At 52.4% G+C, this 60948-nt stretch overlaps 1 protein-coding gene and 1 long non-coding RNA gene across 4 annotated transcripts; one reads left to right on the forward strand and one right to left on the reverse strand.

The window, feature by feature from the left end:
• Positions 1-28627: 28627 nt before the first annotated feature.
• LOC133232251 (uncharacterized) lies at positions 28628-46067 on the reverse strand. The gene is made up of 3 exons (XR_009731352.1): positions 39245-46067; positions 33516-33698; positions 28628-31138 (listed from the first exon to the last, which is right to left on the reverse strand). It is a non-coding gene; the product is annotated as an uncharacterized LOC133232251 (long non-coding RNA).
• A 2745-nt stretch (positions 46068-48812) lies between these two features.
• Positions 48813-59654, forward strand: TAC4 (tachykinin precursor 4). 3 transcript variants are annotated; one of them, XM_061391436.1, is made up of 5 exons: positions 48813-50559; positions 55591-55680; positions 57519-57548; positions 58216-58266; positions 59275-59654. In XM_061391436.1, exons 1-5 carry the CDS (start codon positions 50439-50441, stop codon positions 59316-59318), a joined length of 336 nt encoding a protein of 111 aa, XP_061247420.1. In that variant the 5' UTR covers positions 48813-50438; the 3' UTR covers positions 59319-59654. The 3 variants fall into 3 exon arrangements, with proteins under 3 accessions (XP_061247420.1, XP_061247418.1, XP_061247419.1); XM_061391434.1 differs by having other exon boundaries at positions 55591-55673; XM_061391435.1 differs by having other exon boundaries at positions 55591-55673; positions 59287-59654.
• The last annotated feature ends 1294 nt before the right edge of the window (positions 59655-60948 follow it).

Genomic DNA, 60948 nt, shown 5'->3' on the forward strand with positions numbered 1-60948 from the left:
GTTGGAGCTGGGCACCAGTCCTTCTCTCTTCCTGCCCTTGCTTGGCACTGCCTTTTGACTGGACCTCTGACTTCCTGCTCCTCTTGGTGTTACCACCCCTCCAAGAGGAGCTCCCCAGGGAGGCTGGATAAGATGGGGAAGAGATCAGGAAGGAAAGATCTGAACTCTGAAGCAAGTTTAGCTCCTAGAGCTTTGCCCTCCTCACCCCTGCCCACTAGATACCCCTGTGCACACCTGGATTCTTGGAACTCTTAGCAGAAGAGATAAGAGAAGGGTCTGGGAAAAACACAGGGCTGTGGGGAGGCATTGGGTCCAGCCACATGCAGAGTATTAAGAGGGAGTGTGGGCCCCAGACATGGACCCTGAACGATAAACTCAAGGTTGAACTTGCAGTACTCTATGGAGGGCTCAGGACTCAGTTCTCAGACCCTGGAAGCAGGAGCCCAGACCTCAGGGCATCCCAGTATGCCCCAGGGTGAGCCCTGGACAGAGAGCAAATGCCTGGTTGGCAAGACCCCCAGTGAAAAGAGATGCATTCTGCATCACCCACACCTAGACCTCACAGCTTTCCAAACCACATTCCCTGGAATCCTCCCTAGGTGTTTCCATCAGATGGGTGGGAGGGAAAAGGGACTTCACCCTCTACTCCAACCAGAAACTCTCCACTTTGTTTGATTTATATACTAGGCATCTGCCTGAGACTCCTGCCTGGGGGGTGTGGGAGGGGAGGGACGGAAATGTAGGTTGCTACTAAAACATACAAATACATAATCCCACATTTTTAATTACTGACCTAATTCTATACATTGGAGAAACTCAGTCTAAGAGCCCACTTTCCCTGACTCTTAACAGCTGAGCTGATCCTCTTAGAGCTTCGATGTCTGCACGGCATGAATATATGGATTTCTGGACTCCCGGTCCAGTGCTCAGAGCTTCAAGGGACTTTCCAAGAGAGGGCACAGCATCATGGGAGGTTGGCCCGCCCCGCGGAGAGCCTTGCGGGGGAGGCGGCATCATCTGTCACAGGAGACCTGGCTCTCAGCTGTGTCAGCCCTAGGACCAAAGGGGCCTGAGGCCAGCGGGGTGGAGGTGGGGGACCACCCCCCCGCCAGCGCCCAGACGCCCACTTAGCCGGCGCGCCCAGCCTCCCGCCCAACCGCCGCTCCAGCATCCCGCCCCTCTGCCCCTCGTGGTTGGCGACCACCCGGCAGCTGGCGGCAGCGAAGGGGTGCGGCCAAGAAAGGGTTAATCTGTGGAGCCTTTCATCAGCAGCTTGGCGGGCTCCCAAGGCCCACAGGCTGGGTACCTGGGCGCCTACCTCCGTCGGTGGGGCGGAGACGTGACCACAGGGCAGCCCTGCCGTCTGCATTCCTCCCGCGTGAGTGCGTGAGTGACAGCCGCCGCCGCGCCTGAGCCCCTCTCCGGGCGCCCCGCCCTCCTGCCTAGAGCGGGGCAGAGGTGGGGGCGGGCCCCCGGGGAGGGGAGGGAAGGACACCCCCTCCGCCCTGCCACCCCCAGCCCACCCCCACCCGCACACACACCGCGCCCCCTCTTCTCTCCTCTTGCTGTGACCAGTGCTCTGGAGTGAGTCCCAAAGTGCAGAGAGACCAAGAAAACCCTGCTGGCGACACAGCGGAGGAGCAGGGCGCACCCTGAGCCACGAGGTCAGGATTCAGGGATGGACAGATGACCTGGGCTTCCTGGAGGAAGGGTCAGGACGGGACAGGCACAGCCAAGTCCTAGGCCCGGGTCCCTGGGCTTTCTGCCTTTGTTCCCTGTATCCTTCTCCTGCTCCAGCTCTCCCCATAGGTTTCAACCCTCCTATTACACAGTGGCGGCATGGGCCAGCCTCAGTTCCTCTTCCCTGAACTCAGGGCTCTTGCCTTTGATCTCCTCTTGGGGCCTGTTGGTGGAAAGAGGAAGTTGCCTTTGGCTTGAAGCAAACTCAGACAGGGTGTAAACAGGCAAGGACCCCACCTGCAGGCTTCCCCAAGGTGGAGACCAAGTGTCAAGACAGTGAGGTGCGTCTTTGCTCTGACACAGAGGCAGAACTGCGCTCCCTTCACCCTAGGCCTGGGGTTCTCCACGAAGGCCAAATGGACTAGAGAGGGGCTTCGCAGATGGGTCCTCCTCTTCAGGAAGAGCCTCTGCCTGAAGTGGGGCTCAGCCCAAGGCCCAGCACCCCTCCTCCAGACTAGAGCATGTGGCACCACTCCTGGAGAGGAACTCCCCCCGGTGGCATCTAGGGTTGCCCAGAAAAAGGAGCTGTGCAGCCCCCCAAATGCCTTAGTAGCCCCAGGGTCATCAGACCCAGGAAACTAGCAGAGACTCCTAAGAACTTTCCACATCCCTTTTCAAATTGGCACTTCAAGCACAGTTTGAAGTGCAAGCTCAGCCCTTGTCTCCAGCCTCTCTGTTTGGCTTCCAAGGGCCCTGGGCTTATGTGCAGAGGAGAGGGAGGGAGGGGTTTGGCGGGAAGAGGCACGTGGAGGGGAGATGGGTCAGGGCAGGAGCAGGTGGGGGCCAGCCCCTGAGCAGCCCTACTCCGGAACCATGGAAGCACTACTTCCCCACTGGTCTCCCTCCCCGCTCCAGGGTTCTCAGCCATCTTCTTTACATCTTGGCTTCTCTCAGTTCTGTCTCAGGGACGCCAGTTGCTGCTGAACAGGTAGAAGTTGGTCTGATATCTAGATTTTCAGAAGTCTTCGCGGCCTTTGGATTCCTGCCAGGATGGCCTTCTCCTCCTTCTCTGTCCTCAGTTAATTATGTAATTAATGCCTGGGGAGTGGGGTTGAGGCCGCTTTCAGGGGAGGAGCAACTGACTCCCTGACTTGGGAAAGAAAGTGTAAGTGTTAGTCCAGGTATCTGCAACCCCACCAACTGTAGCCCACCAGGCTTCTCTGTCCATGGAATTCTCCGGGCAAGAATACTGGAGCCATTCCCTTCTCCTGGGGATCTTCCCCACCCAGGAATCAAACCCAGGTCTCCCACATTGCAGGCAGATTCTTTACCATCTGAACCAGGGAAGACCCCCACCCAACTTACGGCAGAGGGCTTATTCCTGACCTCAAGAAAACAGCAGTCTTTGTCTGAACAGGAGATGGAGTAAGGGGTTGTAGGGGGCAGATATCCAGGAGATCTTGCTTTGCACTGCCACAACTCTGCCCTGGGGCCAATGACTCCATCTCAGTTCTCCCATCTCTGAAATGGGATAATAACTCCAGAAACCACACACAGTGGGTGTTCTGAAGGTTCCTCTCTTAATTAGAGATGGGTGCTGGGTGGTCGGTGCCCTGGGAGAGCAGGCCAGCTTGGCTGCTGTGATCACACCCCAAGCCCATGGTCCTCAGCATGAATGAGATGAATCACTAAGTTACCCACTGCCTGCCCCAGTGGCCCCCCAAGTCAGGGGATCCTTCCAACACCCCAGGCACTACCTTGAAAAGAAAGCTGAGGAACCCACAAATAATAATAAGGCATAAGGCACAATCAGGTAAGGACAAAACAAAGTCAAATGAGAAATCAGGCAGCAGATCTCAGAAGAACCAACTCTCTGCCTGGTTGCCAGGGCTGATGCTTAGATAGCGTGACCAGCTGTCTCAGTCTGCCCAAGACTGTTCTGGCTTCAGCACAGAAAGACCACATCCCTGGAGACCTCTTAGTTTTGGAAAACCTGGGACAATTGGTCACCCTTTTTCAGGGGCTTTGGAGGTTGGAGAGATCACAGATGTCCGATTCTCTTTACACCTCTCGGTTTTCTTTAGGTATCCATGTAGCAATGGAAAAATGCTGGAAGCCTGAGAAGCTTCCACCCCAAAATTATATGACATCACGATGGAAAGCAGTTCTCCCCAATGCTGTAGGCTAGGACCCCTTTCCCCAGTTATCTCTCTTCCAGGAGAATTCTCAGCCAGGGACACTGGTCCTGGGCTCCTTCACATACTTCAGGCAACAGCAGAGCCCTGGGGCTCCCTGGCAACCAGGGAGAATCTTTGAGGAGACAAGCCCCAGGTTGCCATCTGGTGGTAATTCCCCAGGGAAGAGATTTGCCCAGGTGACCTCTAGGTCAGGCTCCTTTAAATAGCCCCAAATTGCCTTTGACACAGGGAACCTAGGGTCACTGCTGGGGGAGGAAGACCCAAGACTTTGAAGGCCACACCCCCAATGGTACTACCTTGAAACTACTTCTAGGGGCAAGCCTTCCAGCTGTGCAACAGTCACCCACAGGCATTCCTGAGGGGTAGCTGCAGCAGCAGTCTCTGGGAGGGGCAGGGAAGGGGCAAAGGAAGCGGGGGCAGGCCCTCCCTTATACACGCCTAGCTGTTTTCTCTTAGGAAACACCAGACCCTGCCTCCCCCACCACACAGACACACATACATGAATCTCTGTTGATCTCAAAGCATAACGATCACTGTGTAAGATGAGAAACTAAGGGCCAAGGGAAACCTGGTGGAAAGCTTAGAGAATGCTGCTCCCCAGGCCCCACCTAGCTGTGCATCTACACACACACACACACACACACACACACACACACACAGGGCTTACAGGTGCCTGGGCCCTGTTTGGAGCATGCCATCACCCATGGCAGCAGGTTAAGGGGGTGGTGGGCAGGCAGCCTGGCCTTGGGCCTCTCACTAAGAGCCAGGCCCCCCAGGCTGGCCAGGGAGCTGTCAAACCCCCCACTACAGAGACAAATGGAGCCGTCAGAGAAAATAGCTTCTAATGGGGAGCAGGAGCCAGCCTGGGCTAGGGGTGGGGGGAGGACTCTGCTGGCCAGATGTGAATTCTTCACTAATCACACCAAATTGGCCCAATTTGTTCACTGACACGTGGGGGGACTGGCTTCATCTTTCTCCCACTGAGCAGTCTCCCTCCCTCCCGCATGGAAGTGCTTTTGCTCTAGGGATGAGGCTGGCCAGCTGACAGCAGGCTGGGGGGGAAGGGGATGAGGCCAGATTTACACACACCCCTCCCTGTGGGAGCCCAAAAGTTGGCTTGGGCCAGCCTCCCCTCCATCTCTGCCAATCCACAAGGCCCTGGGTGCTGAGGAGTTTAGGGACCCTGGGGAAGGGGGCAAGCAAGAGAAGGGGGTTAAGGCATCTGCTCCCTGGGAAACAGGTATCATAGACAGGAACTAGGGAATTGGAGATATTCTTGGGAAAAGCAGGGAGGGGTCTTGGGAAGGTCTAGGGGATCACTTCAAACAAGATGATGTCACTTCTTGGAGGCAGCAATGTTTTCCAGGTCCCATTAGGGCCACAATGGTGGTGAGAGGAGGCAAAGGAGAGCCCTTGGTCCCTTTCTCCAGCCCTGAGGAAAACTGACCCCTTAAATGCGTCTGCTAAAAGCTGTGTCCTGAATGTGGGACTAGCAGGAGGGCTGCCAGTGAGACTGTGGGAAGAACTTCCTCACCTTCCACTTCACTTGGGCCTCTCTCCAATGCAGATCAAGAGGCGATAATGAGATGGGCATCTACGGGGGTTTGTGGGCTCCAGGAGATAGGACAGGGGCAATAATGAGATGGGCATCTATGGGGGTTTGGGGGTTCCAGGAGGTGGGATAGGGGCAATGATGAGAGGTCAGCCAGGGCAGGGACATAAATGGAGGCCCCAGCCTCTGGAACTCTCTCTTCTCTGCCCTGCACCAGGAAAGGGAGCCATGCGCGTGGCTCTGGGTGCTGTAGCCCGCCATCTAGGGTCCATCCTCCCCCTGCCCTCCTGACATCACCCCCACCCAAACAGCCACTGGGGCCTAGAAGTTTCAGTGGGCCCAGGCTAGGAAAGATGGGAGTGGAGGGGAACGCCTGTGTAGACCTGGACAGCAGGCTCAGGGCTGCTTGGGCAGGGAATTCTGACATTCTGTGGTCTAGAAAGGAAATTGTGCCAAGTCTTCCCCTTGGTTTCATGGAGTCCTCATTCTTGGGAAGGGGGATCCAGCTAGAAGAGGGCCAGAACAGGGCTAGTAACCTTAAGGCCTAAGACAGGGGCCTCCCAGCCCAGCCTAAGAGTAGTACAGCTGCTAGCCCATGCTTCCTGCCTGAGGGCTGGGGTGAAGGTGAAGGGCATCCAGGCACCCCAGCCCGGCTAGCTCTGGGGAAGAGGACAGCTCCCATTCCCAGGCCCCTTTCCTTCCTTTTGCTCTGGCTTCCTCTAGGCTAAGCAATTGCAGCCCCTGGGCATGGCTCTTAAGAACTTTCCTAGGTCACCTTTCACCCCAAATCCCAACGTTTCCAAGGCCCAATCCTGTTGTAATCAGTGCTACCCCCTTGAGGGGAATTCCACTCAGGAAGCCAGGGGGGTGGGGCCATCCCTGAGGGGGAGATAGGCCGCCAGGCTTTTGGAAGGCAGGGAGGTCGCCTGGTGTGATAACCTGTGGGACCAGGTGTGGCCTGCTCCTGCAGGAAGGAAGAAGACAGAGTTGGAAGAAGGGGGCTTAGGAGATAGACAAAGATGGCAGCCAAACTCTGTCGGTGAAGTCAGGGGGAATCCTGGGGAGAAAGGAGCACAGGACCAAATAGAGGCCACCCTGCTCCATCAGCAACTTAATTTTATTTATCAATAATTCCTACTCCTCCCTACCTCACCTGCCTCCTTAGCTGTTCCCAGCTAAGCAGAGCGCCCCCTCCTGGCAGGGTTGTCAACCTGACTTCCAGAGAGCGGAGCCCAACCAGGAAGGGAGGAATACAGGAAAGTCCCTTGATTTCTTGTAGAAACACTCTCTACCTTCTGTTTTCTCACTCACACAGTTCCTATTTGACTTGTGGGCTTATCTTCCCTCAGAACAAGAGCTCTTGCTCCTACCCAAAGAGTCACTCTGACCCAGGTATGAATTCTAGTTCTGCTACTTACTTGCTCTGTGACCATGATCTATTATTACATAACTTTGAGCTATTATGTAACCCCCTTAGAGACTCAGGTTTCTCATCTGTGATGTTGGAAACCTACCACAGAGGATTCTGTAAGGACTGTTGCAGATCACAGAAGCCTTTGGCTTCATGGTACCTGGCACACGGAGCTACTGGCTAAGTATCCTTGGATGCATGGCTGGATGGGCAGATGGACAGACTTGAAGAGCTCTCTGTTTATGTCTTTTGCTTGACTTCCTTACAGATTCGTGGGCACCATCTGGATTTCCGACAGGGATTAAGCTCTTGTGTCCCAGGGTCCTTAGCAGTAAAATGGCGTGGTAATGAGCCTCCCTGCCTCCTGGGGTTATTGTGAGGCTTGATGCGTAAGTCCAGGTAAAGACCTTCCAGCAGAACCTGGTACTTAGCAAGAGTTCTGTAGGTGTTGGTCCGCTAAAGGCTATCTTGTCTCTTCCCCAACACAGAGCAGGGCCTTCCCTTCAGCCCATACCACTCTGTCTTTAAACAGCTAAGGAACAAGATGCCCCAGGACTCTTCTTCTTCCCTTTATCATCTTGTTGCCCCCACCCAGCCCAGTCCTCCCACCTTGGAGATCAGAAAATCCTTTCTTCATTAAACATCTTCTCTCAGAAATACTCTCCCCAAGACTAAAAAAACTCCAGACAAGTTCCACTTCCTCAGCGCCCTCCCTGCCCCGCCCAGGACCCAGTTTGGGCCACCTGCCCTTCCCTCCCTCCCTGTCTCCAGGACGGATCCTTCCCATGTCCCTGCCCTGCTCTCGACCAGTCACCTCCCTCTGAGCCCTCCTCCCCGTTGCCCCTCTGCCTGGCACCTGGGCCTCCATCTCCCAGTGGCGGGTGGTGGTTGTGTGTAGACTGAATCTGCAGCAGGTCTTGGGAGGAGCAAGGGGTGCCAGAACCAGCCCAGGCCGGCGGCTCAGGCCTCCTCTTGCTGAAACCTGCAACCTCCCAGCCCCTGTGGACACACACTCATCCCCTTCCACCGCCCCCAGGAAGTGAGCTCCAAACACCTTTGCCTAGAAACCAACACTCGCACCTACCAGATCCTGTCCTGGGATGATTCTGCCAGCTTGTCACCTCAGGTGGGGCCTGTGCCCTTTGCCTGGGCTCTGGCCCTCTCTAGACGTTCCTTCCCCACTGAACTGACTTGAAGTGGGCCGTATCGCAAATGACAGAGAGGAAATATGGTGGTTCTGGGCAAATAGTATTTCTCAAAGTTCCCTGTGGGGGACCTGTAAGAGCAGGGTCCACTGGCCAGTGGGAAGGCCATTCAGAGCAACTCAGTCATAAACACTTTGATTTCTGGCCTCTAGTTTACTTGTAATAGACCAGTATGTATGTACATGCACATTTTATTCTATATTATGTCCAAGTTTGCTTTAACATGAAAAGCATGTTCTTGGGAATTCCTGGGCAGTCCAGTGGTTAGGAGTCCATGCTCTCACTGCTGAGGATCCGGGGTTCCATCCCTAGTTGAAGAACTAAAATCCCACAAGCTGTGTGGCCAATAAAAAGTAAAAAAAAATAAATAAAAAGGATGCTCTAAAATATATAGTTGAATTATTTTTTATCCAAAAATCTTTAGGTCAAATAGACATATCAGAAAGACATGCAATGGCACAGCCCATGTAGTACAGGGCATATCAGTGCCTCTGCCAGAGAAGCTCAGGCTGAGGGAACAGGGAGGAGGAGATTTGAATGAAGCCGGTGAACAAGCAGTCAGGGAATGTTGCAGGAAATTCTGGCACCTGATCCTTGAGGCTGAACAGAACATTATTTCTTTCCTTCCTTTGCTAAACTGACCTTATCTGAGACCAAGTTCTCTAGCCGTAAGTCCCAAACATGCCCCATTTATCTCAGATTTTTCTGCAGTGGGATTTCCCCCAAGGCTCACCACCCCCAATTCCAGCCAAGCCAAATCTTTGCTCTGATCCAGAGAAGAGCCCTTGGCAGTTCCAATTCTGGGGGAGTAGCGAAGCACATGCTTCCATCCCAGCACTCTCCCTGACCCCCTCGCACACAACAGCATTCTTCCTCTCCATCACTCCACGCCTCAGTTTCCTTATCTGCAAACTGGTGGAGTTGAATTTTGCTCTCTGAGGATCTTTCTATGGCACGAATCTTAATCTCCTTATAGAAACTGTAGGCTTCACTAAAAAATCAGTCTCTTTACTTCAAAACTAGTATTCTTCCATTCATTCCACTAACACCTATTGAGCCACTATCATATGCCCGGCTCCATGCAAGTTACCAGGGCTGCAGATAAAGCACGATTCCCGCCCACACAACACTCAGATGTAGGGATTAGCATGATGTTGGAAGCCTGCCTTTCTTTTTTCATTACTTAACAAATCTTAAAGTACCAGAGCCTCAGGAAACCCAAGGTGGCAGCCCAGTCCTGGTCCTGCCCCTGTGCAGAGTGAAGACCCCTCACTGTGGGACAGGAGAGTGCAGTGAGTCAGCACTCAGGTTTCAGTGGAGGCAGCCTGGTTTGTCTCCAGTCTCTGCAGTCACTACAGAATCTCCTCAGACCTCAGTTTCCCCATGAAACCTGGACTTGATAATAGTGCTTCCCCACAGACTCCTCTCCTGCTGTGGCCTCACTCCATCCAGCCTCCTGCCACCCCCGCTCAGCCCCTGAGTCCTCTCTGCTCCCACACACTGGTCTTCTTGCTGCACCGCGTGCCAAAGCCAAGCAAACACCCAACTCAGGGCCCTTAAACTCGCTGTTCCTCTTGCCTCCACTGCTGGGTCCCCAATATTCAAATGGCTGGCTCTCTCCAGGAGGCCCAGCTCACCACTCTCTGTCCCCTCATGTGGCTCCAGTTTTCTTCAGAGCGCTTACCTGACGTTATATATCTGTTTTCTCCCTTGTTTATTTTTTCCCTCCCTCATTAGAATGTAAGTGCCAAGAGGGCAGAGTTTTTAATCTGACTTCTTGTTTTAATTCACTGTATCCCCAGCCTCAGTATCCAGAAAAATGCCTGGCAGATAGTAGATGCTCAATAAATGTTTCCTTGAATGAATCTTGAATAAATGAATAGTGGAGATGCGGGAAGAAAACCAAGGTAAAGCCAGTAAAGTGCTGCCCCATCTCTGGCACAGGGTGAGTGATAATAATGGAAACTATTAATATTAAACACACACCAACAGCCTGACTGAAAGGGACTGGAATTTCATGAGGAGAAAAATAAAATTCAGCCAAAATTACATATATTACTTCACGCAATAAACACTTCTGTTGCCATTTGTGTCATCCATCTCGATTAGAAAATGGTTTACTCCCGACACTCCAAAAATTCAGCCTACTCAGTAATCACTAATTCTTCATCTTCTTTAAGCACCTGTTATCCAACTTATGAGGGTGCGATTTGGAAGAAATTAGCAAGATGTCTCTTCTATGGCCACCTGGGCCTGGGAGGGGGACCGACCCCCACCCCTTGCCGCAATGCTGCTAAGTGATCACAGAGCTGAGACGGCGATCACTGTGACCAAACGGAGCCATTTCTCTTCCTGGCTGGGGCCCCAAATAAAGAAAGGGCCGTGGAAGAGGCCCCATGAGGGGTCTCCTGCCTCTCATTGGGAGTCCCCACTGCCCCTCCCAGCCTGGAGTCCCCTCAACCTAGAGCTCTGGAGAGGAGGATGCCGCACCCCCTCCCTCCCCTCCATGCTGAGACGCCCATCACCATCACCCCCACACGAGGCCTTTCTTTGTCTTGGCCAGCGAGGGCAGAAGGGGAAGCACCTGGTTCCAATGTCTGGTATGACCTGGAGATAAATGGGTCCCTGCGGTCCTCCCTGCTCTCACAGGGCCCCGGGTGGGCTAAAGCTTGAAGGTGACAATCCCTGACCAGTTTGAAGGGAGAGACAGGTCCCAGCCCTTCGTGGCTCTACCATAAATTCACCACTTACTGGGCTAGGCTCATCTACCACCCAAACGCGGCAGGTGGGGTTCATAGCCCTATTTTGGCTGAGCAAACAGCCTCGGAGAGGTCAGGTGACTCGTCCAAGGACAGGACCAAAGCCAAGTCCCCATGACCAGGGCTGAACGTGAGGCACTTCCATCGCTGAAGCGTAGGCCCCAGGAGAGGAGGTGCAGCCTTCTGGGCAGACTTGGAGGAGGAGAAGAGGCTCAGGGCTGGGAAAGGGGCGGCTAGGAGGAGAGAGGAAGAAGGCCGGGGTCGGGTGTGGCCTGGACAGCACGATCCTGGGATTCGAAGGCGAGGTGGAGTGAGCCCAACCCGGGAGAGGCCCTCGCGCGAGCCCTGCCGCCGCCCAGCCCACAGCGCGTCTCCGGCCACCCCCAGACTGGCAGGACTGGGGGAGGACGGAGCAGAGCCCGGAAGCCTAGATGTAGGGGTAAGCTCCCTCCTCCAGCGTTCCCTGGCGACTTGGGGGCCCCTGGGAAAAGGCTGGCGTGAGGGCCAGAAGGCACGGGGCCAGCCTCAGGCCGGGCCGGGTCTAAGGACAGAGCTGCCTGCAGCAGAAATTAGGCAGTGAGCAAAAACGAGGGGTCCGCTTGGGCCCTGCGCCCAGAACTGCAGGGTGGGTGTGGCGTCGATGGGAGGTGGGAAGTGGGAGGTGGAGGGTGGGGGAGAGGGCCTGTCGGAGGCCCGCAGGGCCTGGCGGCCTAATGGTTTTCTGAGGAGGTGCCTGGCGGATTAGAGGTCTGCTCTGAGCAGGGCAGGGCCAAGGGAGAGGTCAGGCAGGAGCCGCTGGGCCGTGCTGGGGAGAGGGACCCCGGTTTGGGGAATGGGATAGTGCCAGGGCCTGCACATGCCCAGTGGGGCCACAAGTTGGGGTGGCTTTTCGTGCTAACCCAGTGCCCAGAGGCTGCACAGACAGCTGCTGGCTCTAGACCCTGGGGAGGAATGAAGATCTACCCAAGAGAAGGTGCTGGTGGTGGTGGAGGGTGGGGCGAGGGGGTACCTTATGTAAGACAGAAATGCCAAGTGCAGAGCAATGCATGGGGGGGTAGGGTGTGGGAGACTAAACTACCCCAATGCCTGCTGGAGAGGACTTTTCCGTGGGTTGAGCCTGGGAAGGGGTTGCCTCCTCCACAGTCCCCATCTTTGCTGGCAGAATCCCCTGCCTCTCACTGAGCTCTCCCCTACATTAAGCCTTCTCCCTTCATTGCCACCCCCACCACCAATCCCCTCCCTCTGCCTCAGCCTCCCCTCACGTGGCCCCTTCTGCCTTGGCCCCTGCCAGTCCCTGCAGAGACCCATCCAAGGAAGCTAACACCTCCTCCAGCCAGGCCCAGGCCTGCAAGTTTCCCCCTCCCTCGCTGGAGCTAGCCCCAGGCAAGAGGAGCTTTCTCCTAAGAGGACCCCAATTCTTTTCAGGGAGTTGACCCAGAAGAGGGGCCGGGCCTTAAATGCAGGCTGGATGACTTCAAAGGGCGGTAGGTGGGGTTGGCGCCTGGTCACAGGTGCCACTCAGGGTGGGCCAACCTGCCCAACCAGGTCAGGGCTTGCACTGCACCCCGCCCTCTGCCCAGAACATCACGACACAGACCTGACGGCAGCTCCACCCATCAGAGACTCCCCCAGGGCCTCCGGAGAAAGACCTGAGACACAAGATCCAGGATTCGAGGCACAGAGCGCCTGGCAGTTCATCCTACCGATCCTCCCACCCCAGCACCCTGAGTCTCCACACGCCCTTTCACCCACGTGCACACCCACCGAGCTCTCAGCTACATAGGGACAGAGATGAGATCCTGGGCCTCAGAGGCTACACTTAGCTTTGTCCCAAAGTACTTCCTGCTGTCTGTCTATCCTTTGTCTGAAATCCTGAGGAAATGAACACAGAGTAGGACAGTCCCCAGGCTGGCACCAGCTCCTTGGGACTATGGGGCCCTTGAACCTGAGACAGGAGTCCTAGGCACACCCTCTCACAGAGCCCTCCGCTGCCTCACCAGACTGTATGTCAGATGAACATCTGCACATTCCTATGCTCAGCACCAGGTGCTCAGGACCATCGAGTGCAAGGGCTTAAAAAAGGCTAAGGTTTTTTTTTTCCTTCCTGTAGGAAGCCAATAGCCTCAGCTTGCTGATCAGTAAAATGGAGATAATAACAGTATATACCATAAGGCTGTTATGAGAATTAGGTGAAATACCACATAAAAGTTCTTAGCACAGAGCCTGGCATAGAGTAAGTGCTCAATAAATGGCAGGTGTCATTGCTATGATTATTAACAGGACTCAGGGAGACCACTTGGAGAACCACATATGCCAGTCTGGACTTCTGCAACTGAGTGGGTTCCGGCCTTACTCAAATCAGTGTTTGCTCCTGCACTGCTGTTCCACCTGCAGCTCATCTCAGAGTAACAACCCTCAGGATTCAGACTGACCTTGCTATCTACCAGAAGGGACTCCAAGGCCCCAGGCAGAGGCAGGAATGGTCGGTGGGGGCACGTGGCTATGGGCTACATATGGTGAAGACTCACCGAGGGAGAAAAGGGCACCAAAGAGAGAGTCTTAGCCAATCAAGTTCCAGGAAGGCCTCAAGGAGGACAAAGCTTCCAGGAGCAGGGGGAATATATGGGGGGAAGTGGCTCTGTGTATCCTGGGCCAGAGATAGGATGGGGACAAAGAAGGTTAGAAGCGGGGAGGGCTGGGGGAATACAACAGGGTGTAAGGGGATGGAGAGATGAGATCAGCAAGCAGGGGAGCGGGCAGAGCAGCTCACGCTGGCTCTTTCCAGGCCCCACGCTGGCTAGGACAGGCTGGGTACCAATGAGCCATGTTAGCGTCAGGTGGGGGAAGCCTGGCTTCTCAGCCAACCTGTGCCTCTACAAATGTATTCATCTTCATGCATTTAATTCAGCAGTTTGGCAATGAAAGTGGGCATTATTTACTGAACACTGATTGCCAGGTTCTGAGCATAGACAGTGACCGAGACTGTCAGGTCCCTGAGCCTGGGGTGCCTGTAACCTGGAGGGAGCAGTGACCCCTCAATCGAAGAAGCCCTCCTACAGACAGGGAGGGTAAGGAGGCAGGGGCTGGAGAAGGTAATGTGGGAAGGCAGAGCAGGCCAATCTGAGCACCTCCCCCAAGCAGGGGGAAGGGAAGGAGGAATGGCCTGGCCAAGTGGAATAGGATCTGAAAGGCTGCTGGGAGGGATGCTGCTGGCACTCATTCCTGGCCTGAGTGGGAGGGGATGTCTCTGGACCAGCCAGCCCTGGACTCCTGCTACACCGACCTCCCTTACTTAGGCAGCAAGAGCCGGATGGGCCGCATTCCACAGAGGCCCAGGCTGCCATCCTACTGGGCTCGCATGCACCCCCAGGGGCAGGCTGGTCTCAGGGCTGGAAAAACTGGTCTTCCTGCCCCCCCCACCCCAATACACACTAGCCTGGAGTTCGAGGATTGAGGAATAGGGGGTCACAGGAACTGGAGGTTTCCTCCTTTCCACACTTGTGGAGCAGGGAGGGCAGAGAGGAGCTTCTCGCCTGTGAGGAACATGGCTTGATGGGATGGTGGGGGCATTTTTAATAGATTCAAAAGCAGGATGGGATGAGGGTCAGATGGCTTTCCCTCTCCCGGCCTGACAGGGGAGATGTCCTGCTTAGAAGCAGGAGAGCTTAAGGATAGACATCAAGAAGTTGCCCCCTGAACTTTTCTAAGAAGAAAAGGAGAGAATGGCTTTCAGCCTGGGATGAACCCAGGAAGTGCAGCCTGAGGATGAGCTGACTGGTTCCTCACCAACTCCTTCCTTACCGTGGGGTAGGGGGGCTGTCCTCCTGTCCGCATGGATCGCTGCCACTCCCTGGGCCATATTAGACCTAAGAAAAACTCCAGCCCCTAGTACTACCTCTTTCAGAATATCCTTCACAGCAAGAGATTTACTGTAGACCCAGAGAAGGAAACTGGTGACCAAAGCTAAGTCCCCAGATCGGCCCAGGGACATGTCAAGCCCTCTCTGGGCTGTGGGAGCCCCACCACCTTCCTTCCTCAGGCCTGTTGTGATACTGGTGCAGAGCAGTCCCAGTGTGTGTGGGGGGTGGGTGGGGGGGCGGGGGGGCTTTAATGGACCACGGCCAAGCCCCTGAGGTTTCCAGCCCAGCCCCTCTTGGAGTGAAAAAGACCAAATTTCTGCTCAAGGTCCTTTCCTGAATGTAGGCCACAGATCACCCACCTGCCTCAGAATCAGGGAGAACTTGTTCAAAATGTTCCCACAATGTCCCCACTGAAATTCACTGGACCAGGAACCTGTGTTTTATATGCTTTCCCCATCAAGGTCCCCACCCCCAAGTCCATCAATGATTCTGAGAAGTTTAAAAATTTCTGCAAAGGACCAGCCCAATGAGCAGTTCCTAGAGAGTGGAACCTGGGGAACTCACAGTAAGTCGGCAGTAGCCTTCAAGCCTTCTGTTGTCCCAGGGAGAACAGTGTGACTGGAGGAGAAATTTCCCCATGATAAGTGACCTGAGTAACAAAGACCTTTTCCCAATGTCTCTGTCCTTTTCACTTGATATTCACTTAATAATCTCTGTTTTCAGCAACTAAGTGGTCATCTCAGAAGAGGTCCTGCTCGCCTGCCTGAGGGGCAAAGGAGGGGTAAGCCTGGAGGATGAACAGATGACCATTGGAGATCCCCTGGAGGCCCAGACCAAACTTGCCCAACCTTCCCACCACGGCTTCCAGGATGGGCCAGTCTTCTCTCTGCCTCATCACGGCACTGCCCCATCCAGACAAGAGTGACATTTCCTGAAGGTGCTGAGCCTCATGGAGGGGAAGGGGCCTCTGGCTCTATAGTCTGATATCCCACTGATATGTTCCTACCAAAGTGGAACTCACTGATGGCTTCATCATCCATTCACACGTTCATTTATGCACCAGGCTCCAGTCCCAGCCTGGGACTCGAACAGACTTATGGCACAGATAAGACATAATCTGTGCCACCAAGAGAGGCTCACAGGAAACAGACATTTGCGACCCAAGGTGTTCAGGCAGTTAATCATTCACCCACCTGTGCACCATACACAAGGTCCTTGGCCTGACTGTCTCCACCCACTGGCATTGTTGCCGACAGAAGAAGGGTGCAAAGAGCAAGGGCTTTGCAGTCAGGTGGTCTGCAGTTCAAATCCAGCCTTCTGGCTTCCTGGGGAAAACCAGCCAGAGCTTTGGCTCTTCCACCTGGGACTTCCCCTGGCTTGTTAGAGTGCCAGGAACAGTGTCAATTAGGGATAATTGAGCTAATAGCACATCAGTGAGTGAGTTTCTAATCATTGATTTCTCCTGTTGCAGCTTCTCCAGTCAAAGCACTTATCACATTGTGAGAGCTTGGTCTCTGGGACACACACACAACTCATACATGAGACTGTGGATCTCAGCACCTAGGTGTGCAGTAAGAGCTTGCTGTGTGAATGAGTGCTGGGTGCGAAGATTAAGAGTGAAATTAGCAACAGCCTCCGGAAGGAGTTGGGTGTTGCCTGGAAGGTTCTGCCTTCGATTAATCTATCGGCAGGTTTTTGGCTGAGAATTCAAGACCTGTGGATCAGGTTAACACGTGAAGGGTTAATGCTGACTCCTCTGACTTGATTAGTCCCAAGGAGCCACGTATTCTAAGTTGCCAGGTGAGTGTGGAGACAGACACAGCATACAGGATGACTCCAATCTTCCAGCTGGACCAGAGCGGGTGGTGGAGCAGGAGCCAATGCCAGAAACAGCTAAGGAGAGAGGGACACCTGAGTCTGCTTCCTTTCACCTCCCCACTGTCGCGGGGAGCAACAGTCAGCAACCCCCTCATCTCCCAAGAGAAGCTTTTGTATGTATCTGAGAAGTGCTTTGAAATTTCTAGCCTTAAAAGGACTTCTGTGCACTTCCCAGACATTAAGACTGGCAGGTTAAAAGGTGCCTCGTGGGCCTACCACCCCCAGCTCTCAGCGAACACACCAGGAGTGATTCTTCAGACTTCCCTTAGTCTTTCTCCTCTTTTCTGCAAGAAGCTTCCAACAAGGAGAGGAGAGGAATGCTCCCTTCCTCCCAGTGCGCTCACACTGCTGTATAGAACAGAGCAGCCAGCTGGGAGCCAGGCTGCCCAGGAAGACCCTGCCCAGGAGATGCGAGGAGGAAACAGCTCAATCCATCCACCAGGATTTGGGTCAGACTTGTGGAAGGCCTTCCTGAAAGGCAGACCCTGCTCCCAGGATCAAACCACCAAGGAGGAGACCAGGATACCTTCCTCTAGGGATGGTGACATACACACAGCTCGTTCGGGACCATTTCTCAGGAAACCCAAGCTGGAGCGAATGTTTTGTAGAAGTATGCTCCCACCAACGTGAAGGGACCGACCTCCTTGTTGATCGTCACCTGTGATGGGACTGCCCGATGCCTCCTGGTAAGAAAGGGTCACCAAATTAGATTTCGTCCACAGTGGGTGCTCTGTTTGAAAGATCGCTGTTTGTGTATGGAGATAGGAATGATGGAAAACCCAGTCAAGGAACTGTTTGTTCTTTACTGTTTGTTAATAAAGTTCCATTTGTGTTGAAAAAAATTTTTTGAATGCTACAAAGTTCTGGCAGGAAGCACACCATTAACCAGAGTTACCTGATGGAGTTATGGAGCACTTTGTATTCTATTGACTTCAGTACTGCTTACAGAAATTCTGTATCCTAAGCATGTACTTAGCAGTAAGACCACAGCAAAGGCTAGACTGGAGCCCCTCACCAAGGCTCAGTCCCCTAGGCACACCTTCCACTCTCCTTTCTGCGGCACTGGGAGACCAGAACAAGCCAGAGTATCTGCTTCCCACACACAGGCATTGGAGGCTGCCTGGCTCTGCAGGCTCATTCTTGTCTTCCCGAGGCTTTGTCAGGATTCCTCATGCTTCCGTGGGACCCGGGGTGAGCCACTTGGCTTCCCTGTGCCTCAGTTTTCCCATGTGTAAAATGGGAGTCGGCCATACTAATAACTAGGATCAAAGAGATTATGTTTATGAAAATATTTCGTATTAGTGGCTGCTTCTCTTTTCTAAATGAAGGCGGCCCCTTCTGAGGGGGTAAGAGGAGGGTTGGAGTGAAGGTGAATACCTGCCAGGTCCTTCAGGGGAGAGCCAACCACAGCAGTTGGGCAGCACCCAGAGGTCTGGGTGGGAACTGCAGCCCTCCTGCCTGCTGGCTCACTCCACGGACAGGAGGCTGGGGGAGCTCATGGGAGTCCTGCTGCCCACCCCCACTCTCAGTGGGCAGCCTTCGGGTCCTCTGCAGGCCTCTGGGGTTGGGGTGGGCAGAGGAGTAAAGAGAGAGAGGAAAATGGATCTTCCTCCTGCAGAGGAATCTCTGCTGCTGAGAGAGGCGTCTAAACTTGGGCTACCATAGTGGGGACCCCGGGCAGGATGGGGGGGGGGTCCTGGGAGGGAGCCAGGTCCCCTTGAGAGGTAGAGAAGGGCAGGAGCCAAGGGCCAGGGTGAACAGTGGCATCCATGGAGGGACAGGCTGAGAGCCGGAAATAGGGTGGTTGTTCAAGGGGAGAATGGAGCCATTTTGGCCAGCCCCCTGCCTCAAAACCCCTCCCAAAAGGGATGAGTTATTGTTTTTTCCTGTGAAAAATCACCTGAATCCTCTCTCCCAAGGTCGGCTTCCCCAGGTCTAGCCCTTCTTGGGAAGTTCCTTCTGGAGCGTGACCTCGGATGTCCCCCTCCCTTCTGCCTGGGCTGGGGGGGGGAGGGAAACCGCTGCTTTAGTCACGCCAGATAATCACCTCTGGTCACTCACTGTCTGGCCTCTTCCTCCAAGTAACTCCAAGTATCTCTTAGACATTATCTCACCATGCAGGCCTGGGAGGGGGGCGCAGTGGGTAGTTGGGGGAGAGGAGGGGAGCCACATTTAAGAAAGGGAAACTGAGGGCAGAAAGGACCAACATCCCCCTACCCTGCTTCCCCACGTAGGCTGGGAAGGGGACACTGTGTCGTACTCCATACACCAAGGAGGGGTGGCAGGCAGACAGCAGAAAGAACCTCCAGGAGGGCACTCGAAAGGGGCCTTTGGAGAAACCCAGTGAATGCCAGATTCTGTGTTAAGAGCTTTACAGGGACTATGTCATCCCTCTCCCACTCTCTTATCCTCATTTTACAGATGGGGAAACTGATGGGGAAACTGAGGCAACCACTTGTCTAAGACCGCTCAGTAAGCAAGGGGGAGTGTGGGGCAGCCTCTTGGTGGAACAACAGAGCAGTCAGTCTGGAGGCAGGAGCACGGCTGGGGCGACCTCCGGTCAGTCCTCCTGGAGGAGCCAGTAGAATGACCTTTAGGTGTCCATCGAGGGGAGGGTTGTTTAATTGCTGTCAGGTCCTACTCTTTGTGACCCCATGGACTGCATCACACCAGCCCTCCCTGTCCCTCACCGTCTCCTGGAGTTCGCCCAAGTTCATGTCCATTGCATCGGTGATGCCATCCAACCATGTCATCCTCTGCCACCCTCTTCTCCTTTTGCACTCCACCTTTCCCAGCATCAAGGTCTGGAGGGTGAAGTAGCTCAGTCGTGTCTGACTCTTTACGATCCCATGGACTGTAGCCTACCAGGCTCCTCCCTCCATGGGATTCTCCAAGCAAGAGTACAGGAGTGGGTTGCCATTTCCTTCTCCAGGGAATCTTCCCAACCCAGGGATCGAACCCGGGTCTCCCACACCTCTGCTAATTGTTGCTGCAGGTGCCAGGCCTCAGCTCACCACATTATTGACATTTTTTCTCAGTGTTTTCATAGAACCTGATTTTTATGTCTGGGAGAGGAAAATAAGCCAGAAGAGGACCAATGTCTCCCTTTTCCTGGGTGTGTATGACCCTCAGGTCTTTTTTGGTGCTAATGCGGGTGCCCCCTTCCCTCTGCTGTCCCCTGCCTGCCTGTCGCGAACATCGCCCGGCGCCACAACAGCAGGGTGGCCCTCCAAAACCTGAAGCAGGGGACTGACTCTCTAATTCTACCTCCCCGTGGACCTGAAACTCTCAGGCTTATTATCATGTACCTCTGTGACCTGGAAGGTTCTTCCTGGCGTCTGACCCAAAGCCTTTTTGAACAGCACGGCGGAGGCTCTACATGGGGTAAGAAAGGCAACCACAGTCCCTGCCTCCATTTAGAGGAACTGTCCAAAGGCCTTCTTGGACACAGGACATCATGGGACCCCAGAGGTCGTACAGCCCCAGGGCTCAACTCAGCCAAGGTGAGAAGGCAGGTACCACGTGGGACCTGGACCCACCTGTCCCTCAGCAGCGTCCCTCATTAGAATAGTAAGTGGAAAGCCATGAAGGACTGCTTATCTGATGGGAGCCCCACTCCGAAAAACCTCATTACCAGGGCTCCACACCCGGCTGTGCCTGCGCAGTTTATGTCCTAGGAACAACACACTCAGCACTTCAAAGGAGTCTCTTGATGGTGTGTGTGTGCTGGGAGGGGGGGAAAGGGGGGAAGACGGGGGGAGGGGAGTGGGCAGGCCGAGAACTGCTGGTGGGGGGCCTCGGGGCCGGTGAGCACCCTCTGGAAGCAGGAACGGATCACTGACGCAGCACTGCTTCTGCCCTCAGAAAGCCCCCATCTTCCGATGAAATACCGCCCTGCCATGGAGCCCCTGGTCTGATGGAAGAGGCAGCTCTCTCCTCCCTCACACACACACAGACACCAGGACAGGTAGACCTGAATCCACGTGGAAATTGACTCGCTTGTACACCAGGGCTTCAGACCTCCGGCTGTGGATTGAGGAAGGCAGCCCAGCTGTCCCCTCGCCGACCCTGGGGTCCAGACTTGAAGCCCCAGCAGAGCCTGAGGACTCACTGTATGACTGGCCACCTAGTCTCCCACCCGAGTCTGACCAACACAGCCATTCCCATCCCCTGAGAATCCTCCTCAGCCGCTCTGCCCACCCTGGTCTGGTGGGACGTCTTCTCTGAACCTTCCTGCTGCAACTGGGCAGAGCTTCCAGAAGGCAGAGGTCCTTCTCCCCTCCCCACCCATGACAGTCAGGATGTGCCTCCGTGGATCACACCGGGGAGGAAAGCTGGGTGCTGGCAGGCACCGCCTCTTGCTTCACAGCCCAGCAGCCACCCGGGGGCCTCTGAGAGAAGCCCTCGCATCCTCACACCTTCAGGGGTTTCTCTCCCCACCTGCCCTCTCCATCCCCAGCTTCATTAAGGAAGGTGGTTAACCTCAAACAACAAGCAAATTAAAGTCCTGAAGCCGATCAAATAGGAGGCGCCCAGAGGGTAAATTGAAGGCAACCTGCCCAGGCCTCAGAATCATCCTGTTCCCTTCCCAACTCCCAGGCTCCCTTTTCTTCCAGGTTCATAAAAAGCAGAAGGTTGAAATGAGGGGCTCGGTTGGGACAGAGCATGGAATCCTGGGATCCAGAGTAGGTACTCCTGGGAGAGGTCTCCAGCACAGACGGCCCACCTGCTTTGATGCCTCGTTGGGAACAGCGCCTTCCGGTGGAGGAGCCGGGCCACAGCGAGCACGGGATCCAAACAGCTCTGACATCTCATGGCAGAGGTGCTCTGGCAAAGCCATGGTGACAAAGAGGCTGATATGGATCCAATGACACTGCCCCTGGGAAGACAGTATAGGATGCAACTGGGATTGAATTAAACCATGTGAAATGAACTTGCAGCAAGACAGTGTGGAAGATTCATCTGGGACAATTGCCCATTGGCAGTATTGAAGACAATTTTATAGTAATAGTTCCTAGTTTTCTCTAGTTGGGTTTTTTTTTTTTTTTTTTTTCATTTTGGCAGAGCTGGCCGCTTGCGGGATCTTAGTTTCTTGGCCAGGGATTGAACCCAGTGCCACAGCAGTGAGAGCACCAACTCCTAACTACTGGACAGGCAGGGAACTCAAGTTAGTTCTCTGTTTTAATGTACGTGAGAAAATCTAACTCACCAAGTCACCATGTCACAGCTATTATTGCTCGGAAGTATTTATTTACTCATTCTATTTGACAAACAGCGCTTTCCACGAGCCAGGCACTCTTTCAACTGCTTTATAAACACTAACTCATTTAATCCTCACAATAACCCCATGAGATAAGTACATTGTTATCCCATTTCACAGGTGAGGAAACAACGGCACAGAGAAGGGACTTGCCCAAATTGCAAAGCTAGGAATTGGTGGAGAAGCTACGTTTAAAAAGCAGGTTGTTATCAAATCAGTCAACTTGAAAGATCTCACTGCAGAAGTCGGGCCATTAGTATTCCCACAGCCAAGGGGTAGGAAGCACTGAATTCAATGCACATAATTGGGATTTTATGTCCAGTTACTTATCTGTTTAATTGTTTGTGAAGATTAATTTAAAAATAAATGAATGTTTTTATTCATATCTCCACCCATTTCCCTTGCTTTCCTCTGCGCAATCCCAGAAGATGAGAAAAGATCCAGGACAGGTGATTCATTTTCGCTGGGTCTCAAGGCGGAGTTCACTCCTACATCCCTACCTCCCCATCACCAATTCCATCCATTCATGTCCTGACTTCCTTCCTCAGAGCGCAAGGAACTGGATCCTGGAAACCATAGAATTCACATCCTTAGCTCTGCATATAAATTCAAACAATTACTGAATGCCAGAGCTAGAGAAAGAATATAAGGAGGAGGGAGAGGGAGGGAAGAAGAGAAGGACAGGTGCTCTTCTTTTCATACTGTTCATGGGGTTCTCAAGGCAAGAATACTAACATGGTTTGCCATTCCCTTCTCCAGTGGGCCACGTTTTATCAGCTCTCCACCAGGACCCATCATCTCGGATGACCCTACACGTCATGGCTCATAGTTTCTTTGAGTTAGACAATGCTGTGATCCATGTTTCATTCACAGTATGAAAAGGCAAAAAGATATGACACCAAAAGATGAACTCCCCAGGTCTGTAGGTGCCCAATATGCAACTGGAAGAGAGTGGAGAAATGATTCCAGAAAGAATTAAGAGATGGAGCTAAAGCAAAAACAATGCCCAGTTGTAGATGTGACTGGTGATGGAAGTAAAGTCCAATGCTACAAAGAACAACATTGCATAGGAACCTGGAATGTTAGGTCTACGAACAACGTAAATTAGAAGTGGTCAAACAGGACATGACAAGAGTGAAGATCGACAGTTTAGGAATCAGTGAACTAAAATGGACCGGAATGGGCGAATTTAATTCAGATGGCCATTATATCTACTACTGTGGGCAAGAATCCCTTACAAGAAATGGAGTAACCCTCATAGTCAACAAAAGAGTCCAAAATGCAGTACTTGGGTGCAATCTCAAAAAAGACAGAATGATCTCTCTTTGTTTCCAAGACAAATCATTCAATATCACAGTAATCTAAGTCTATGCCCCAACCACTAACGCCAAAGAAGCTGAACTGTTTTATGATGACCTACAAGATCTTCTAGCTGCTGCTGCTGTTAAGTCACTTCAGTTGTGTCCGATTCTGTGCGACCCCATAGATGGCAGCCCACCAGGCTCCGCTGTCCCTGGGATTCTCCAGGCAACAACACTGGAGTGGGTTGCCATTTCCTTCTCCAATGCATGAAAGTGAAAAGTGAAAGTGAAGTCGCTCAAGTCGTGTCCAACTCTTAGCGACTCCATGGACTGCAGCCAACCAGGCTCCTCCGTCCATGGGATTTTTCCAGGCAAAAGTACTGGAGTGGGGTGCCATTGCCTTCTCCGCAAGACCTTTTAGAACTAACACCAAAAATGATGTCCTTTCATCATCAGGGACGGGAATGCAAAAGTAGGAAGTCAGAAGATACCTGGAGTAACAAGCAAGTTTGGCCTTGGAGTACAAAATGAAGCAAGGTAAAGGCTTGCAGAGTTTTGCCAAGAGAATGCACTGGCCATAGCCAACACCCTTTTCCAACAACATAAGAGATAACTCTACACATGGAAATCACCAAATGGTCAACACCAAAATCAGATTGATTATATTCTTTGCAGCTGAAGTTGGAGAAGCTACAAACAGTCAGCAAAAACAAGACCAGGAACTGACTGTGGCTCAGATCATGAACTCCTTATTGCAAAATTCAGACTTAAATTGAAGAAAGTAGGGAAAACCAATAGACCATTCAGGTATGACCTAAATCAAATCCTTTATGATTCTACAGTAAAAGTGACAAATAGATTCAAGGGATTAGATCTGATAGAGTATCTGAAGAACTATGGATGGAGGTTCATAAGAGGAGGCATCATAGAGGCAGCAGTGATCAAAACCACCCCCAAGGAAAAGAAATGCAAAAAGGCAAAATGGTTGTCTGAGGAAGCCTTACAAATAGCTGAGAAAAGAAGAGAAGTGAAAGGCAAAGGAGAAAAGGAAAGCTATACCCATCTGAATGCAGAGTTCCAGAGAATAGCAAGGAGAGATAAGAAAGCCTTCCTAAGTGATCAATGCAAAGAAAGGAAAACAATAGAATGGGAAAGCCTAGAGATCTCTTCAAGAAAATTAGATACCAATGGAACATTTCACACAAAGATGGGCACAATAAAGGACAGAAACAGTATTGATCTAACAGAAGCAGAAGATATTAAGAACAGGTGGCAAGAATATACAGAAGAACCATACAAAAAAGATCTTAATGACCCAGATAGCCACAATGCTGTGATCAGTCATCTGGAGCCAGACATCCTGGAATGTGAGGTAAAGTGGGCCTTAGGAAGCATCACAATGAACAAAGCTAGTGGAGGTGATAGAATTCCAGCTGAGCTATTTCAAATACTAAAAGATGATGCTATTAAAGTGCTGCACTCAATATGCCAGAAAATTTGGAAAACTCAGCAGTGGCCACAGAACTGGAAAAGGTCGATTTTCATTCCAATCCTAAAGAAAGGCAATGCCAAAGAACATTCAAAGTACCACACAATTGCACTCATCTCACACGCTAGCAAAGTAATGCTCAAAATTCTCCAAGCTAGGCTTCAACAGTACATGAATCAAGAACTTCCAGATGTTCAAGCTGGATTTAGAAAAGGCAGAGGAACCAGAGATCAAATTGCCAACATCCGTTGGATCATAGAAGCAGCAAGAGAATTCCAGAAAAACATCTACTTCTGCTTCATTGATTATGCTAAGGATTTTGACTGTATGGATCACAACAAACTGTGGAAAATTCTTCAAGAGATGGGAATACCAGACCACCTTTTGCCTCCTGAGGAATCTGTATGCAGGTCATGAAGCAATAGTTAGAACCAGACATGGAACAATGGACTGGTTCCAAATTGAGAAAGCCTTCCAATATACAAGGCTGGTATATTGTTATATATATACATATATGTATATATATAACATAACAGGGTATATTGTTACCCTCCTTATTTAACTTACATGCAGAGTACATCATGTGAAATGCCGGACTGGATGAAGCACAAGCTGGAATCAAGATTGCTGGGAGAAATATCAATAACTTCAGATGTGCAGATGACAGCATGCTTATGGCAGAAAGCGAAGAGGCACTGAAGAGCCTCTTGATGAAGGTCAAGAGGAGAATGAAAAGCTGGCTTAAAATTCAACATTCAGAAAACAAAGATCATGGCATCCGGTCCCATCACTTCATGGCAAATAGATGGGGAAACAGTGACAGACTTTATCTTCTTGGGCTCCAAAATCACTGCTTATGGTGACTTCAGCCATGAAATTAAAAGACACTTGCTCCTTGGAAGAAAAGCTATGACAAACTTAGACAGCATATTAAAAAGCAGAGACATTACTTTGCCAAAAAAAGGTCTGTATAGTCAAAGCTATGGTTTTACCAGTAGTCATGTATGGATGTGAGAGTTGGACCATAAAGAAAGCTGAGCACTGAAGAATTGATGCTTTTGAACTGTGGTGTTGGAGAAGACTCTTGAGAATCCCTTGGACTGCAAGGAGATCCAACCAGTCTATCCTAAAGGAAATCAGTCCTGAATATACATTGGAAGGACTGATGCTCAAGCTGAAGCTCCAATACTTTGGCTATCTGATGTAAAGAACTGACTCATTGGAAAAGACCCTGATGCTGGGAAAAATTGAAGGCAGGAGAAGGGGACAACAGAGGATGAGATGGTTGGATGGCATCACCAACTTGATGGACATGAGTTTGAGAAAGCCCTGGGAATCAGTGAGGGACAGGGAAGCCTGGCGTGCTGCAATCCATGGAGTCAAAAAGACATGAACATTACCAAGCTACTGAACTGAACTGAAGGTGCTCTTCTATTGATTCCCACTGAGGAGAGCACACTTTTTCTGCAGCTGAGGTTGTGTCCAGACCCCTTCACCCCACTGGCCCCTGCCCACCATCAGAAAAGGCCAGGTGCCTCTCAGGCACACCTCTCCAGCCAGTGTCACCCAGACGACCAAACCCTTGCCCACAGCTCCATTCCTGGCTTTGGCTGGGGTTGGGCGGGGTGTGCCCCTGAGAGATGAGAGAGGACTGGCCAGGGAGCTGTCAGGCTCTGGGGAGAATGCCCCAGCCTCTGCAGGAGCAAACAGAAATCAAGGGACACACCAGGCCGACGCTCTCGCCAAGCCTCCTCCACCTCCAGGCCTGTCCTCATCTCCCTGCTTCAGGGTGGGTTTCAGTCGGATTCCCCGGCACCTCCATTATTCCATTGCCCCATCTCCCACCCCAGCCCCAACTCTCCGTCACCCCCACTTCCCTCCTTCTCAGCCCAGCTACCCCTGTCCTCCAACTGGAAGCCAGCCCCAGCTCCTCCTCAGCCAGCACCTGAAGCCCCTCTCTCATCTCGCAGCCGGAACAAGGAGCAGCCCCTTCTGTACCCTGGCAGCCACCCGCAGTCACTGGGGAGGCTCTTTCAGACTCTTCCATGCTGCTCCCCTTCCCCCACCTGAGTCTTGTTTACATACCTTCTGCCCACCAGGCGCCTAGCAGCCATAGTAAAGATGGGCAGGGCACATGGTGGCCTGTGTCCACGGCAGGGCAGGGGCTCAGTTCCTTGCTCAGGGCAGCATCTCTCAGTCCTCAAACAGGATGATGGGTGGGAGGAGGGCGAGGTGGTGAGAAAGGGAGAAGGAAGGGGTCCAGCTAGGAGCCACCTATGCTGATGCAAACCCATGGTGCATAACATGCAGCCTGCACTGCTCTCTGCTCAAAACACCTTAGGTTCATGGACTCTCAACCCTCCCAGCCAGCCTCTGAGATAGGCACTATGAGTGGTTCCTTTGTGCTGGTGAGAAAAACTAGGAACAGAGAGGTTAAGTAACTTGCCAAAAGACACACATCTAGGTTTCAGAGCAGGATTTGGACCCAGGAAGTCTGGGTCTCTGCTCTTCTGTGAAACTTCCCTATTTAAAAGCCCTGCACCCACAAAATCAAGCTGGGGATCCCCACCGAAGTAGTCCAAGCCCTTCTCAAGCTCCAAGCTCCCTCTGTAGCATTTCTTCCACCTCCACTCTCTGTGGAGCTTAAAGAACTGAATCCCACCTCTGCCAGCACCCTAACTGTGTGCTCTTGGGCAAGTCACTCTACCTTCTATGGCCTCAGCTCCTCAACCCTAACATGAGAGCTACTGATACCTCTTCTCGGGCAGAGTTAATGAGACCACCTGGATGAAGTACCCACCAGGTGCCTGGCACTGGTAGGAGCTCAGTCCAGAGTAGGAAGGAAGGAGGAAGACAGAGAGCTCTGAGGGAGTGAGCTGAGGTGGCTGGACTCTTGGGTGGGCATGAAGAGGAGGGGTCTCTTGCCAGGGCCCAGGGTGAAGAGAGGGACATCACCCAGAGAAAGCTGTGCTCTGCAGTGGCCTGGCCAGTCACCAGCGGGGGGCAGGGACCCACTCTGGCATTCTTCCCCCAGGATAAGAAGGCACCAGATCCCATTTCCCACCCACCCAAGGAGGAACAGCCCACCCAGTCTGGGGCCAAACCTAGACCCTATGCCTCCCACCAGCCCTGCAAGACCAGAGTCAGGAGGCAGCCCACCGGATGCTGGCTGGAGCCACAAAGCCCTGTTCCTGGAGGAGAGTGGGCAGCTACCACACACAACTACCCCAGAAGGAGTCCTGAGTTCCGAGTCTGCTGTGGCCCCAGCTGAGGGGCTAAGAGCTGTGCTGGGATGGGAAGGGTCTGCACTCAGCCGGGCTGAGCCCATCCACTGTCCCTCAGCCTCATCACCCTGGTCTAAACCAGACACACAGCCCACCCACAAGGGATCCAAGGCTTCCCCGGCTCCAAGGACTGAACCAAATTATTTCCCAAACGTGGTAAGTAATGAGAGTGTGGGAAAGAGGGGGCCTGAGATCCCAAAACCTTTCTGAATGAAAGAATATTTTCTGAATGAGCAGGGCTCTCCTCCTCGTTTCCTCACCTGTAAAATGGGAGACATAACATAACTCCTGCCTGCATCTCAGGATTGCCAGGGGCTCAAAATGAGATCAGGTGTGTGAATGTGCAAACTATAAAATGATCACAAACTGAAGTAGTTCCTGTCTGAGATGGGTTGCATCAGTCAATTGCAAATATAGCTACTGGAGCTACTGCTATACGAGATGGTTTGGGTCAGAAGAGCTTTCAACATTGGCAAAGGAGTGGCCCAGTCTCAGCCCTCCAGAACTTTGATCTTCTATCAAGAACAGAATGGGCTGATCTGCCATCACAATTTAGTTCTAGATCTGCCTATCCTTGGTCTCACATGCCTCCTCTTCCTTGAAACTGGAACCTGTCAGATGAGGGCACACACCCCCTTCTCTCTGAGATGCTCAGCTGATGTGGCAGGGCCAGCCTCAGGTCTCAGGACTAGCTCCCACCACCTGAATCTAGAGACCAGGCCCCGGGCAAAGAGCAGATCCCCGTGGGGGGTGGGATGGTTCTGGCAGGGAGTGGGTGGCCTGGGTCGTGCTTTCTACCCTCCTACTCATCTCTGGGGTTCCTTGAGCCTGCTTTTGAGGCTGTGACCAAGCAGGCTACCTGGGAATGAATGGGTTCCAGACACCCCAGGGGCTCCTGTCCTCCTGGGCTCTGCAAGTGGAGACCCCTGCAGGGATGAGCTGGAGGCCCTTTCCACTGGCAGTCACCCCCTGGCAGGCGGTGGGAGGGGCAGGGCAGAGATGCCTGCCCCCAGATTTCCTGGGTTTAGGAGGGAGGGAGGGAGTGGAGCCAGGGGGAGTGAGCAGCCCTTGAGAAGGTAGGGAACCCAGGCTGACCCCACCACCCCCTGCTATGGACCCCCTTCCTCTCCTAGCAAGGGCAGGAAGGGAACCTTTGATTCTGGGCTTCCAGGAGGGAGTCTCTTCAAAATATTAGTGGGAGATTGAAGCAGGAAAAGAACTAAGCAGGGACTCTAGCGAGGTCCTGGCTCCAGGGTCCTGGAGAGGCCTTGATGCTCACAGTAAATGCCAGAGGCTTTAAACATCCGGAGTTTCAGGGGGAAGACGCAGCTGTCCCTGCATCCCTGTAGCCTTCAGGAAGCTGCCCAGGGCCTCACAGCTCAATTCCATCTGTCCCTCCGTCCCTCTCACTCTGACACCCTCCCTCTACCCACCCTTCCTTCCTTTTTCTCCTTTCATCTATTCAAAGAATTGAGCGGCTGCCTTCAGCCCAGCCCTCCGTAAGTACTGTGGATCTTACAGTTCTGTGTGGCTGGGAATCATGTCCTTATTTCACTGCGTGGGCCCAGCTCTCCAGGTATCCAGTGTGTCTTGTTGCTCCCATGAAACTGAGGGGCTCCGCCTCAGACTGGGGCTCCCCAGAGCCAGTGCGGCAGTGTCTGCCTCAGATGGCCACCCCCAGGGTCCCTTCCTGCTGCAGAGGTGTGCTAGAACAAGTCTGTCTGGGGAGAACATGCCCATCTCAGCCCAAATCTCCCGTTTCTAGGGCAGAAAAAACTCCCTCACACCTCCAGACTTCTCCTCAGCCAAGAACCTCAGACTGGGGGTTCTGCCAAGTTGGCAGAGCTGGGGAACTAGGCCACAGTTGTCAGGTAGGGAGAGGGTGAGACCCAGGCAGCCAGGTGTTAACTCAGGAGAAGATTCACAGGTGAGGAGCGGAGGCTTGGAGACGCACGGGCTGGTGAGACTCAGGCAGAGCTGGAGCCAGTGTCCGGGCCTGGGAGCTGCCTCCATGACCACCGACCACCGGGACCCGGATGCTGACGCTGGACAATCATCTCATCCCCCTCCCGCCCTGGGCCGTGGGATGGTGCGCGGGAGAAGAGGCCAGGAGGCACTTCTCCACCCCACCTCAAACCAGGCCTAGAGACAGGGGCTGCCGTGCCCTCCATCGTGAACCAACCACCCCCACCTGGGCCCCGAGGACCTCCTTCCTGTCAGCAAAGGGACAAAAGAGTGTCCCCAGGCACCTTTGGAATTGGGGAGTGGTCCTGGCACTTGATCCCCAAAGGGTGGCTAAGTAGGAAAGGGAGAAAGAAGGGGACAGGGAGGGACGACAGAGCAGAGAGGGAGGAGGTGGTGCGGACCTTAAAGATGGAGAAAGCCGGGGCATCACGCCTCTCACACAGCAGCACACGCATCCGCACACACTTGCACCTTGACTCATACCTGTCTGCTCCCTCCTGCTCTCGCTCACGTTTATGTGTAAATGTGTGTACATAGAAACTACATAGATCCTTTCACATCAGAGACCCAAGTCAATTCTCACATCCACACATGGATGTTCAGGACTCACAGACACAACCCTCTCCCTCATTCACATTCAAAAATGACCTCACAGGATTACAGGCACTCACAAGCCACAGCCTCTCACACACTTGTCTATAGAGCCACAAACCCTCGCTCTCAGGCACACCACGTGTGCACACACACCCACAGTCACTCATGCTTGTGTACACACTCATACACACACCCAGCATCACTCCCTCACGGCTATGCACACACACACACACACACACACACACACACACAATCACACATGCTCAGGCTGCCAATTCAGAGGGGGTGCCCCCCAGCCTCTGGAGTTCCTGATCCCCTAAGCATCCCCCAGGCATGGTATCTCCTGGGTCCTGCCCAAAAATGCCCCAAATCGAAATCCCTGCTGAAGCCCTTGACTCACGAGCTCGCATCCACCCACGGGTGCCCATCTTTGCCTAGAACCTAAAACTGGCCAGAACTACCGAGGCCAGAGGGAGGTGAGGCCCCAGCCGGGACATGCATCCTGCTTCCCCCACCTCTCTGGAGCCTAGACTCCCACAGGCCCTGAGCCCTAAGCCCAGCAGACTTGCCTCCCCCTCTGAAGGGGGCACAGAACATCCTTGTGCCTCAGTGTCCTCACCTGTAAAAAGATGGGGTCACCTCATTCCACGATCCTGTCAGGAGTCACAAGGCTCCCACGTGACCAGGAAAGGGCACTGTCAGCTGGAAAACATCAAGTTTAACCTCCGGTTAGTCATCTCTTTCTTAGTATCACCCTCCTCATGGCATCCTTGCAAAACAGGCCCAGGGAGGCCCCAAGGCTAGTCCAGAGCTGCAGCATGAAGGGAGGGCTTTCTCAGCCCTGGGGGTCTATCCACACCCAGACCACTCAATGCTCAAGGTCAGTCTCTCCAAAAGGGCCTGGGTCTGTGCCGCCAGGTGCCCCGGGGGTAACAGGGAGGAGAGCGTCAGCCTCTTCTCTGATGGGGATGAAGCCCTTACACCAGAGGGCAGATGCTACTGAGATATGTGGGCTCCGTCATGGGTCAAGGTGCAGCCTGAGCCCAGTGCCTTGGAGGGGCGGGGACTTGTAGGGATTTCGATCCCCTACTTCCCATATTAGGTCATGGAGAGGCTCCTGGCAAGACCTCCTTCCCCCCAGGAAAGGGAATGACATGGTGCTGCCTGCCACAGGGCTGCAAAGGGGGCCCAAGGGGTGGGAGGTCAGCCTGGCCCAGAAAAAACAGACCCTGGGAGGGCCCAAAATAAGTCCAGAGAGGGGCAGGAGGCCCGGGGACTGTGCTGGGAGCCGAGGGCACAACCAGGAAGGAGGTGGGCAGCCTGGAGCTGGCCTAGCTCATTGCCCCTGGCGGCAGTTTCCACCAGGGAGTGGGTAGGGCCTGAGACCCAGGTTCTGGGTGGGAAAGGCGCGAAGGAGGGCAGCCTTCAGTGTGGGGAGGGGATGCAGATCACATTAGAAAGAAGGGGAAAAGAGAAAGATGAAAACAGCTTATAGAGATGGAGAGAAGATATGACAATAAAGACAGAGAAGTCAAGTCTCCAGTCAGAGTGAGAATACACAGAAGGAGACAGAGAAGGGGAGGACGCCGCTCACACAGCAGCACATGCATGCACACACATGTGCACACAGAGTCACACCTGTCTGCTCCCTCCTGCTCTCACTCACATTTATATATAAACATGTATACATAGATCCTCTCACATTAGAGACCCAAGTCAAATCACACGTGCACACATATACACACACACACACACACACACACAAGAGAGAGAGTGTGCATCTGTGGGAACTTCAGCATGGGGACCAGGCTGGTCCCTGCCTGGGACAGAGGATCAGAGACACAGAGAGCCAGAGGACCAGGAAAAGAGGGAGAGAGAGAGATGGAGAAAGAGAGAGAGAGAAGAGAGATAAAGACGAGTCGGAAAGCTGGAGCCAGACTGAGAGCAGGGAAGGGAGTGAGGGCGAGAGGCAGCCTGAGCCAGGCTCTAATTATGGGCGGGCGGGCAGGAGCAGAGGGCAGCCTGTTTGAAGTCTGTGGTGAGAAGCATCAAAGGGAAAGGAGGGAGGCCAGCAGGGCGAGGGGGAGACACAGGAGGGGCCACCCTCTGCTCGGGCCCACCTGGACCTCCCAGTCTCCACCCCTGTCCTGCCCAGCCTCCAGCTCCCCGCCACCCATCTGCTCAGGACAGGCCAGAGGTCCGGCCACCTGGTCACCAGCCTGGGGCTCAGGCTCCTGCAAATCCCTGCTGCCTTCTCAGCATCCCCAGGGTCAGGGCAAGCTTCTGGCTTCAGGGACTGCCTGGACTCGGGAGGGACGAGCTTCCCTTGTGGCTCCTGCAGCTTTCCCCTCCCTATCTCCCAAAAAGTATGTACTGGCATCTTTTGGGCCCCCCACTTTTGGGATCCTGAGATGAGTTCCAAACCGTTCCAGCTTCGGCATCTCAGCACCAGTCCCCATGATTGGTCTCACCTTCAGTTGGGAAAGCTCTTAGGAAAACTCCCACCCAGGTCATTCTGGCCTCTTTGGCTGCAAGAGGATGTCCTGAAATGACCTCTGGGCCACCCCCTTGTCTCAGGTCAGCAAATCAGCTATGCTGGAACCACTATACGTCACCTTCCCCAAAGAATGTATGTTTCTGCCCTTCTTCTTCTGCTCTTTCCAGAGTTCTACAGCTCTCTAGGCCAGAAAAGCCTTCTGGTGTTCTCACCCAAATCCTTCATGCTGCCTCATATTTTAGATAGAGGCTAGCAGGTCTCTGTACAATGGCCTAGACACACGACATGAAGGTCCTTGCTAGAGACTATCTCCTTGGTCTCAAGCCTTCTCATTCTCTGGGGCATCACCTACCCTCTGGTGTGTCTTCCCAGCTGCTGTTCCTTAAACCTGTTCTAACCAACTGGAGCAGGATGCAGAGAAGGGGTGGTGGGCTCAGTATAAGAAGTGGCACCAGCAGAGAAGCCAGGCCAACATGAATAGGAATCCTGATTTTACAGCCTCCTAAATGGGCAACACCAGGCACATTCTTTAATCTCTCTGGACCTCAGTTTCCTCATCTATAAAATGTGAGAAATACTCACTTGAAAGCATATTGTGCGAATTGAACATGATGCTGTATGTAAAGTGCCCGGCCTCCAACAGGTACTCGATGCATGAGGCTCCTATAATTATGGAAGTCAGGCCATCCAGGGTCCCAGAGGGAAGATTTTCCCCAAGAGAAAGGCAAATGAGAATCCTCTTGAAGCCAAGAAGAGGCCTGACACCTGGGAAGGGGCAAAGAAATGATTGTACAATCCACGTCGCCTATCCCCGCACCAAGCACACCCCCTCCTGGCATCTGACTTCCACATGTCTTGTTACAGCTTCCATCTGCCTCCTCTCGTTTGGAAATGCAGGTCAGTGTCCACCTTCCATTGTTAGAGCAGAACTGCGCTATCAAGCATCACACCACCTAGCAGATGCCAGGCTAATCTCTATGGTCATGGGCTCCTCCAGTGCTGACTAAACCTCAGGGAAACCTGGAGGGACAGCCCTAGATCCTCAGGAAGTACAACCACTGTCCCTAGAGAAGGAAGGAGCCCACCAGAGAGTGCAGGAGAATCACACCACCCTGTCTGCAGTCTGTAACCATCTGGGAGGAGGTGCTGTCCTGCCCAGCATGGGAGGGAGAAAGATGACGGCAGGCTGAGAGGAACCTGAGGTCTAGACTCCCAAGATGAGCCATACCTGCGCGTAAGACTGACACATCACCAGCGTTCAGACCTTCAGACTTCAGAGACAAAACCTACCCCTGAGTGTGATACAAATCAGGTTGCAACCAACCAGCATATTCTAGATTTTTCTAAACATTGTTTCTCTCCATCAGTTCAGATGATTGAGAGCTGACCAAAACCAAAATACTTGTGAAAAATTCATTTTCTATGTATAGCCTGTCTTTCAAAAGCTCCTTCAGGCTCTCAAATCTCACCACAAATCCACTCACACACGTATCTACCCACCTTCCCATATCTACCTTTTCATCCATCCATCTATCTATTTATCCATCCATCTATCCACTCTTCTATCCATTTATCCATCCTTCCATGCATCCACCATTCACCTACTTTTCCATTTATCTATCCATCCAACTATCCTCCACCCACCTAATAATCCATCCATTCAATCATTCACTTTATCTAAATACCTGCCCACCCATCCATCTTAACACCACCCACTCACCCATCCACACATTCCACTTGCTCACTTATCCATCCATCCATTTACCTGCCAATTGACACATGCATCCCCCACCCAACTCACCTGTGCATTCACCCTCTTCTATATATTTATCCACCCACTCACCACTATTCGTCCATCTTCACACACTGATCATCTCTTATATTGAAGGCATGGAGCCAGATCCCTAACCTCCATGACCATTTGCAGTTATTGGGAAATCCCAGCTTCTTGGTATGCTTGGCAGCTTCCCTTCCATGGACAGAATGGGGCTGGTGCCTCATTGTCTCCACTAAAGACTGAATGAAAGGAGATAGGAGGGGACTAAACCTCGGAATAATATTTTGATAGAAAAGAAGGATATGGGACAAAGTAGATCCCAACGCATTTGTCAAAAGGAGGAAGAGAGCATCTGTAAATACCTGCAAATCCCAGGACGGATGCAAGGACTGTCCAAGCCACAGGCCCCCGATTGCTTCAGGATGGGGTGTGACTCAGGGCGGAGCAGGGTCCGCTCACCCAGCTCCCACTGGCCTGCCTCCATTCCAGAGTCTCCCGAAGCAGCAGAGTCTTCAGGGGTGGCAGGGACTGACGAGGCAGAGGCCCAGCCACGGGGATTAGGAGGGACCCAAAGGGTCTCCCCTGACACTTACAGACCAAGATCTTGGCTGTATCTGTTGCTCACCAGTTGTGTAACTTTGAGTAAATCCTTTAACTTCTCAGAGCCTCAATCCAAACGCCTCTGAACTGGGAAACACAGCCATACCCATCCTTTGTTGTTACGGTCGAGTCACTAAGTTGAGTCTGACTCTTTACAACCCGACTGTAGCCTGAAGTCAGGCTCCTCTGTCCATGAGGTTTCCCAGGCAAGAATACTGGAGTGGGTTGCCATGCCCTTCTCCAGGGGACCTTCCCAATTTAGGGATCGAAACCACGTCTCCTGCATTGGCAGGCCAATTCTCTACCACTGAGCCACCAGGGAAACCCCAATACCTGCCCTACCTGTTGAGAAAATCCTTGAGAGTAAATGTGAAAGAACTTTGAAAATCATTTCTGATTTTGCACAGTACCAAGGAAGTGCTAGACTTAAAGCCTCAACCTTAGGTGGTGCGACCAGACCAGTCTACAGTCACCCTCCCCACGGAGAAGCCATAGGTGGCTCCCCAGAAAGAGGAGACCCGATGTCATTCCCATGTCTCCTGCACTGAGCTCCTCTGAACAGTCTGCCCTCACTAGGGCTTCCCTGGTAGCTCAGCTGGTAAAGAATCTGCCTGCAGTGCGGGAGACCTTGGTTCGATTCCTGGGTCAGGAAGATCCCTGGAGAAGGGATAGGCTACCCACCCCAGTATTCTTGGGCTTCCCTGGTGGCTCAGCTGGTAAAGAATCCATCTGCAGTGCGGGAGACTTGGGTTTGATCCCTGGGTTGGGAAGATCCCCTGGAAGAGGGAAAGACTACCCACACCAGTATTCTGGCCTGAAGAATTCCATGGACTATATATTCCACTATATAGTCCATGGTGTCGCAGAGTCGGACACAATTGAGTGACTTTCGCTTTCACCTCTCTAGGGTGGGCCGAGACCTCCCCAGAGGGGCGCCCACTGGCGCCCACAGCCTTCTCTCCCTTGCTCTCAGCACTTACTGGCCAGATCACACCCTCCCCCAGGAATGCAGAGGGAAGGAATGGGAGGTCGGAGCTGCAGTCAACTGTGGGGGAGGGGTGCAAGAGCCAGGAATGAGAGGTTCAAAGACATAGGGGTGCCGCCCCAGATGTAGGCCTGCCAAGCACATGCTGAGCGACAGAGAAGTGGGAACCTAGGGGAGAAGGTGGCGCCACCAGCAGTGGAAGCTGTGCACCCCACTTCTCATCAGGCTGCACCTCTGCTCCCATCCAGGTGTGGGGCAGGGGACATACACACACACACACACACACACACACACCCTCCAGGCGGGAGAGGCTTCCATGGTGAGGGCACCGCCCCTGGGCTTGGAGGTGTCGGTGCCAGCCGGGTGGGCTGGCATGAGGTTGGGAGAGGGCGGCGCGGGCAGCTAATCCCCCCAGCGTCTCCCAGACGCCCACAGAGACCAGGGTGAGCTCTTTGTCTGAGTGCAGAGACGACAGAGGGGCGGCGGGCAGGCGGGCAGGCTCCTCTTTCTCTCCCCTGCCTCCCGCCCCAGGGCAGGTAGAAGCCTGCCGTCTGTGGGGATGGTCGGAGGGAGTGGGGGTGAGAGGATTAGGAGAGAGACAGGCGCTTATGACTTGTAGGGTTCCCTCCCTCCAGCCCAGAGGGCCTGTGGCTTTGGGGTAGGGGTCCCCAGAAGGGCAGTGGGCCATGACCTGCAGTGGGAGCGGGACTCATGTGCAGTGGGAAGCTGGCAGCCCTGCTACATCCACATACCCAGTCACACCCAGAATGACAGCCTACACACATACACACACACACACACACACAGCCTGAGTCCCAAACTCTGCATCCACACATGTGTTTACTCCCAGGCTCACACGCACAGAGACCAACATCCAGGGGGATAATTACACAACCCCACAGGATCAAAGTTGGACAGTTTAAAACAGCCCTCATCTACCACCATACTCACAGGCTGCCCCCCAGAAACATCACGATGGGGTCACATGTTGTTCTAGTCACAGCGGAGCACTGCCACCGCCACTGGTGTGTCATCTCACTCCCAGGCGCCACCAGATCCTAGCAACACAGTCACCCACACCACACAGGTCCCAGCCCACCAGCCCCATCACACGGAGGGTGCCCACCGCCTAAAGCCTGTGGCACTGAGTCAAACACACGCACACCTTCCGCACACCCCAAACCCTCACCACCTAGCACCACTTGGCACCACGTAATTGCCTCTCCGTGTGCCTGTTTCTCTCTTACACAGATATACCTGCCCCCACAACCCTCCACCTTCTCCAAAACATCAATGCCCAAACATGTCAGTCTCCTTAGAGAGAATGGAAAGGCCACCCTCTTCCTGTCCCTGCAATTCTGTCCCCTGAGCACCTCTCCTGCTTACTTTTAAGTACAGGCCCCCAGACTCCCAGGCCCGGCTAACCCCATGCCACAGACACGCTAGGCCTTAGCTGGACCCAGGCTCACAGGGGCAGGCAGCAGGTCTACCTCCAGGCCAGCCCTCCAATGCCTGTTGTTTTCTTGCTAAGTCGTGTCCAACTCTTTGCGACTCCATAGACTGTAGCCCAGTTCTCCAGAGCCTGCAAACCTAGACACATCCTGAGCATGGCATTCAGAACTGAGAGGCCCTGACTGGCACTCACACTGCCCCCGCCAGCCACAGAGATGCACAGGATCACATGTGCCCCTTCTCCTCCCTGACCCCGCTCCCTGCCCAAAGCCTGTCTGCCCTGCAGCCCAGGAGCCCAGCGTTGGCAAGCTGAGTCCTGCTGTGGCCAGCGCCTCCAAGGATGAAAGACCTCTGGCTCCTCCAGAAACCAGGGCTAAATATACCCCTCGCCAGCTTTCTTGTGCCTAACTGGAACCAGCTGGGCAAGACCCACCCTTCCGCCTGCAGGACAGGCCATGGGCCATCAGAGCAGGGACCGGTAGATCAGCAGCCACTTCCTGGGAGTCGCGCCTGACGGAGCACTGGGATCCGAGGAAGTGGACGAAGCACCCTTCCCCAACCCCCATTCTTCCACAGGATGCTCCCTGAGCCCCGCACACAAAAAATGGGCTCCTTTTGAGCCTCAGGTTTTCTATTTGTAAAATTAGGATAATTCATCACTGACCGCGTAGTGTTGTTGTACACAGTAAATGAATTCATACAGGTAAAGTGCTGGATCAGTGCCTGGTACACAGTAAGTGCCCAGTAAACTATTATACACACTCTGGGCACCCCTGTGGGACAGGCCCAGGGCTAACAGCCTCGAGTCAGCAAGGCTGCCAGGAGGGGCAGAAGGATGGACCCTGGCAGGTGGGAGCGGGGGCAAATCAGTGAGGGGCCCCGGGAGGGGTCAGATGAACCAAGGACACGCCCCCACTGGGCCCTGCCTCAGGTCTGGCCACGTCCCCACTTCCCTCCCCCTGCCAGAACTCCGCCCCGGGCTGTGGTCTGTGCTGTGGCTGCAGCTCCCACGCCACGGCCCAGTTTAGCGGCTCCAGCCCGCGGCCCCAGGACAGCCCACTCTCTGGCCCAGTCCAGAGGCCTGAAATAGGAAGGAAGAAGGGCCTAAAAATAGCCCTAATTACAGAGGGGCCCAACGGGGTGGGGGGCGGCGGCTCCTCTCTGGCTCCTGGGCACTGCCACAGCCGGCCCAGGATCCTGCTCCGGCCCTGGGGAAGGGACCCCACCCTGGGCCTCCTGTCCCCAGCCCACAACAGGCCTCCCAGTGGGACAGGAGGGTGAGGGGTGGGGTGGGGGGATGGGCCAGGAGGGAAGTTGAGCCCAAGTTAGGGACAGTGTCATCCCCTCCCCTGATTCCAGGGCTGTGAGCCCACCCCCGCTGCTCCTCATTCATGAGGATCACTCAGCAGCTGCCACAGGGTGCTGCCTTCACTGAGCCTACCTTTCCCTAGCCCTGACCCCTGCCTCCTCCAGGAGGCCTGCCTTGAATACCCTCACCTGGCCCTGGCTCTATACCAGGAGAGGTTTCCAGAAAGCTGCACCTCTGCGTCCCCCTTTCGATTGGCTCCTGGGGCAAGGTTGTGATTCCCACCAGCCTGGGGGCTCCCAGAAGGCAGAGAGGGGCTGCCTCTTCTGCATTTCAGCCTTGCTAGAAGAAACAGAGCGTGAACCTACATAGAGAGGCCAAAGGGAAAAGAAGAAACTGGTTAGTGTAAAGATGCCTAAATCCTGAGACGACCCAGAGACTAAAATAATAGCGGGCACTTTCCTGGTGAAGTTCTGTGTCAGGTTTGAAAGAGACACCAAAGAGACAGTGGAGGGGCCTTAGCATGGAAGAGAGTGCTCAAGGGCCCTAGCTGCTCTGGTGACCCCTGCCCAACTGCTGCCAGCCCAGGAACCCCAAGGTTTGGGAACCTGCAAAGCTGAGGTTCACGCTGCCTTGCATTTGCCGTCTCACCCTGGGTGAGTGACTTCATTCCTTTGGGTTTCATTCTCTTTGTGTGTACAGTGCACACTACCCAGGAGCTCACGGGTTTGAGGTGGAAACCCTGTGATGTGTACAAATACCCTTTGTGAGATAGGTGTTACCCTAAGGGGCATTAGAGCCTCTCCAAGGAGCTCGGGGCCCCTACCCTGGCCCTGCCCATATTTGGCTGCATCTGTTTTCCTCCGTGTTTAAAGTCTCAGGAAGGTGTTGGGCAGGGTGTGGATGTTGTGAAGGGTTAAGGGTGGTTACTCACCCTGGGCCAGGGGCATGGGACGGGTGTACCCTCATCTAGGACGGGACACATGGTACGCTGGTGCCATCTGGTGGCTACAGATAACAATGCTAGTTACTGGGCTGAGAGAAGAGAGGAAGGACAGGAAAGCTGGAAAGTGGGTGTAAAAGGAAAGGAGGGGACAGAGACGGGCACCCAGGAGAGAGGGGAGGAGGGAGCAAGATGGAAAGAGGGAGGCAAGCCAGGGCCCACAGCAAAAGGGGAGATGCCCAGGACTGGGCCTGCTGGATGTTGTCACAGGCCCAGGCAGCCCAGATCAACAGCCCAGGAAGATCTGCAGCCTCTGAGAGGTTCCCAGAGGCCACGCGGCTCCAGCCCCAGCATGAGTTTGAGCCATGAGGCCTGATGGTCAGGAGGCTGAGATCCAGCAGGTCAAACCAGGTGTTATTCCACAGGGACCCCCAGTTCTAAGGCCACCCCCATGGGCCTTTAGCTGTTGGCCCCCAGACACCAGCGATGAAGTGAAATGATCCCTGGAAAAGGTTGGCCACAGCTCCCCCAAGGACGCGTGTGAAGGTAAACACGCTTCTGTACATGTTGCCCACATGTAAGAGCCCAGCACACACCCTACAGGCCCCATGGACACCCGTGACACGCACCTGTGTTACGTAGATGGCTTGGGCCGGGTGGAGTGCTTGGAGGCCCCTACCTCACCCTCTTCCCTGCTTCCTCTCAGGGGCAGGAGGCAGAGGGCAAACTTGTTTACCACTTCTGTTCTGAGCAATGGTGATGAGCTCAGACTGGCCCATTGCCCTCCACGGGCAGGGCTAGGCCTGAGTCATGAGGGTCAGATGACTGCAGAGGCTAAATGGGTCCCATCCTGCAGCCCCCAGGAGCTGCTGGCAACCCCGCCCTTTCACTGATGGTGGGCCGCCCTTCCAAAGCAATCAGGATGGGGTGGGGAGGTGGATTCCCAGACTCAGGCCCCAACCGGCCCCTCCCCTGACCAGAGGACAACAGGGCAGATGACCCCCTTGATCTCTGCCCAGCCAGGCCTGGTCCCCTCAACACCCATCCAGGAGCAGCACCTCCCTCTGGGACATCCTGGTTCAGACCAACGCCCTCCCAGAATGCCAAGCACTCCTTCGGTCATGTGCAAGGCCCCAAACACATCTCAGAAATAAATGGAATGATGCAAAAGCGGTTGTGCTGGAGATTATGATACTTCTCCCTGGGTCTCAGTCTGCCACACTCTGAAATGAGAAGAGGGATCAATGTCGTCCAGGGGCAGTTCCTAACTGACACCTGCCTTGGCCTGCAGTATGTCTTTGGGGGGCTGCAGCTGATGGAAGCTGAGAGAAAGTCCTCAGCTCCGTCACCCCGACAGGCCTGCAGGCCTTAGGATTATCTGCCAACAGGAAGACCACGGACTGATCCCCCTTGACAGCAGAGTAACCAAGGTCAGCTCCAGGTACCCACCTTCATGTTGTATTTTTGCCTTGTAAAATCCTTTCTAGTACTGTGGATATTTGATTTCCATTGAAAATAAATTCCTAATGATTTTTAACACCTCTCTATTTTTTGGAGTTCCACCAAAACTACAATTTCCATGACATCCCTCCCAAAGGTCCCGGCTCACAGGAGGTGCACTCCACTATTAACCCAGAACATTTCCCCAGGGGCACAGGTGGTCTTCCACTGCTGCTGGGATTGACTTCACCTCCCCAAGGACCACTAGCCCCCTTAGTCAAGACCAGAGTCCTTTACTCTTGGTGCCCCTCACCTGCCAGCTCTCCACGCTACCCTCCACTGGTGTGGCACAGACAAGGACACAAAGCCTGGTTCCATCCAGGTCATGTCACTAGACTCACCAGGTGGCCTCAGAAAGGTCAGTCCCTCATCATGGGTATTACTGGCCCCACCAGTACAAAGAAGGAATTGGAAACGATGACCCCAGAGGTCTCTCTGAACCCTGAACTCTAGGGTTTTATAATTCACTGACAGAGGCATCTCTTTTTATTACAAAACTGAATGAGAACTAAGGAAAGAATAAGTGTGAAGTCTCCCTGCCCCCCAGCCCCAAGCTGGCTCTGACTCTTTCCCATTGCTCCTTTGGCACTGCCCACTTCCTCCTGGCCACCCTCTGGCTTCACCAATCCTCACAGTCCACCCACCGCCACCCTGCCCCCGGCGGCCTCCCGCTTCAAGCCCTGACAGTATCCCGGCCCTCCCCCATCCGCTCCTCTGATCTCCAACCCTGGCAGCCCCTCTCCCCATCTTGGCACAGCATCTTTCAGCCTGCTGTCTGCCAAGCCTGGGCATCGCCCACTCTCCATGCCTAGGCACCAGGGTTTGGCTTTTGCCTCCCCGAGCCTTCAAGCCTCAACACTATCCTCGCCCACCCGCCCCCCTGGGTGCCAGAGACTTGCTGACTCCTGCCAAAGTCGGCATGGTCACCCCCTGCCTCAGGGCCAAACTACGGCTCCAGCAGCACTGACTGGTCCAGCCACTGTCACCCCTTGGGTCCTCAGATGAATCCCTCCCAGGTTGATGACTCCATTGACTCTTTGGTAAGAAACAAGGACAGCTTCACTGTAGCAGCAGCAGCAGCAAAGACTGTCAGCACCCCTCACGGGCCCCAGGGCAGCAGCATCCAGACCACAGGAAGTCCCCAGGACCACTGGCTGACGACGGGCCTTCAGGACCCTCTTGTCACGATTCTTAACAGGAAACTGAAAGCAGACCCTGTGCCTGTGGGCTCAAACGCTGGTGGGAGCTCGCCTACCCCGGGTCAGCCGGGTTTCTGCCCCCAAGTCTGTCACTGAATCTTTCTCCGCATTTCCAGCCTGGATGGGAAGGGCGTTTGGGGGAGAACAGATCCATGTATGTAGATGGCTGAGTCCCTTCCCTGCTCACCTGAAACTATCACAACATTGTTAACTGGTTACACCCCAACACAAAACAAAAAATTCGAAAGAAAAACAAAAACTTCCTCCACTTTTCATACTGTTAACCTTTCCTGTTTTCAACTTTGTTTTTCCTTTTTTCTTATAATCCCTCTTTTTTTCAAAATGCTTCAGTTATATCAGGCACATAAAAATGTATAGATAATCTCACAGCAAACTTCAATGCTCACTACCTAGGTTGGTTTGGGGGGCTGCTTTGCTTTTTCCCTCCCTCCTCCTCCTACACATTCACTACATGTGTATGTCCATTTATAATATAGATATATGTTTTTCATGCTTTTAAATTCTATGTAGATGGACCCATAGTCTAGGTATCCTGATATAACCTGGTTTTTTTTAGCCCAACACTTTATGAGTTTTATCCACGTTGATATAGACACTCTAATTTATTCATTTTTACTGCTGTGTAGTATTCTACTGCCACAATGGACTTACCTATTTTCCTGATAATGGACATTTAGATTATTTCTCACCTTGTTTTAAATTGTAAAGGTAATAAGTGCACATATTCTCACTGTAAAATATTCAAATCATGTAGGGTACTGAATAAATAATGGAAACCTCCCTTTACCTACTTCTCCATCTCAAAATTTACCACCATGACCACCTATGTGTATTCTGCCAGCCCTTTTTCTAGGCATTAACATATGCATATTTGAGGTGAGGAGGATTTGGGAACCCATGAAGGGGAAAAAACACAATCCCACATAACTCCTTTGTTCTAAAACCTTCAGTAACTCCAGTGTCTGCTGGATAAAAGCCACACTCCCCATTCTGGCACTCAGGGCCTCGTCTCTCAGTTCCCCAGTCCTCACGCAGCCTGTACAGGGTCTCAGTGAACCAGCATTCCTCTGAGAGCCCACGTGTTCCAGACCTCGGTCAGAGAGAGCAGGACAGGGGTCAATCCTGAGTCTCATGCCCCACCCGCACTAGCCAAGTTAGCCCGCTCATGGGTGCCACTTCCACTTCTGAGAGGCTGGCTCCAGTGTCCTCCCTGACTTGAGAAACAAACTGCTCTGCAGACAGTGGGGTCTGGAGGCCTCACTTGGTAGACAAAGGATGGTGCATTATAATTATGTTTTCACTTAGCAGTTCACTTCTCTGCCACACTCGCTAACTAAGATCCAGGAAGAAAATGCCAATTGGATTCATGAGCTTCGCCTCTCCCACTAATGGGGTCAGGCTCTGGCGGCCTTTATTGCACAGAGGCTCCGGGAGAAGCAAACACACAGGCGAGACTTCACCGCCACTTATGAGGCAAGCGCTGCGCAGAACCCACATTCCCTAATGTGGGGGATCGACATACCTCCCTCAGCATCTAGGCCTGAAGCTTCTGAACCCTGACTTTAAGGCCGGGCACACTGAAACTTGTCGGAGAGACCTAGCCACAGGGAGTTCCTAGTCTGAGAGAAACCCAGTTCCTGTCCTTAGGAAACTCTTGACCTGACGACAAACTATCAGGGAATGCCGGAAATGACTTTCTTTAACCTGGCTTTCCTGTAAAATAGGGATGAGAGTTATTGTTTAACTATAGTATTAATGGCAATCATAATAGCCACCATTTACTAAGGCCTACAATGTGCCTGATGCTGCATGAAGTTCTTTTATGCACTATCTCATGTAAACATCTCTACAACCTTTTGAAGTAAGTATATTATTATTCCTATTTTATGGTGAAGGTCAGAAAGGTTAGATGTCTGAATTTACACACTGTTAAGTGATGGGGTCAGAATTCAAACCCGGAGTCATCTTAGACACTACACTTTGCTTCTACTCTTTTTTTTTTCCCCTAATAAAAGTCTTTTTTCTTCAATTAATTTGCTTCTCTCGACTTCTACCCTTCTTGTAGATAAACACCGCCCCCCCTCCCAGCCACTGTGCACATTTGTCTTTCCTCATAGAATTTAATTGTGAAAAAGATGTGGGTAGGTGGGGGCCAGGGACCTGGGGAGAAAGGTGATGGAGAAGGGAGATGGAATAAGAAGTCCCAGGGCCATAGGCCTGGGCCAAGAAGCACCTTTGATGGTGGGTGAGGGGTCTGATGAAAAGGGCAAGAAAGGAACTGTTTTCAATCATTCTCAGGACGCAAGAATTTCTGGTACTGGGCCACCTATACCTTCAGGCCCTCTCAGAAATCCTTGGGATATTATTGACAGGCAACAAACGCCGCCAAATTGTCTGCCATGCCTACACAACGTGTGGGCACAGAGGGTTATGGCTTCATTTGCTCCACCTATAATCCATGTGTAGAGACCCTCTTGTCCGAACCCAAAGTGTTTTGTCTAGGTCAAGTGTCTGAAGTGTGCGTGCATGTGTTCAGTCACTCAGTCGTGTCCTACTCTCTCTGGCCCCATGGACAGGCTCTTTCATCCACAGAATTTTCCAGGCAAGAATACTGGAGTGGGTTGCCATTTCCTACTCCAGGGGACCTTCCCGACCCAGGGATGGAACCTCGTCTCTTGCCATCTCCTGCATTGGTAGGCGGATTCTGAAGTGTACCCATACTGTAACCACACTGTAAACATGGGTAAAGAGGGCCCAGGATTCTTATTCTCTCCCCCAGATACCACTGCCATGGCACTTTCCACACTGTTAAAAATGTTACAATGCTTGTCTGTTTTTTTCAGCTGTGTTGTGGGGCAACTCCCACGTTGTAAGGTCTCATCAAATCCAGAATCAATGGATGAATGCATTAATGTAATCTCAAAGATTCGCAGTGAAACTAAGCCATTGCCGCTGAAAGGGTCCAAGCACAGAGCGCAAAGATTATTGCCCCAATTCCACACTCCGGGCTACTTGTACCAGGAACCACCCTGCCCCCTCCACTGGAACGACCACGCTGCGCATCCCAGGGAGGCTCGCCTCCTCTGGCGGCCCAGCTTCCCTTTCTCCTCGCGTCTTTCTGTCCAAGGGACAGGCCGTGAGATTAGGACTCAGCTCTGGCCCCTTCCGGATCCGCCAACGCCAAGCTCTAGAAACGCGCGCGCGGAGGTGGGGTGGGCGAGTGGATTGGGCTTCAAAAGGAGCCTCCACATGGGGGCGCTGGAAGGGCGCGGGAGAGACTGAAACAGGGTCTCTGTGGCGTCCTCCGGGCTGGGGAACCCAGAGAGCCAGCGCCCCCGGTCCCCTTCCCGTTCCGGCCCGCCCCGCCCCTGCCCCGGCTTGCGTTTGCGTTCTCAGCCGCAGGGAAAGAGGCCGATCAGGCTCCGGGCTCCGCGGCTTCACAGCTGGACGGCCTCGCCCGAGGCACCCAGCCTCCCCGAGCCGGCCGGTAAAGTGGGGATAGTCTTTCCACCACCTTTGGACGCAGTCGGCGCTCAGGAAACGTCAGCTTCCTGCCCGCATCCCGCCCTCGGCTCGTGTTTCCCTCTTCCTAGCTGTCCTCCCTCCTGCGTCCTTTCCTCTCTCGGCTCCGCAATCTTAGCCAAACCGCAGCCTTTAACAATCGTGCGCGCCCACCCGGCGCCCGGGCAGCCTCGCCGCGGCCGCGACTCACCTCGCGGCCCGCCCGCCCCCGGCGCTGCCCCCGCCCCAGCCCCGCGCTCTGCCAGCTCCAGAGGCCTCGGCCCGGCTCAGCAGCGGCTCCCCAACCCCCCGCCGGGCCGCGAGGATCGGGCGAGGAGGGACCCGCAGGCCAGGGAAGTGCCCGGGTGGCCGAGGGCACCGGGCGGGGCGGCGGGCTCGGCAGCCCGGCCGAGAGCGCCAGCCTGACCGCAGCCCGAGGGCAAAGCTGCAAATAGCCGCGGTTTCCAGCTGGTGCCCGGCCTCCCTCCCAGCCTTCCGGACCTTCGGGATTTTCTCTCCCTTCTTCCTGCCGCCCTCTCCTCTACCCTGTGACCCCTGCCCCCTCCCCGCTGTGCCCCCACCACACTCTGTCAAACTGGGGCCAGGAGACCAGCGCTAAGGTCCAGGGTTCCAGAGGTAGAATAATCACAAAACTTAAGTTAGGACTAACTCAACTCATGCTATGTGCAAGTCACTGTGCTGAGCTCTTTAAGGATGGGCATTCATAAAACACTTACCACCACCAGATGAGGGTTGGCTCCAATTTGCAGATGGAGAAATTGAAGCTCAGAGAGGGCCCTTGGGTCCTAAGGTCACTGGGTTTCAACCTGCAGAATGGGAAGCCATCTCCCCTGTCTACAGGTGAATTCTGTTACTCTGCCTCCAGCCATGGACTGCTTGCTCTTGTGGGAAAGTGGAAAGCAGCTGACCAGGGACCGGGGATGCTAGTCAACCAGTAATTCTCAGTGTAACCTAGACCAAGCCCAACCTGCTGGCTTGTGAAATCCAGTGTCAGTTTCCACGTCTGTAAAGTGAAGGGGCCATTCATCTCTGTACGGAAAAACTTGTTAACAAAAGTGGAGAACCAAAGTGGACTGTAAGTTATTAAGTGCCCTGCCCGTGGGAAAGTTGGCTGGGGGCTGTGTAGATTCAGACCCACAAACTAGGGTTGACTAGGTCAGAAGGGGCTGAGCTGGGGAACCTGCATTTTAGCAAATGCAGGGATTCTGAAGCCATCAGGGTTTTGGGGGGGTTGTCTTCATTTTAGCTGCTCTGTGTCTTCATTGTGGTGCCTGGACTCTCTGTTGCTATATGCTGGCTTCGCTAGTTGTGGCACTCAGACTTTTCTTGTTACGGAGATTGGGCTCTAGAGAGCAGATTCAGTAGTCGTGGCGCGGGCTTAGTTGCCCCAAAGCATGTGGGATCTTAGTTGCTTGACCAGGGATCAAACCCGTGTCCCCTGCATTGGAAGTAGGCTTCTCAACCACTGGACCACCAAGGAAGTCCCTAAACTATCAGGTTGGGATTCACCAAGGAGATTCCTGAAAAGGAGAGAAAGTAACGTGGCCTTGCCTAAACCTCCACATTTGCCCTTATAACATCTCTGCCTTCACTGGCCTGGGCGTGGAGTGATTGCCTGTTTCTTAAGGACCCACTGTGTGCCAAGCACACATATATCACAGCCCCACTCTCAGAGCGCTCGTGGCATAATAGAGCAGCGTGGCAGGGCTGTCTTCAGCCCAACTGACCCTGTGGGAGAAATGGAGCCAGACACCTTCGTGCAGGGGGTGAAGCTTCATGCCAGGCTGTACTGCACAATGAGAGAGCGAGGGCCAGGTTCTGCCTGCACTCCCCCGGTCAGCAGCCTCCTCAGCGCAGGACACGACCTGCTCAGCCTCTGACCACGTCCTGTGCAGAGCTGTGAGAGATATGAGTGGGAGACATTGGGAAAGCCCAGGAAAGGGGCCAGTTAATTCTTGCTGGAGTCAGGAAAGAGAAAAACTCTACTGGGGGTGACCACTAAGCAGACCTTTAACAAGTGGGAGTTTACCACGTGGAAAAGGAAGTCCAGGCAGAGAAACAGCTAAGGACAGTGTGTAGGGGCGGGGAATCTTATCCTGTATGGGAACAGGTGGGGAAGCTGTCTGCAGGCAAGAAATGGGCAGACTGAGGGCATGGAGCACAGCCTTCTCTCCCCTCCACCTCTTGCTGGCACAAGCAAACTGAATGCAGCTTATCTGCCAACCAGAGTTCTTCTTTCCTAGAGGCTGTGAGATGCTGTTGGGTAGGGACAGTGCCTTATTCATCTTCTGTCGCCCAGTGCCTCACCCAGCGTCTATAATAGTTAATGGGTATTAAATATTTACCATCATGCACTGTGCTAAGTGCCCCACATGCATTATCTAATTTCATCCTCAAACAACTTTGGAAATACGTGCTATTAATAATCTCATTTTACTGATGAGGATTCTAAGTAACATGCCTAAGGTCACACAGCTATTTAGTGAGGGCCCTGGGGATGGAATTCACAGCTCTCCGACCACAGGACCCTTGTTCTATATCTGTTGGACTAAGTGGAGAAGGGTTCTGAATTCCATGCTAGGGAGCTTGACCTTTACACCATGGGCAATGGGGAGACACTGGACGGTTGTAAGCAGGGAGAGACGGGTCAGGTTAGGGCTTTGAAAAGACCACTTTGACAGCAGTGGGAAGATATTTTAGAGCTGATGACATTTGAGCAAGAGGCCATTTTTCTGGCAAATCCCAATTCCTCCTTGTATTTTTTTTAAGTCTTACCTTATCTCTTAGGGCAAGACTTATACGCACAGTACATCATGCAAAATGCTGGACTGGATGAAGCATAAGCTGGAACCAAGATTGCAGGGAGAAATATCAGTAACCTCAGATATGCGGATAAGTAACCTCAGATATGCGGATAACACCACCCTTATGGCAGAAAGCAAAGAGGCACTGAAGAGCCTCTTGATGAAGGTGAAAGAGGAGAATGAAAAAGCTGGCTCAAAACTCAACATTCGGAAAACAAAGATCATGGCATCGGGTCCCATCACTTCACGGCAAATAGATAGGGAAACAATGGAAACAGTGACAGACTTTATTTTCTTGGGTTCCAAAATCATTGCAGATGGTGACTGCAGCCATGAAATTAAAAGATGTTTGCTCCTTGGAAGAAAAGCTATGACAAACTTAGCCAGAGGCATTATTTTGCTGACAAAGGTCTGTCTAGTCAAAGCTATGGTTTTACCAGTAATCATATATGGATGTGAGAGTTGGACTATAAAGAAAGCTGAGTGCCGAAGAATTGATCCTTTTGAACTGTGGTATTGGAGAAGACTCTTAAGAGTCCCTTGGACACCAAGGAGACCAAATCAGTCAGTCCTAAAGGAAATCAGTCCTGAATATTCATTGAAAGGACTGATGCTGAAGCTGAAGCTCCAATACTTTGACCACTTGATGTGAAGAACTGACTCACTGGAAAAGACCCTGATGCTGGGAAAGATTGAAAGCAGGAGGAGAAGGGGATGACAGAGGATGAAATGGTTGGATGGCATCACTGACTTGATGGACATGAGTTTGAGCAAGCTCTGGGAGTTGGTGATGGATAGGGAAGCCTAGCGTGCTGCAGTCATGGAGTCTCAAAGAGTCAGACAGGACTGAGCAACTGAACTAAACTGATCTCTTAGGGCAAGACAGGGCGGGGAATGCCAAGGAAGGGGTGCAGTGACAGGAAAGGGAGACTAGTGGTAGAATACTAAGTTCTGGGGAGAGGCCTCTCCTACAGGGGAAGGAAGAAACCAGGCAGTTCCCCCTCTCCATTTCCAAGATGCCAAGGCCCCCCTCGGGGCTTCTAGTCAGGAAGCCAAAAGCACTAGGCCCTACACACTGCCCCATTGTGCACCTGCCTCCTGGGGGAATGCGGCCAAAGGTAAGGTGGTGTTGCAACAAAGATCAGCTGCTGGGGGCGGCAGTGGAGGAGGCCTGGTCCCTTCTCTGGGCAGCTCATGATATCACTGGCTTTTCCAGCAAGTGGGGTGGGGAGTTACAGGAAATGGCCTGGGGCATCAGATAAGCTGAAGAAAGAGGCCGAGTAGCTGGAAAGACGGAACAGGTGGAGCTTCCCCCACCTGCTGAGAGGAGCCAGAGAGAGGACCAAGCCTGCTTGAGGCAGTCTTTGGGCTGAGAGGGGTCCCCTAGGGTCCCAAGATGCTGCTCTGCGTCACCTTGCTTCTCCTCCTGGGGCTGTCTGCATGCACTGTGGCAGGTGACAAGGAACTGGCAGTCAATGCTGAAGTTGGCTCCTGGGTGGCTGTGACCCTGGAGGTAGGTACCTTTGGGGAAAGCAGGGCATGATAGCAAGAGAGCAGGCTGTACACTGCACGGTAGGGTGTCTGCCTCCCCTCTCTGGGCATGTTCAAGGCTGTTGCCCCTGGCCTGATAGACCTCCAAAGAGATGCAAGCGTATTTTGTTGTTGTTCAGTCGCTCAGTCCTGTCCGACTCTTTACGACCCCATGGACTGCAGCATGTCAGGCTTCCCTGTCCTTCACCATCTCCCAGAGCTTGCTCAAACTCATGTTCATCAAGTCGGTGATGCCATCCAACCATCTCATCCTCTGTCATCCCCTTCTCCTCCTGCCTTCAATCTTTCCCAGCATCAGGGTCTTTTCCAGTGAGTCAGTTCTTCACATCAGGTAGTCAAAGTATTGGAGCTTCAGCTTCAGCATCAGTCCTTCCAATGAATATTCAGGACTGATTTCCTTTAGGATTGACTGATTTGGTCTCCTTGCTGTCCAAGGGACTCTCAAGAGTCTTCTCCAATACCACAGTTCAAAAGGATCAATTTTTTGGCGCTCAGCCTTCCTTATAGTCCAACTCTCACATCCATACATGACTACTGGAAAAACCATAGCTTTGACTAGACAGAACTTTGTCAGCAAAATAATGTCTCTGCTTCTTAATATGCTGAGTTTGTCATACCTTTTCTTCCAAGGAGCAAGCATCTTTTAATTTCATGGCTGCGGTCACCATCTGCAGTGATTTTGGAGCCCAAGAAAATAAAGTCTGTCACTGTTATCTATTTGCCATGAAGTGATGGGACCCAATGCCATGAACTTTGTTTTCAAATGTTGAGTTTTGAGCCAGCTTTTTCATTCTCCTCTTTCACCTTCATCAAGAGGCTCTTCAGTGCCTCTTCACTTTCTGCCATAAGGGTGGTGTTATCCGCATATCTGAGGTTACTGATATTTCTCCCTGCAATCCTGACTCCAGCTTGTGCTTCATCCAGTCTGGCATTTCCCATGATGTACTCTGCATATAAGTTAAGTAAGCAGGGTGACAATATGCAGCCTTGACATACTCCTTTCCCAATTTGGAACCAGTCTATTGTTCCATGTCCGGTTTTAACTGTTGCTTCTTGACCTGCATACAGGTTTCTCAGGAGGCAGATAAGGTGGCCTGGTATTCCCATCTCTTTAAGAATTTTCCACAGTTTGTTGTGATCCACACAGTCAAAGGTTTTAGCGTAGTCAACGAAGCAGAAGTAGATGCTTTTCTGGAATCCTCTTACTTTTTCTATGATCCAATGGATGTTTGCAATTTGATCTCTGGTTCCTCTGCCTTTTCCAAATCCAGCTTAAACATCTGGAAGTTCTCGGTTCACATACTGTTGAAGCCTAACTTGGAGAATTTTGAGCATTACTTTGCTAGCATGTGACATTAGTGTAGTTGTGTGGTAATTTGAACATTCTTTGGAATTGCCTTTCTTGGGATTGGAACGAAAACTTTTTCCAGTCCTATGGCAACTGCTGAGTTTTTCCAAATTTTCTGGCATATTGAGTGCAGCACTTTCACAGCATCATCTTTTAGGATTTGAAATATCTCAACTGGAATTCCATCACCTCCACTAGCTTTGTTCATAGTCCTAAGGCCCACCTGACTTCGCATTGCAGGATGTCTGGCTCTAGGTGAGTGATCACACCATCATGGTTACTGGGTTGTTAAGATTTCTTTTGTATGGTTCTTCTGTTTATTCTTACCACCTCTTCCTAGTATCTTCTTCTGTTAGGTCCATACTGTTTCTGTCCTTTATTTTGCCCATCTTTGTGTGAAATGTTCCCTTGGTATCTCTAATTTTCTTGAAAAGATGTCTAGTCTTTCCCATTCTATTGTTTTCCTCTATTTGCATTGATCACTTAAGAAGGCTTTCTTATCTCTCCTTGCTATTCTCTGGTCTCTGCATTCAGATGGATATATCTTTCCTTTTCTCCTTTGCCCTTTGCTTCTCTTCTTTTCTCGGCTATTTGTAAGGCCTCCTCAGACAACTATTTTGCCTTTTTTTTTGCATTTCTTTTTCTTGGGGATGGTTTTGATCACCGCCTCCTATACAAGGTGAACCTCCGTCCATAGTCCTTCAGGCACTCTATCAGATCTAATCCTTTGAATCTATTTGTCACGTCACCTGTATAATTGTAAGGGATTTGATTTATCTCATACCTGAATGGCCTAGTGATATATGGAATTAACAGTGTGTTCATGTTTCATTTAACAAACTTATTTAACATATACATGTTCCTGACACTGTCCTAAATGCCTCATAAATATTAACCCATTTAATCCTCATCTGCACCTTGTGGGAAAGGCACCATTTCTATCCCCATATCACAGATAGGGAAACTGAAGCATAGAAAGGTCAAGCAGTGCGTCCAATATTACACAGCGTCAAAAGCACAACTGTACACCTTGCCCAATGTCTTATTCTGTGTATCTGTGCCTCGGAGGACATTGTCCAGCACATCCTTTCAAGCGGGTCAACTTGGAGTGGGATCACTGTTTTGTCTCATGTGTAGAAACTTATTCCCTGACAAGTAGTGGTTTGATTGCCAGCCTCTCCTACTAAGCTGACCTGAGTGCTGTCACTGGGAAGAAATCTCACAGCTAGAGACACAGCATCTGTGCCCCACCCCATCTAGTCAGAGAGACAAAGATCCTGGCCTCGGAGGTTCCCATCAGACAGGGGCACGAGGCCAGTGGACTAGAGACACACAGGCAAAGTGCTCAGGGAAAGCCTCCGGGAGGGCAGATGGGACAGGGCTGGGCCTGCTCCCCCTAATCCGGGGACAGTGAGGACACTGGGGCTGCAGGACAAGCCATCAAGTAACAGCTATGCCTGGTGGCTTTCCTTCTGGTGGGCTTCCTTCCTGGTTTGTCTGAACGTGGAAGTGTGTGCCTTTGAGAAGACAGCAGGCTGAGGAGATAAAGGTTCAAGTCTCAGATTCTCCACTGACTCTGTGTGACCTGGGGACATCAGTTTCCTCACTTGTAAAATGGGAGGGGGCGGGGGGAAGATGGCCCCCAAGGTTTTTTTTCCAGCTCTGACTTGGAGTCTGTGCCCATCAGGGGACATGGCCCAGGCGCTGGGAAGCTGTGTAATAGGGACCACTCTACACGGTTACGTGGGAAACATCATCGATTTCAACCAGTGCCTCGTGGGGCTTTCCATGCTGCAGCTGCATCTGAAGCTTCTTCTTGGCTCACCCTCATTTAACATCCCTCTACTTCCCAAGACACAGAATTTGGGATATAGGAACCATCTCATCTGAATGAGGAATGATGCCTCTGTTAGGGATGATCTGATTTTCTCCCTTGCTCTCAGGACTCCCAGTTAGCCCTGGAGCTGGGGATTTGAATTAAAGGGGTAAGAAGAGCTTCTGGTCAGGGCAAGAGTCCTTCCTGAGTAAAAGACACCTCCCAACGGGCCCCAGAAACCTAATGGGTGGGAGAAAAGAAAAAAACATTCTGTCCAGCTTGCATTTGAAGACTGCCTTTTACCAAGGCAAAGTGCTTTTCATAAGCTTTTCAGAAATGGGTCCAAATCTCCAAAGACACTTTTCCGGTTCCTGGCCAGGCTAGATGACTCCAGCCTGAGACAGCTGCCCCAGCCATTGATGTCCTGGAGAAGAGACAGACTGGAAGTGACTGAATTAGTCCAAGGCTTGGAAAACAATCCACTCCTGATCCCAAAAGCTGGGATAAGCTGGGAGAGCCAAGGGGGTTTCCACTTCACCCCAGCCAGGTCCCTGCTTGTCCCTGAAGCTTCAGGGCTGCCCCTGGGGAAACTGGGAATGGAAGAGCCCGTGACCCAACCCCGTGTTACTCTAGGGCTCTGGTCACCTGTCTCACCCTTTCTGGAAAAGGAATCCCCATCCTCTTCCCTATTCCCAGACTATCAAGAGAAAGGGCCTTTCGTTCACCATCCTGCATCCCATACATGCTGAGCTCCTGTGTGTACCAGGCACTGTGCCAGGTATTGGGGATACAAAGACATGAAGATGGTCTAATGACTGTCACCCACTATCACTTTCTCCACTAGCAAGCATCGCTCAGTCTCAGCAGAGCCAAGCAGGCCCTTCATCAGAGGCTCCAGGGAAGGAGAGGCCGTTGGCCAAGGTCACAAAGGTTAATGGAGAAATGAGAACTTAAATCTATAGTCCTTGGTCCAGAACTTTTACCCCACCAGCTGAAGGATGAGGGACTTCCCTGGTGGCTTAGAGGGTAAAGCATTCACCTGCAATGTGGGAGACCTGGGTTCAATCCCTGAGTTGGGAAGATCCTCTGGGGGAAGATCCCCTGGAGAAGGAAACGGCAACCGACTCCAGTACTCTTGCCTGGAAAATCCCATAGATGGAGGAGCCTAGGAGGCTGCAGTCCATGGGGGTCACAAAGAGTCGGACACGACTGAGTGACTTCACTTTGAGCTGAAGGATGAAAATGTCTTTGCCTGAGGGAGTGGCCTCTGCCCCAGGCCACATGCCATGAGAGGCCCAGGTTAAATCCAGGACGATGAGGGGAGTGCCAGAGGGAGAGAGAAGAGCAGGAGTCTAGAGTCAGACTGAGTTTGGATTCTGACTCTACCACTTCCTGTATGACCTTGGACAAGTCACCTAATCACAAACCTGTGTCCCCATCTGTAGATGGATATTTCACATGGTGGTTGTGAAGCGTAAATGAGATTATGCCTGGAGTGTCTGAGCCTTTGAGTTAGATGACCTGGGTTCGAGGCTGGCTTCATCTCACATCCTGACTGGTAATCCCTCTGAGCCTTAGTTTCCATCTGTAAAATGGAGACCCAAATAGTACTTTCTTTATGTGGTTTTGGTAAGGATTGTGTTAATATATGAAAGTGCTTAGGAACACTTTAACGTTAGCCATTTATTACTGCTGTTATTATTTGCAGTATTGTATAAAATGTGAGGAGATCAATGCCAGCGCAGAGCATGGGTTATTGAGATTGTTATTGTTCAGACTGTTTTGTTGTCAGCCTGCCCTCAACTCTAAGGAACTCTCTGCTTCTTCAGGAAGATGTCATCCCCAGCATCCTGCTTCAACTCCGGGATGTGAAGAAGGGGAAAGCAAGCCAGTTCTTTGGGCTAATGGGGAAGCAGGTAGGAGGTGAGTGACAGATGTGGGCGGACACCCAGGGACAAAGGCTTCTGGGTGGGTTCTGTTACCCCAAACAGAGGCCCTAACTTAAAGCCCAGGACTCAGCATCCCTTACTCCAGTCCAATAGTGATCACTCACGCTATGGAATGGGATACAGTGTCCATATCAATTGTTATCCAAATCAGGACATTTCAGAGAGTGTTAATTATGCCAGGCAACAGGTAAAACCACTCCAGCACCCGGGGAGTGCAGTGACCCTAAGGGTGGGGACAAATATTTTGCACCCTGCTGGTGCCCTTCCTTCAGTACTGTGGAGGTCTATGGAGAGAGGTGGTAGAACTTGAGATCTGCTTCTGATGTGAGTAAACCCAAAGACTAGGCTTTCTGTGAGATTCTGTTTGGTTCAAGTAGAATTATTAAAATGAATCGATGTTCCCTGAGGGCACTCTCGACATGAAATCTGTATCCTGGGAGGACAAAGAGGAAAAAAGTCTGAACAGAGAGCAGTTTTCTTATTGACAACTAAATTTTTAAAAGTGGTTTTTGTGAGGATATGAAAAAACTGGCACTTATATACACTTTAATACACTGTCCATTTGGAGGACATTTTGGCAATATCCATCAAAGTTGGCAACATGCATACCTTCTGACTGATAGGTTCGCTTCAGGAAATCCATCAAATAGAAATGCTATTGCTACATAAGCCCTGAGGTATGTGTGCCAAATAGCAAGAATGTGAAAATAACCTAAAAACTATCAATGGGGGGGGATAATAAAAATATATTAGACACATCCATGGCCTTTTTTTTTTTTTTTTTGGCTGTGCTGAGTCTTGGTTGCAGCACTTGGACTTTTCTAGTTGTAGCATGGGCCTAGTTAGTTACCCTGTACCATGTGGGATCTTAGTTCCCCAACCAGGGATCGACCCTGAGTCCCCTGGATTGGAAGGTGAATTCTTAACCACTGGACCACCAGGGAAGTCTGGCACATCCATAGCCTTTGTGGCCATTGAAGTGGATGAGGCAGATCTGTGGAAAGATAAAGATTTCCAAGATATTGGCTAAGTGGAAAAAGCAAGTTATGTAACAATATATAAGATACGAGCCTACATGTTTAAAAAAATCACTGCATACTTACACACACACACACACAGATGAAAACATAGGGAGAGTTCCAGAAGGATAAATATCAAACTGTCACCAGTGTTTTACATCTAGGATAGAAGTGAAGGTGAGGGAGAGCAAAAGTTAAGGGGGACTTTTACTACACTAAACTCTACCTTACCACTTGACAGTGGGCATTTATTCAGAAACTGCTTTTGTAACTTTAAAAAACACATTTAAAAATAGAGAAAATCTTCCTGCTACATGCACCATAAAATAAAAGAGAGAAAATTAACTTGTGACCAAACTTTGGCCTCAGTTTCTTCCACAAAATGAGTTTTGGCCTGGGCCATTTCAGAGATCTCTTTCAAATCCAGAAACCCAGGAAGCAGGAGGTGGGGGTATACGGGAAATATTTACTGAACGCTGTGCTCACTTGTGGTTAAATCTCCTAATATCTCCTTTATCACCAGCAGGGAAACTAAGGTTCACATAGGCTAAGTACTTTCCCAAGGACGCTTGACTAGCACCAGGCAGACTCCACAGTATGCACACTTCCCACTACCCTAAACTGCCTCCTACCCAGATGTATCTGGTGCGGCCCAGTCACACCAGGACAACAGGGGGTGACCAGAGTCCCCAAAGACCCACCAAAGGCATGGATCCCAAAGAGCCATGAGCTGTTTCATCTCACTGGGCCCCCAGGGAAGCAGTGCAACCCTTATTTCTTCTCTTTCCCCTAGGAATACCTCCCATCCAGTCAGAGGGAACAGGTAAGTGTTATCCACACCTTCCCCCCACATGCTCCCTGGGGAAGACCGAGTTGTCAGGGAGGTGAGGGAGATGCTCTGGCCAGGGTGCACAGGCTGGCATTGTTGAGGGTGGGGCCAGAGTGGTTTGGCTGCATAGGCTTCCTGGTTGGTTCCTTGGAGAGGTGGTCTGTGTGCGCCGAGGGAGCAGCTGCAAGGATGAGGAGATGGCGATGAATCCAGTTCTGCCAAAGGTTCAAAATTACCATGGGTCTAAAGCCTAGAGTTGAAGAAACCATCAATCCAGAAGGACCTTAAAACTGAAAACCCTAACCCTGTCTTCATGGTCTGGGCATGGCGCCCTCCTTGGCATACTGCCCTGCACTGTTCTGCTGGGTCACATGGCTGGTGTCCTGAGAGTAAAAACCACCCCACGGGCAGGTAAAAGTCTGCCATCTCCTGTCCCCACAGTTTCTATTAGAGGCGCTTATGAAGTATTTGTGGAAGGAAGGGCAGAAGGGAGGGAAAATGGAAGAGAAAGAGGAAGGAATCAATGAATGAATCAGTGAATGAAGAACCTCAGTTCCTAGAGAAATTACTCTATTCCTGAGTCCCCAGTTCTGGTCCTGTCTTTTTTCTTCCTCTGCTTCACTTTCTCTCTTTCTTCTCTGTCTCCTCTCTTCATCACAAGGTTATCAGCGAGAACCAGTGGTCCAGGGGCGAGGAGGAGCAACTACAGAAGGTAGGTGATAGCCTCTCCACCAGCACACACAGGCACATTCTGCTCCCCACTCTCAGGGCCAGCTGAAGCCACCGAGAATGCTGTGTGGTTCTCCAGGCCCTGGAACACGCCCCTTATTCCCTAATTGTTAGAGTCTTAGTTATTTTCCGTCTTCAACAACCTAAATAAAGGCAGTATCACTCTGGGAGGGGTTATCAGCTGACACTTTCTGGCCTGGGCCACAACCACAAAGGCGTTCAAGGGGATGTTCAATAAATAAACAAGAAGGTAAGTGAATCAGTAGATAAGTGACTCAGGCTGTAGAAAGATTCAGAGCTCAAGCTAGCAAGCTCAAGAGAAAGGGCATGGGGTGACATAGCTGAGCAGACACCAAGCTCGTCTGCTTCCTTAATCCTGACTCTCCCCCCAGAGCTGCAGACCTGTGGGCCCCTCTCTAGCTTCCCTGATAGAACACCTGCTCCTTCCAACAGAGGCTCTTGGGAATCAAGGTGGGAAAGTTCTCTGTATTCCCCCCAAGAGTTTTTCCCAAGTGTTTGAGCCATTTCATTTGAAGGGCCATGGAAGTCACCCCAGTGCCAACATGGAAATGCACGTCCCTCCATGCAAAGCGCTGGCAGGAACCTTAGAAATCATCATTTTTCAGGGATGGAAACAATTTGCCCTAAGTCACACGGTGAACTGTTAACAGAGCCAGGACTAAACACCGTCTCCTGCTCCCTAGTCCGGGCACTTCATGGGACCCTCAGAGGGCCATTGGAATTTTAAGTGCTGGATTACCACTCCCTTTCTTTAGAGAGGATTAGTGAGGGTTGGCTCATCCACTATCTAGAGGCATTTATGATTGAAAAATGGAAGCTCTGCCAGATTAACCTGGAATTTGATTGCCCTAAATAACTACAGCTGGAGAAACCTGAATTGGGCAAATGGAGGGCCTTGAGTGGATGACCAGGGAAGGCCTCCAAGGGTGGAGGCGGCAGCAAGGCTCCCCTAACCACTGCTTATGTGCAGCACTCTTCCCAGGCAAAGAGGCTGAGAACCACGGGTCAGAGTGAGAGCCACCAGCCCCGCCTCCCAGAGGACGAAACCCCTCTCCTTACCTGGACGTGGCAGCCAACCAGCCGACCAGGCCAGCCCTCTGCTCCGTGTCTTCTGTGCTCGTGTGTCCCTCCCACCACGCTGAATTCACTGGACTCCTCCCAGGACTCTCGGTCTCAAGCAGCAGTCGTGCACAAGTGTGCTGTTGTCACCTCTGAAAGCTAGTGAATGACCCCACACACTCGGACCTCACTGCATAGCAGGAGTCGTCCCACTGATACCTTCCTACCCCCGTTTCTCTCAATCCTGTGCCCATAACACAGCAAGTGTTCAATAAACCAATGAAGAGCGAATGATTTCTTCTCTGGTGCAGGGCAGCGGACAGGGATGACCTGGGCTCAACACCCTGTCCAGGGGCCTGGCATGTCAGCAGCCAGGAGACCTCTTCCAGAGTTGTAAAGGCAAACACAAAATAGCCCTGGTCCTCTGAGGTGGGAAAACGGGCTTGGGACACAGGTAGCCCATGCCTACCCACCATCATAACCTCAAGGACCCAAATCCATGTGTCCTTGGACTTGGAGAATCGGGGCCCAGGTCCTTCATCAATTCTCGTGTATGAGGTGGCCCCTCAACTGATCGCTCTGTTTTGAGGTCACAGGCAGCTAGTCATTTGAAGAGCTCTAGAGTAAGGGAAAAGGCCACACCTCAGGGAGGTGACAGGGGGCCACTGTCCTGGCCCAGCTGTGGTCCTGGGAGGTGGCTCACTGTGACAACCCCACGTGACGAAGAGAGGGCTTAAGATTTTATTCCCATGTTTGAAGCTGGAGACATTCAAGCTTCGGCTGAAGCCACTGACCATTCAGTAAGTTCCCTCCTTGGGCTGGCACTTTGCTGGGCCCTCAGGCGGGACTGGGAGCGGGGAGGGAGACTGGAGTTTGTCCTTGAAGAACTAAGGAACAAAGAGGGCAGAAGCAATGTACTCACTCAAGGCAGCCCTTGCTCTCCAACAACTCGTTTCACACCCATCACATCCCCTCAAGCTGGTGTCTGCACATGCCATTCTCCCATGCTGGTGAATTCTTACTCAGAGGTCCCAACCCCGCAACTACTCATTCACTCCCTCCACCGAGTTCCTGCAGCACTTTGCACATTCTTCCACTGCAGAACTCATATCTGACATATCTCAACAACAGGGTTTGTACACAGACCGCTTCTTAATTGTCTTTACCCCCGTGCCAATAGAGCTCAGAGGTCCTTGGAGAGGGTTTTCACGAAGGACTCACGGAGAATGCATGGTCCTCATGCTCAGCTTTGACCTGCAGCCCCACGACAAACTGCTTTCGTTGGCTCAGATCTACAGACGGCACTGCCGCACACCCTGCTGTGGGCCAGAAACCTGGGAGTGACTCCCCAGCCCTCACTGCCCCCTCTAAACACCTCCCCGTAGTTAGTCATTCTTGAAAATATACCTAAATTCTTCTTGCCACTCTTACTACACTTATTCACAGGAGGTACTATCTTCCCTTGCCTAGGTCCGGAACAGGCATCCGTGCTTCCCACCTTACTGTTCTCCATCCAGAGCAGGACCTTTTAACATGGTGGGCCTGTCCATCCCCTACTGGCCACAGTTCAGTTTCCTAGGTCAAC

This window comes from Bos javanicus, chromosome 19 (genome assembly GCF_032452875.1).
Source record: "Bos javanicus breed banteng chromosome 19, ARS-OSU_banteng_1.0, whole genome shotgun sequence".
Lineage (NCBI taxonomy): Eukaryota > Metazoa > Chordata > Mammalia > Artiodactyla > Bovidae > Bos > Bos javanicus.

Excerpts from the sequence above, each read along its gene's own strand:
- TAC4 (XM_061391434.1), top strand. The coding sequence starts at position 50,439 with ATGCTGCTCTGCGTCACCTTGCTTCTCCTCCTGGGGCTGTCTGCATGC. Across the intron at positions 55,674-57,518 it reads TTGGGCTAATGGGGAAGCAG|GAATACCTCCCATCCAGTCA; the intron begins GTAGGAGGTGAG and ends TCTTTCCCCTAG. Across the intron at positions 58,267-59,274 it reads AGGAGGAGCAACTACAGAAG|CACTCTTCCCAGGCAAAGAG; the intron begins GTAGGTGATAGC and ends GCTTATGTGCAG.